Source organism: Desmodus rotundus, chromosome 7 (assembly GCF_022682495.2).
Source record: "Desmodus rotundus isolate HL8 chromosome 7, HLdesRot8A.1, whole genome shotgun sequence".
In the NCBI taxonomy this organism is placed as follows: domain Eukaryota; kingdom Metazoa; phylum Chordata; class Mammalia; order Chiroptera; family Phyllostomidae; genus Desmodus; species Desmodus rotundus.
In genome coordinates, this window is record NC_071393.1 from 136,568,486 (window position 1) to 136,636,017 (window position 67,532).

A 67,532-nucleotide genomic window follows, 5' to 3' on the forward strand; every position below is an offset into this window, starting at 1 on the left:
CTGGCACCCCAGCCAAGCTGTCACGTCTTGCCGTCTGCTCACGGCGCCTCCAGCGCTGACCCCCAGACCACCCTTCTCCAGTCTTCTCCTCGCTTTGCCGTTTACCTTCTAGGGCCCGTTCAAGGCCCCTCTCCCCTGGGTAGTGCTCCCGGCCAACCCCTTAACTCCCCAAACCTTCCCCGCGGGCCTCGGTTATTTAGGGCGACCCTTGACTGTCTGCTCCGCTCTCCCCAGGCAGGGGGCGCCCGCCAGCACCGGAGGCCGGGGGCCGCGCACCGCAGGAGCGCGGGATCCGGGTCTGAGTTTGTATCTGGAAAGAGTGCCCCAGCCTCAGATTCCTACTGAGATTTGGCCGCGCCAGGAGACTAGCACGAATCCTCCAGCCGCGGAGAGTTACTGGAGCGACCGGAAGGAGTGCGGGCTGGGGGCAGAGAAGGCTGCAAGTGGCGGTGGAAGCGGGGTTTTGGAGTGGTGGCGCAGAGAGGGGCAGAGGTCCCCCTGCGAAGCTCTGGGGTCCTGGCAGGGTGGGCCTTGGGGTTCCATAAGCTGAGGCTGGGGCGTAGGATGGGGGCTAACGAGGAGCGCCCTGGAGCATGGGCAGAACGTGGAGCTCAAGGTCACTGTGCTCTGTACACGTGTTCAAGGACTGGGACCCCAAAGCGCAGAGTCCCCTGCGCTTACTGGGACCGATTACAGGGGAGGGGCTGTGATATGACCCCTGTCGGTAGAGGTTTCTCGGAGTCCAGCTCAGCGGCTCGGCCCCCTCCCTGTGCTTCCGGGCCAGAGCACCAGGTAGAGCACTCGAGGCAGGGGAGTGCCGACCCACAGGGAGTGGGGCCCTCGTCCCCTTCCGCCACATCTCCTCCCGGACGCGTGTCGGGGTGTCTGGCTCGCCGCCGGAGCGGAGGGGGCGCTGTCGGCGCCGACGGGCGGGGCCGGAGCGCGGGCGCGCGCGGCGCGAAGCGAGCGCAGGTGCCGCGGGCGCCGGCAGCGGAGGATTGGGGGCCTGGCGGGCGGCCGAGCGCCGTGCGGGGTGCGGCGGCGGCGGGCACGCGGCCAGTGAGCGCGCGGGCGGGGAGGCGGCGGTGGCGGCGGAGGAGCTCGGAGCCGCTCCCTGAGCTCTGCTCCTCCATGGCTCTGCCCGGGTCGCCGGAGCCGCCCCACGGCGCGCCTCGCAAGGCTCCCAGCCTGCTGGAGATGGGGGCGCTCTGCCTGGATTCGGAGATCATCCTGGGCTTCACCAGCCACCTCCTGCGGCGGCGAGCGAAGGTGAGGGCCGGGCGGCAGGACCCCGCTAGTGGCAGAGGCGCTGTCCGCGACTTTGCGGCGCGTCTCCTGCAGCTCAGGGTGCCGCGCGCCAGGAAGGAAGAGCGGGTTCTGAGCAGAGTTCCGTAGCCCAGGCCGGAGACTCGCTGGCTCACTTTCCCCCACGCGTGCTACCCTATCCTTCTCCCCTAGAGGCTGCGTCCTGAGCTGGAGGCACTCAGCCTGGGCGGAGAGCGCAGCGCAGGGACCCCGGGTCCCATCGCGCGCGTTGCTGGGGTGGGCAAGGCAAGAAGTAGAGGTCTCGTGGCTGAGCCTGAGCCCCTGAGGTGACTCCAGTTCCCGTGCCTACCTCCAGAACCTGCAGGGCTGTGTCGCGGCCCCCTTTGGGGACCCGGGTGTGAGGTGTGAGCGTGTGCTCTCCGAAGTGCCGCAGTGGTGCTGACGACCTAAGTTGCGGGTGTGGCTGGCCCAGGTCATAAGACCGTGGCTCCACCGCGTCGGCGTTTCTGGGAACGCATGTGGGTAGTGAGTGTATGTGTGGCAGAGTGCCGCGATCCCGGGCCCGGTGTGTGTGTCTGTGTGTGTTTCTGTGCGTGGCCCGAAGCAGTTGAGGGGCTGGGGCAAGTGCTGTCTGCAGGCAATGGGGGGAGGCGGCGTCGGTGGTGTCCCGGGGTACCTAGACCCAGAGTGTGGCTGACACGCCCGTGATCCTTCCGGAGGCTGCGATGAGACAGGAGATGGGAAGTGCTTCCGGCCCTCGCGCGGGGTGGAAAGGGGCTGGAGGCTGGGGGAACGCAGAGTGAGACTGGGGAGCCCCTGCCCACTTTGTATCCCTAACCCCACCACACTGCAGGTCAGAAACGACTCGGAAAGGCCAGGTGCAGATGATCCACCCCTCTTTTGGGGGGGAGTGCGTGCATGGGTGGGGAGGACTTTCCAAATAGAAAGGAGTTGAGCAAAGAAGGTAGCTTTGAGGGGCTCGGGAGGGGCGGGGAGAGATTCAAATCTGTGTGAGGGCCGCGTGTGTGCGCGGGGAGCCGCAGGTCGCGCTCTCCCCCTGGACCACAGCCCGCCAGCGGGCCGGGCTCTGGCTCGGCTCCTTCTGGTCCTCGGGGCGCGTCTCCTCGCCTGGGACGCGTGGCGCCAGGTCTCCCTCTAGGCTCCAGGTGCAAGGTGGCCAGTAGGGGTCGCTCGCGTCACGGGAAGGCGGGCGGCCGCGCCCGAGCAGCTAGAACCCGGTTTCTGGCGGACCGGGAATGGGGATCGAGAATCGCCCGCTGCCTTGTTTAACGGTGACACTTAGGGCTGAGCTGGAGCGGGAGCAACTGGTCGCCGGCGAGGGGGGGCGACCTCCCAGCCGGAGACAAACAGGCAATTAATTCCGGAGCTAAGTTCCCATCTGCCAGGCCGGCTGACAACAGGTCCCGCGCACACCCCCGGGGCCAGCCGCGCCGCCTCCTCCCGCTTCCCGGGCCCAGAGCGCGCACACACACCTTCGCGCACACGGGCGGTTGCACTGACACGCGTGCCGCCCGCAGACACGCCTAGACACAGATCCACGGCCAGGGGCACTGCACGGTCCGGGGCCATACCGCGGAGTCACTCAACCACGCGCGACAGTTATGCCCAAAGGGTGGCCAGAGACACGCGGAGTGCACTGGATTTGTAGGGAAAAGCGACTGAGAGTTCGGGGGCTGGGGTTCGGCCCTTTCCTCGTCCCCACCCCCCTACGTTGTGGGGCGTTGGGCGAGACCTTCCCCGCCGGGGTCTCAGTTTCTCGCCTGTGAAGTGGAAAGTGGGTTGGTGCCTCCCAAGAGACGCGCAGACCCCAGTGTCCCGGCACAAGAGCAGGAAGGCGCATGCGCGAGCGCGTACCTTGTTTTAAAGCGGCCCCCCGCGCCCCTCCCTCGGTCTGTGACTCGCCTAACAAGTTGGGGTCCTTGGAGTGGGAGGGGCCGCGCCGCTGGGCTGGATCCCTTCCCCCAACCACCGTGGAACCGAGGGCTGGGGCGGGACGGTTCCCCGGCGCCCCGCCCCCACCGGCCCGGGCCCCGCCCCGCCTCCCTAACTCGCTGGCCGCCGCCTGCGCGCGCTCTCTGTCACTCGCCTGCCCGCGTCGCCAACTTCGGAGCGGACAGTGGGGCCATGGGGGCGCGCTCGGGCCGTATCACGTAGCCGCGGCGCCCTCGGACCGCCCGCGCGGCCCCAAGCTCCCGCCGGGCCCTTCCTGCGTCTCGGCCATGGGCAGCCACGGCGCCCCCATGTGCGCGGCGCATCCCGCGGTATGCGCGGCCCGGCCCGGAGAGGGAGCCGGGCGGCGGGCGCCGCGGGACGGGGCCCCAAACGCCGAGACGGTCGCAGGGTGCTCGGCGCCCCCTAGGGGCCGTGCCTGGGGGGAACGTGGGGGCAGGCGGGCCTCCAGCCGGGAGGGACTTTAGCGGAACCTCCCTGGATTGAAGGAGAGAGCGGGCGGCAGGTCCTCGCCCAGCGCTCCTAACTTTGTGGAGGGCGCCAACTCCGGGGGCCCGTGACCAGCTGAGGTCTGGAGCCCCCGGTGCTGGGCCTCTGGATGGTGCCACAGCGGCCTAGGCTCACTGTCCTCTTCTGCACCCGCTTCCCGCAGGTGGCCGAGGGCGGCCTGGCCCGGGAGCCGCTGCAGCTTCTGGAGGTACCGCCCCACAAGAGGCTGCCGGTCGGGCCTGAGCAGGACCCTTGTGGCAGCCGCCCTGCTCCCGAGGGCGCTGGGGCAGGCGCAGAGCAGGGCCACTCGGCTGGCGGAGGCGGCTGGTGCCGCCACTGCCACACGAAGCTCGCCGAGCTCAAGCGACAAGCATGGAAGCTGGTCAGCGGGTCTGGGACACCGCTCCGGGTAAGTGACCTTTCCCTGGGCTGGCCCCTCCGGGCAGGGACCATTTTGGGACTTGGAAGACTTTGGGTTCCAGAGGAAGGCTAGGCTTCACTGAGTGGCTTTGGCCAGTCCCTTTGTCTCTCCAGGCCTCAGTTTCCCCGTCCGTAACAACGTGTAGGAGTTGGGGCCGGTGGTGGGGGGGCTGGAGGGTGGTTGGGTGGGTGTTTCTGTGCCAGCTGCAGAAGTCCTGCAGCTGGACCCACAGTCTGTGTTTGGAAGGGGAGGGAGAGAGGGAGGTCCTCGACAGGGACCCCACCCAGGGCAGGACAGTGCCTGTCCTGCTGGCGGCAGAGGTTACTCGGTGTGTTGTTGTCCTTGGGCCACCTGGGCCTCCAGCCAGGTGTGTGGAAATTGTACAGCTGTGTCAGGAGGGCTTGGAGACCAGAGGGTGGGCCTGCAGCTGTGAGGGAGGGCGTGGCCTGTCCACCCCTTCCTAGCTTCGTGGAAAAGAGTTGGGCACAGCCGGTCCTGATCTGCCACCGTAGGCAGTGGCCACCCATCTGGGAGTTGGGTGGCCAGGCCCCTGGGTTCCCTGGGCTCCCCTCCCAGCTGCCAAGGTGCTCGCCATGGCGGGGTGCCCTGCAGCCCGTGGGCTGGCCTAGGCCTGGGAAGGAGCTGGGGCCATTGTTGAAGGAACAATGTGCCTGGAAGTCGGTGAGGCCGGGGAGGCGGGGTCTCCAGAGGAAGCCCTTCCCGCCTGACCTGCAGCCTCTCTGAAATCGTTCCTGGAAGTCTGAATAATCCCCACTGAATCTAAATATAGCTCTCCAAGGAGGCGGCCTAAGGGTGGGGGGACCCTGGGCTCCTGGGGTCCCACCGCTCCCTGCCCAGAGCAGGCGGGGTGGCAGGAGTCTGGTTTCTGCCCTGGGTACTCTGGGGGACAGAGGGAGGGGACACAGGCCTGTCCTGGGGTGTGGCTGGACCCTCCCCCCTGCCCTTTCTCCGACTCCCCCCTCCCCCCTCCCCCCCACCCACCGGCAGAGTCTGGCTGAGAAGACACCCAGGCCCTCGGGCCCTCAGGAGAGTGTGACAGGGGACCGGCTCTCATGGGCCTGTCAGCTGCAGAGCTGTCTTGCTGCCCCGTCAGGCGAGACTGAGGTCAGAGAGAGGAGGGACTTTGTGACTGAGCTGGGCTTTGCCTGGTGGCACCGGGCAGGTGGCCAGCTGGTTGCAGGTGGGCAGGGTATCCTGTTGGAGAGAGCTGCAGGTCACACCAGTCGCTGGTGAATTCCAGGGTCCCTCTAGGGGGGTCTGGCAGTCTCTTCCTGCAGACAGCTAATCAGGGAAGCCCTGGATCACCCCCCTCCCACCTCCCCTGGCCTTTCCCGAGTTTGCTGTTTGACTCTGGGTACCCCCTTTGCTTAGTAGGGGCTCACCCGCTCCCCCTGCCTCTCCTGGTACCCAGTGGCCGAGCAGCCCAGCAGGCCAGGGTCCCCGGCGTTGACCCTGCTTTGCAGCCCTTCCCCGCTGTTTCCACTTTCGTCAGGGCGTGGCCGCTCGGGGGCTGGGCTGGGGTGCTGTCCAGTCTACAGGGCACTGTGCGGAGGGAGGGGAGGCCCGCATCCACGGTTTGTCTAGAGGCGGTGGAAGCAGATCCGTGGGGATGCAGGGGGTTGGACCTGCCATCCAGGGACCTTGGCGGGCGTCCTGGCCCGGTGCCACCCAGGCTGCCCCCAGCGTCCTAGCCGACCTGCAGCCTGCCCCTGAGCTGCCTTCAGGGAAGCTGGGGAGGTGGTGTCGGACCTCACGCAGCTGCTTCTGCTTTTGGTTTGGGAGGGAGGGCTCTGTGGGTGGCAGGGGTGGGGGCTGCTGCTCTGGGAGGCTCCCTAGGGGCCTTTTCCTGCTCTCACAAGATGAGTTTCGGGAGGATGGCACCTCACAGTTTACAGAGAGGGGTGCCTGCGTTTTCTCCCTTAGACCTGGGGGCTTGCTGGGCGGTGAGGCTGGGGTGGGGGTGGAGCTGGGGCCCTTCTGCCAGCGGACAGGTCCCCATCGTGGGGCCCTGGGTGCTGAGAGCAGGGCCTTAGGGTCACGGCTGTAACAGTACTTCCGGGGGTGGGGGTGGGGTGGGGTGGGTGTGGCTGCTGGCGGGGGAGGGGCGGCCATCTGGTGGCCTGGGTGCGAGGCTGGGCCACCCTGCGTCCTCTCCTCCCTGCCTCGGTCTCCCCTCTGGGCAATGCGGGTGACCGTGGTCCCTGTCCAGGGCCCAGTTCACATCAGGGTCATGTCCTACCCCCTTTCTGAGCCCTGCTGCCCTGGGGTGGTGGGGAGGGGCATGTGCTCTGCCCCCCAGATTGGGGTGTAGGACACTCTTCTTCCTGAGCTGAGCCGGACAGTGGGTGTGGGGGGGACACCCAGGCTGAGTGCCCCCTCTGGGCCCCCCAGTCTGCCACCTTCTGCTCTTGCCAGGGTCTGGTGACCCCTTTAGGACCCCTGTAAGTTCTGGAGCCAGCCCTCTGGACCAGCCTCTCGTGGTCTCCATGGGCCGCTCTCGTGGGCCCTGCAGCTTCCTTGGACCATCGGCCGCCTGGGGCGGTCCGGCCTGTGCCTGCCCTCGGCTCTCCGTGCCTCTGGCAAGTCTCTGTTGGTCCAGGGACCAGAGCCAGGCCTTCCTCTTCAGCCGTGCCAGAGCGCCCAGCTTAGCCCCGTCCCTCTGTCCTCCCGCAGAACCTGCAGACCCTCTCATTGTGCCCCGTCCTGGCCCCCGTCGCCTGCCTGGCCCTAGCCTTCCACCCTCAGGGCAGCCAGAGGGGACTTGCCGAACTATGGACCTGCAGGAAGGGTCTCTGGCTGGTCCCTGGCCCCCATCCAGTCCGGCCCCGTCAGACCAAGGGCCCCATTCTCTCACCTTTTCCTACGGTGGTTTGTCACAAGCGCCCCTTTTGCAGACGCCCAGGCCCCTGTCCCTCCCATGCACATCTGGCAGGACCTCGGCCCGGGCCAGCCAGTGCCCAGTGTGCTGGCGCCTGTGCAGCTGTCCGCGGCAGGGGACGCAGGCCCCGCTGACCTGCTGCACTGTGAGTTCTCGGCACCAGGCTCTGTCGGCGCCCACCTGGTTCCCGGCTCCCCGCCCTCTGATCCCACCCCCCACCCCCTACCCCCTTCGGGTGGCCCTTCCTGGCCCTTTCACTGCGCTTGGCCATTGGGGGAGTCGGCGTGCAGTGTCTTGCCCCCAGTGACGTTTGTGAACAACTCAGTGACCAGGCTTTTCCTCCCTGGTCCGCTGTGTCCCCCAGGACCACTGCGCTGATCCCAACGGAGGGGACAGCCCTGAGGAGGATGGCCATTCCTGCCTCCTGGCAGCAGTGGGGGTGGGGGTCCTGCTGGGGATCTGGTCCAGCTGCCACCCAGATGTGTCGACTTCCCCAGAGCTCCGTTTGTGTGATGGTCCTGGCTCTGTCTCGAGGCCCAGGGTGGCGGGGCTCAGCCCAGCTGGTAGTGGCCATTTGTGTCCTGGCGTCAGAGTCCCCGGGGCCACCAGCTCCGGGAACCACCCTGAGGAAGGGCCAGCGTGGCTGCCTTGGGGCTCCTCAGCCCTTCCCCCAGCTGGGCCAGGTGCTGGCAGCTGCAGAGGCAGCCAGGGAGGTGTGAAAGGGGCGGGCACACCCTGGGGCTGGCTGCAGGGGCAGGCTCCCAGCTGGCAGGGGACCCAATGAGTCAGCTGGGAAGGGACCTGTGGTCTACTGGCCTCCGAGGCTCCCAACCACTCTGGGCACTGAACCCAGCTGGGGAGAGAGGAGGCCCATCAGGCCTGGCCTCCCACCCAGCCTCGGGGACCTCGGCTGGTCCGTCCCTTGCCTCCCGAGGTGGACGGCAGACTAGTCAGCAGTGCCCTTTGTCCCCAGTGTCTAGTGATGGAATGACGGCCTCTCAGTCTCATCTCATCTCCGCGCAGGTTCTGGTTTCAGACATGAGAGCCGGCGGGGGGGGGGGGGGGGGGGGGGGGGAGGATGGGACCAGGCAGGACGTGCCTCTGGCCCCTGTCCGAGCAGAGGCGGGGCGTGGCGCAGCGGCCACTGGCTGCAGCAGCAGCTGTGGTTCTGGCTCCAGGAGCGCTGAGCAGGGGCCTGCGTTGGGACTGACTGGCCTCGCTGTCCCTCAGCTGAGAGGTGGGGGCCAGGGAGTGGAGGGGGCAGCAGGGCGCCCCTGAACCTCAGGCTCTTTGGAGCCTGGTGGGCGGTGGGGGGTGATGGTGTGGAAGGGTTGAGGGAATTGGCCTGGGCCCCTCTCAAGCCCACCTCCAGTCCCCCGCCAGTGTCCTGAAAGGACCTCACGTTTGAGGGTCTTTTCTGAAGTAGCAAAGTCTAGTCTCCACCATCCTTGGCCGGCTGGTGGGCGAGCTCATGGCTCCCGGCTCCCGCCAAGCACACGGGTCTTCCTCGCGTGTCTCGTGGGAACCGATCACTGCGTCTCTGGTCATGGGGCTCTGCCTTCCATTCACGCCGTGTGTTCCTGGGAGCCACCGTGCCGGCTCTGGGCGGGAAGGTGCGGGCAGCGGTCAGTGAACAGGGTAAGAAGTGGCTGCATGGCCCCTCGTCTGTCCACAATCTCCTCTCCGTGCGGCGGAAGGTGGTGGCAGTCGGGGCTGAGCCACCCCTTGTCAGGTTCCTGGTGCAGCCAGGCTGGGTGGCTGGGCTCTTGTGGGCCCCTGAGCGCCGAGAGAGGATCCTCCCTTCCTTGCAGGTGACCACGAGGCTGGTGAGAGGGCCTCCTGGGCCAGGGGGGTGCTGCCTGGCCGCCACCCCTGAGGCCCGGCCCCTCCTTCTCAGGGCCTCGGGCTCCCCGTCTGTGAACCGGGACCTCAGGCTGACCGAGTCGCTGCCCCTGTTCCCCCGGGGCAGGGACACTCTCACTGCTGACCTCACGCGCTGTGGCTGGGCCCCATGGGGCCAGGTGGCCTGAGGGCCGTCCACGGGCTCCTGGTGCTCTGTGGGGGCACCCGGCCCGGGCCCCTGGCAGCGTCCCAGGCTTCAGCAGTGGGGCAGGTGGGTGGGCTCAGCTGGGCGCCCAGGCTGGAGGGTTGTGGTGCATGCCATGCCCGGTGAGCCCACTCTCAGGGTGCCGGCCTTGCACTGCTACTGGCCTGCACCTCTGACCCCAGCCTCCAGGTGGAGCTCACCCTGCCTGGAGTCCTGCTGGGGATGGGTGGGCCTCAGGGCCGGCCCTTCCCTAAATGTCCTGCCCTGGGCCACCCTGTCCCAGTCCTCCCCCTCCCCCTCTGCTTCCTGGATCCCCCACCAGCCCCCTAAACTTGGCCTATCCCAAACCTGAGGGACTGCTGGGCAGCCATCCTGGCTTGCCTGGCTCGACAGCTGGCTTTTGCTCCACCTTGGGCACCCCTGGTCTGTCCCTAGAGCCCCCTCTGCTCAGCGCCCCCCATGCCTGTGCCTTCCCCACTTGGAGCCCGGCTCTGCTGCCTGTGCTGAGTGGCCTGAGCCGAGCGCCGCAGCCTCTCTCAGGCTCAGTCTGTAGGGGGCAGTCTCACGGCAGCCAGCACGTACGGTGGCCCCTGTGGGGTGGGTGTCTGTGGAGGCGGTGGCCCTGGCACTCTGAGGGGCTTGTCCAGCCAGCACAGGGGCCGCGGGAGCCTGGGGGTGCCTGGCAGCGGTGAGTCTGGGTGTCAGGTCTCCGGGTGGTACCAGGGGCCCGTCCTGCCCAGTGTCTGTCTTCTCTGTGGGATGAACGCTGCCCCCACCACCCTGGTGGGGGACCTGCTGTAGCCCACGATCCTATGAGGAGACTGAGGTCCCCCCGGGGGGCTGCAGCCCACACCCGCGGAGCTGGACTGAAGTGTGTCTGGGTGAGTCCCAGCCCCCCGAAGTGTGCCCAGCCCCTTTCTGAGTGGCGGGTGCCCTGTTGGAGTGGCCTCCCTGCCACCCCCTCCCAGCCAGGGCCATCCTGCTGGTCTGGCCTTTGGTCCCCCCAGGGGCCCTCCAGTGGCACTGGGCCCAGGACAGGGAGGCCATTGAGGAGAGGAGGTCTCAGTGAGCTGGTGTCTGCCCTGAGCTGCCCAGCTGACTGGCGCCTGGCACGGGCCCTGGGGAGTGGCACTGGCTGGTGCCGGGTGGGCTGTGCCCCCGCTCCCCACACCCTCCACCAACGAGAAGGGAGTCTGGGTCAGTGCGCCCACCCGAGGCATCAGGCCCGAGGGGCTGGGATGGTCTCCAGAGCTCTGGCCGGCAAACGAGGGGCTCTGGCTGCAGGTCTCCGGGTCTCCAGGTCTTCCCGTGGGACCAAAGGACCCTGGCAGGGGTGGGGCCTTGGGCTGGGAGTCCAGGCCCTGGGCAGCCGAGTGGCCCGCCACAGCCTGCTGGTTTCCAGGCTGGAAAACTGAGCCCTGACCCCTGGCCTCCCCGACCCACCGCCCCCGTCCCGCCAGGCTGCACGCGACATTGGGACGGCAGAGCCCGAGAGGCGGCGCCTGGGGGCCCTTCCTGGACCTGTTGTCGACTCCGGAAGCAGCGGTCACTTGGGGTCACCGCCTGCACGCTCTGTGTCAGGGGAGGAGGCCGTGGTCGGCAAGGACAGCGTGGCGGCTGGGGAGGGCAGCCCTGGGCTCAGGCGTCCCTCCAGTTCGGGCACCCGGTCTGGTGTGCCTACCCCATGGCACTGCCCGTGGGTGCCGGAGCCCCCTTTCTAAAGATGGAGTGATGGGGGCCCAGGGAGGGTCATTCACAGCTCTGAGTCTTGGGGCTTCTCCGAGTTAGGGAGCAGACCCCTCCTGGCCCTCTTGGGATGGCCTCACCTGGGGGGTTCTTGTCAGCTCCTATCTGGCCGCAGGGCTGGGCCAGGCAAGCCTGGGAGGGGTGAGGGTCTCCTGGTGGAGCTGATGGGGCGGCTTGGCCCTGGTAAATTGGGGCTCCCAGTGCAGGGAAAACGGAAGGATTACTTAAGGCAACTTTGAGACCCCAGACACACCATGAAGAATAGGATGTCACTTTCAAGGGGGGGGCTCCCTGAAACCTGGGTGGCGCGTGGGCGGTGCGCAGTGCTAAATTGAATCAAATTAAGAAAAACATTTCCAAGTGCAAGTAAAATATCTGTTCGATTACCCCCGTAAAGAAGAAATTAAAAGTAACATTTTGCAGCGGCGTAATTACTATCTTTTGAAGGTGCTGGGCTCTGGGGGAGGGGTGGGAATGGGCCAGGTGGGGGCTGGGCTTTCAGGACCTAATGTAGCTGAGACCAGGGCTATGATCCCAGGGGGCTGGGACCTGTGGACCGATCCCCCCTTCCATGGCTGGGAGAGACCCCCATGCAGTGAGGAACCCAAGCGGCCTGGGGGCCTGCTCCTGCCTGTGCTGCCAGCCTGCTGGGGGCTCAGGGTGGGGGCCCTCAGCCTCACTGGGGTCTCAGGCAGGCCCTTTCTCTCTGGCCTCTGCTGTGTCGGGTGTGTGTGGGGGTCTTCTGGCGTGGGGCAGAGGCCCTGGTGTGTCTGGGTGGGGTCTCCTGCGGCTTTTGAAGCAGGACCCGGTATCCCGGGTGGCTGTCAGGGAGAAGGGCTGGGAGCTGTGAGCATGGAAGGCTGAGCGGTGGCTCCCGGAGCAGGTGACCAAGCAGCCCTGGGCTTGTCTTTCTGTGCCGTGGTGGTGGGGGGTGTTGGGGGGGCGTTGATGATCAAGTACCCCAGGCCTGGTGGCTGGGCCTCCCTGGCAGCTGCTGTCTGCATTCCTGAGGACACAGCTGGGCAGGGGGTGGCTTGAGCAGGCATGGGGGGGGGGTTGCTGCACTGGCTTCCGGTCCCTCCCTGCACCCTCCCCTGCCGCTGTGCTGGGTGCTGGGGTCTGGTGCGCGCGCCCAGGCCAGCCCCCCTTCCCGCCTCCTCCAGCCTGTGCAGGGGGGCAGGGAGGCAAGGGCACCCCAGAGGTCTGAGGTCCCCAGAGACTGGCAGAGGCCCTAGAACAATGGGCTGTGGGGGGCTGGGGCCTGGCGGGGGGGGCAGGGTCCCCGCCCTCCAAGTTGGGTTAATGGCTCCGACAGGCACTTCCTTCCCCTCGCAGGCCACCGTGCTCGGCCTCCTGCTGAGTGGAAAGACTGGAGTAATCAGAGCTGGGCCTGGAAAACGGGCAGGGGAGGGACAAGCCCTGGATGGGCGAGCATCTGGATTCCATCTGTGGCCAGCCTGCCAACCCCACTGGGGGTTCTCGGAGAGCTGCCAGGGGCCTGCCCCCCACAGGGCCTCTGAGGGAGGGGGTGTTTGCTGACCGGGACCAGGAAGCCGGCCTCGGCAGAGGCGTGGAGGGCTCCAGGCCTCCTCTCCCAGCCCCCATCCAGTGACCTGGTCTGCCTGGCCCGGCGGGGGCGGTGGGGGACAGGCCCGTGGCTCATGCTGCCTGGAGCATGGGGTGGTGCTGGGAATGTGGGCTCAAGAGGGACTGCGGCTCGAGCTGGGCTGATGGTGTCCACCCTGCTGCAGCGGTTACGCAGGTACCTGTGGACTCAGGTTGGCCGCCACCGAGCAGGCCGGGGGCACCGCGGTGGGTGTACAAGATCTGCCTCCTCATCTGAGAAGTGGGTGTGTTTGGGGGGCCCTAGGCCCTTGGTGGTCAGCAGGGCAGCTGGGCCCCAGCAGGCCGACTCTTGGGTGGTGTCCGGTGGTAAGCAGGCGTCCAGGAAGGGAGGGGGGGAGGGAGGGAGGGCCTGGTTCTGCTCATCTGCAGCAGGTTCAGGCTGGGGGCAGGGGGCGGGGGCGGGCTGGCCAGGCGGCCAGCTGGCTGACAGGAGACGAAGGCCTGCGTGTGTGGTCTGCTCTGTTGGGGGGCCCTGCGTGAGTCCTGGGTGGTCACGGCCATAGCTGGCTGGGCTGGTGCTCCACCACAGGGACTCTTACTGCTGCAGGGCTGCCCTGGCAGGTGGCGAGGCAGAGTCGGCGGCGGGAGAGGGACAGGGGACGGGCCCTCCAGTGAGGTTCCTTCTGAGCCCTGGGCGCCCCTCCTTCCGGAGCCATCCTTCTTCCAGGAAGCCCTCTCTGCCCTCTGGGCCAGGCGGAGGCCTCCTTGAGGCTCCCCTGGCTCCTGTTCTCACCCTCTCTAGACATCAGGCTCACGGGTGGGGAGACCTGTGTGTCCCCCAGAGCAGGGCGGGCGCTGGGCCGTGGGGTCAGCCACCCGTCAGTGTGGCCCCTGTGCCCTGTTCGTGTCCATGTTGATAGGTGTGGTGGGCCTGAGCTGTGCCTCCTGCCTCCCTGCTGGCTGGCACCGGCGGCCCCAGGCCTGCCTGGTCACACGGCAGAGTTGCCGCTTGGGCACTGACAGCAGCTTCGCAGAGGCAGGGACAGGGTCTCCCCCCGCTGCCCAGCCCTCCTCAGCTTGGGGCCAAACAGGGTGGCTCTCGCGGCTTTCCTCTGGGGCCCTGGGGTGCTGAGTGAACCCAGCCCTGTGGGAGGCGGGGTGTCTGGCCCTGCTCGGCAGCCCCCCCACGCCACTCCTCCCACCCCCCAACCCCCGCCGCGCCCTCGCTGCTTGTGGCCTGGCTGTCCCTCAGCATGCAGGTGTCTTGTCCCCCCGGGAGTGAGCCTGGCGATGGGGGCAGGGAGGCGGGCAGAGTCAAGGCCACTGCGGTCCCCACCGTTCAGCTCCGATAATTGCTGTCCTGCGGGGCACCTGTGGATGGAACCGCTGGGACTTATTAATCCGTTCTGGGTTGTGCAGCGTGAGGGGTGGGGAGGAGTGCATGGTGGGTCCCAGTGTCCTGGCGTCCGGGCTCTGACCGCCTCTGTCCCTTGCTCCCCCAGGACCCTTGCCTCTCCTCGCTGCTTCTCGACAAGCTCCCGGCGCCTGGCTCCTTGTCCACATGCCGCCCGGAGGGCGAGCGCCGATGTGACGTCTGTGCCGCCCACCTGCACCAGCTCACCCGGGAGGCCCTGCGGCTGCTGCAGGCGCCCACCGGCCGGGAGGACCCCGATGCCCACCCTGGAGGCCCCGGCTCCACGGACAGTGCGCGGGATGTGCCGGTGGTGTTGGGCCCGGCTGGTAGGCAGCCGGGCCGAGCGGCCCCAGACAGGAGGAAGGTGCTGGCCTGGCCGTCTGGGCCCAGTGTCCAGGTGTCGGTGGCACCTGCCGGCCTGGGTGGGGCACTGAGCACGGTCACCATCCAGGCCCAGCAGTGCCTGGAGGGCATGTGGAGCGTCTCCAGGGTCGGCGGCCTCCTGCCCGCCTCATGCCTGGTGAGTGCCCTGGGTGGGCGGGAGTTGGCCTCTTGGACACCCAGGCAAGGTGTGGGCAGCGTGTCCGAGTGGGTTCCCTCCTGGGGGTGCATGTCCACATTTCACTGGCTGTGTTGGGGCTGTGGGCATTGGAGCGAGCCCCCAGATGGTCCTCAGGCCCACGTCCAGTTCTATGCAAGGTTACCGGTGGGCTGTGCCCTCTCCTGTCCCCCCGGGGCACTACATCCACCCAGGGCTCACCCAGTGCCAGCAGGGGTGATCGGGTGGGGCGGCCTCTCCCATTTCCTGGACCACCTGTGTCACCGTGGTCCCATGAGCTCCTGGGATGAGGTCAGATCTTCGTCCTCGGGAGTTGGAGGCAAGGGGGGCACTTCCTGGTGCGGAGGATCCCAGTGGCCCCTCCCCCTCCGAGCTCTCCTGCCTGCAGTGTCAGGCTGCCCCAGGGGGACCCAGGCTGCCTGGAGGACAGGGGACGAGGAGCCTGGAGTGCAGGGAGGCCGGTGCCGCCCCCCCCCCACCCCGGGCATGCTCTCAGCGGCCCCTCTTTTCAGTTGACTGCAGAGTGCTCCCCAGCCAAGACTCGCCTGCTCTGGCCCAGCGTATAGTCACCACAGTGTGGCCTCTGTGGGGCCAGCCCTGGGCACCAGTGGGTGCTGTGGGTGCTGTGGGCACCACGGGCCAGGGCCCTATGCCGGCCTCAGCCCCACAGTCCGGGGAGAAGCCAGCTCTGGAGGGGGAGCTTTGCAGGTGGGGGCCTCTCCCAAGTGTCTGCTGTGTCCCCCAGTCTGCCCTCTAGGAGGAGGGGTGCCAGGGTGGGTGTTTAGAGGAAGGTTTCCTGGGACACTGGGATGGGAACTAAGGTGGGGAAGCAGCTCAGGAGAGCTGGACGGTTCCTGGAGGAGGTGGCATTGCTCTGGGCCCGCAGGGAGGTGTCAGGGACGGTGGGCCTGGCATGAGGCGGGGACGGTGGAGGCCACTGGAGAGAGGCAGAGGCTCCCAACCTGGGGCGGGAGCCAAGGGCATGTCTTGCAGGGGCCTTGAATGCCGGGTGGGAAGGGGCAGGCCTTCACCTGGGGGTGTTGGGCGAGGGAGGGGCGTGGGGGGCAGCGGGGCGCTGGCCATTTGCTGGGCGGCCCTGCTGGTGGCCCGCACGCCGCAGCACGTTGGGGCTGAAGGCTCCCTCTGCGTTTTGTGGGCCAGTCGGTTGTGTGCGGGTGGCTGGGATGGATTTATAATACGACGACAGCCCTGGGGATCGATAGGAAGATTATTAGAACCGTGAGTAGAACTCCAGGACTCAGATGTGGTGATTTCCCCCGAACCAGCGCACCGACCCTTAGCGGCGGCCCTGGAATGTAAAAACGGCGCGTGTCAGGTCGCAGAATTAACACTTCTGGAGGGACATGCAGTGAATCTCCGATAGCCCATTAGCGGCCCTGGGCACGTGGTTTCCAGGCAAATGTGGGTCTGGGCCTGGGGGGGGGGGGGGCGGCCCACCCGGTCCAGGTCAGGGAGAGGAGGGGCAGGATGGGCAGGGTCGCTGCGGGGGTGGCCTGTGGAGGTGGGACCCGGATCTGAGTACCTCGCGCGGGCTGCCACTGTGGCTGGGAGCCGGCGCTGCGGCCTGCTGGCGTCTTGCTGTGGGCCGGCCGCGGGGGAGGCAGCTCTCAGCCAGCTCTGGCCCTGATCAAGCCACAGCCCTGTTCCGCAGACAGACAGCGGCCCTTTCCAGGTCGTTCCACCTCACGAGTGCCTGGTGAGCCCTCCTGGCTGTGGGGCTGCCCAGTGGGGCAGCCCGGCTCTTGCCTTCCAGACTGGGTCTGGTGCCCGTGGGAGCCGGGCTTTGGCCTGTGGCCCACATGGCTGCCCTGAGGGTGCTGGGCAGTGGCCACGGGACCCCCCCAGGTCCCCTGCTTCGCCTGTTTCCCTGGGACACGGCCATGGGCCTCGGCATGTCTCCCCGATGCCGACAGAGGGCGGGTCCAACGCTCATTTGGCAGCCAGATGTCCTGGGACAGGGGCCCGGGCCTCCTGACCCCACAGTAGGCTGGAGGCCGTCCAGGCTGGGGCAGCCGGCATGGGGCCAGTGACACTGGGGATGGGGGTGGTGCTGCCGCTGAGGCCAGGCCGGCGGGGCCTGTGACAACCTTCCTGAGTCCTGTGAGCCCTGCCTGGGGCCCAGGGCTCACAGTCCAGGGAGGACCAGATCAGAGGGTATCCACTGGCCATGGGTGCTGGGCCCTTGGATGCCCACCTGGAAGGGGAGGGTGGAGGGCTTCCTGGAGGGGGTGCTGCCTGCCACCTTGACATGCAGAGTGGGAGGTGAGGTCATTTTGGTGGAGGCCCAAGGCTTTCCTCTGTCCTCAGAGGTTGGGTGGCCCAGGCTCGGGGGTGTTGCTCCTGCTGCCTCCCCCAATGCCAGGCTGCTTGCGTCCCCGCCCCCCCCGTGAGCACCAGCAGTGTGCCTGGTGGGTGCCCACCAGTCCTCAGGGGTACGGCCGGGATGGTAGGGGATGGGTGGCGCTGTGCTTGGGTTCTGGCCCGTGTCTAACGTGACCCATGGCTGCTGTCCCCTTCTGGGCCTCAGTTTACCCGCCGTGGAGTGGAGGTGGAACAGGATGCCCCCCTCTCCTGGGTGAGGCTGCAGCAAAGCCGCTTCTGTGACGAGGGTGGGACCTTCCTGGCTGAGGGCCTCCGGGTGACCGGGTGGAACTCGGAGGGGCAGCTGGCTCTGCCTCCCTGGGGCCCTGGGGCCTGGCACAGGCCCGCCGAGCAGTGCCACCTGGGCCCCACGGAGGGCTGAGGCTGCGTCTGCAAGATGCCGCCGGTCCGCCCCCTGCCCCTTCCCCTCTGCTTCCCCCACCCCTGTCCTGGCACGAAATCGCCGCCAGGGTGGTGCCTCTGCCCTGAGGCTCTGATTCGCGCTGCCCGCCCCGCCCCAGAGTCTGGCCCTCGGGGACTTCGGGCCTGGAGGCTCCCTGGGCTGGTGTGCTGTTGTCCCCTCCGCCCCTGCTGTGGGTGCCCGTGAGACCAGGGACGTGGGCCCAGCAGGCGCCTCTGCCAGGCAGGCCCTCTGGAATGCGCCTCACGCTCTCCTCTTGCTTTTCTTTCGTTGCTGCCCCGGCACCTCCATCACATTTTCAGTTTGGCCACCTGCCTGCCACTCGCTCCCTGTCTCTTGTCCCCATGTCGTGGTCATCCCTCCCCCCCGCCGTCCCCCCTGCCCCTTGGCTTCTTCTGGCGCGGGTCTGCTTCTGGCAGGAGTCCGCAGCGGCCGTCCTGGTGGCTGGAGCCACCGCTCGGTGGCGTGTGGGATGATGGAGCCGAGGCGCGTGCGGGACACCCAGCACAGGTCAGTGTGGGGCTCAGCCGCAGGCACCAGGGGTGGCCGGTGCTGTTGCGGCTGCAGGCAGAGGTGCCCGCCTGAGCTGGTGGGCAGCTGGGCCCAGCGGGGCGTGGGGCTGTGGGTGGGGCGCAGCCCTCCCCGCCTGCAGCAGGCCTGGCTGGATGCTGATCCACTGGCCGGGCGGCAGGGCTGTCCCGGGGCTGGTCGGAGCCGGCGTGGGCACCAGGGCCCTGGCTGGGCGTCAGGCTGCGGACGGCAGGTCTCAGCTGCGCCCAGTGCTGCCCTGCAGTGCAGACCCCGGTGGTGTAAGGTCCCTCTTGCACCGCTCTGCTGAGCAGAGGAGCTGAGAGCTTCCCCGGGAGCACATGTTGGGTGGTGAAAAGGGAACTCGCTTCTGGATCTCATTGCCCAGGTCTAGACTGGACTGATCCTCCTTCCAGAATGTTCCCCGTGAGCCGCGCCTCCCTCTACTCCCACAGCCCCATTTCCCTCGGTGTGGGGCTCACCTGCCAGCCGTGGGCTGGCTCTGTCTCAGGCCCGTGCCCCCGGAGGGCAGGTTTATGGGATACTTGTGTGTACCAGGCATGGGGACCCTGCCCCACCCTGCCCTAGGCACCAGAGAAAGCAGGGGGAATGTCAGACTGGGGGCTGATGTGTCAAGCACGTGCTGGGTGAAACAGGGGAACTGAGAGGGGCCAGAGAGCCCGCAGGAGGGGGGGCCCGGGCAGGACTACTGGGGCCAGTGTGGGGGGGGGGGGGTCGGCCTGGAGGAGAGGGCGGGGCTCTGAGGGCGCACTGGATTTCCCGCCCTGTGGGCAGAGGCCAGGCCGGCATCAGGGCCCAGCGTGCTGGTACAACTCCCTGTGAGGGTCTGGGCTGCTACCTACCTTCTCGAAGCCCGGGGGGCCCAGCGGGGGTGCTTGGCTTCCATCCAGCCTAAGGTTAGGGGGTTGTCCATGAATATTCCTTGGCAGACATGTCTTTTCTGTGTCTCTCTACAGAAAAGTAGAGAAGGGTTTGGAAGCAGATGCTGACCACAGGCTTGGGGGGGGACCCTGCACTGTGGTGAGGGGTGGTGCCGTCCTGAGGTGCAGGGCCTCCTTCCAGAACATTCCTCCTGGGGCCTGTGTGTCTCATTCTGCTGAAGTGCCCCCGGGCCATGTCATTTGGCCAGCTTGGGAGAGGCTGGACCCTCCTGGGCGGGGCTGCCCCTGGGCTCCTCACCACTGGCTTCCTGCCAGGTCCTCACTGAGGTCATCCCGGACGGTGGTTGTCGCCAGCCCGTGGTGCCCGGGGAGGCTGGGAGGCTGGGCGCCAGGCCCTCGGGGTGGGCGCTGGGCTGGGGGGGGCCCCGCCGAGGCCTGGGGTCCAGGGCACAGGTACGTGGCGTGCGGCAGCGGGGCTGCCGCTCGCTGGCGCCGTCCGGAGGGCGTAATCTCATTTGGGCTCCGTGACGAGGCTGTCCTCCGCTCTGGGATGTACTTCAGCTACTTAGTGGGACAGGCCAGGGTCGTGTTTCAGACACGGAACATCATATGTTATCATACGCAGGGCAATTAGCGCTCGTGACAAGTATTTATTGTGGTTTCTTCCCTAATTATGCCTCTGGTCCTCCCAGAGGGGCAGCCCAGGGATGAGGGGCACGGGGTCCCTGTCCGTCTGTCCTGACCAGTGCAGCCACTGTGTTTCTGGGACTGGGTGGGGGAGGGGAGGCAGAGTCAGGCCCTGGGCAGGCATTCCTTCCCCCGGAGCAGAGCGCCCCTGCTCCCAGCTGCAGGGTCCTCTTCGCCCAGGGCCCCGGGGGGGTGTCCTGGGCTCTGGGTGGGGGGGCAGGTGCCTGAGCAGTGGCGTCTGTCCCTTACGCGGCTCCCTCCTTCCCTGCAGGCAGAAGCAGCAGTGGCCGCGGTGGCGGTGGCAGACACTGTCCGAGATGGCCCTCCCACCCTGGGCCCTGATGGTGTGTCCAAGATGTGGGGCCGCGGCGGGGCCTGCACGGCAGCCCTGGTCTCCCCAGCCCCAGGCACCCCGGCCGGGGGCTCCACTGGCCCATCGGCCGCAGCCTCCTTCTTCATCAGGTACGAGCCCCCGGGCCTTCGCGCCTGGCTTGGGGGCAGCCTGGGCAAGAACATCTGTGGGGGACTCCGGCCCCTGGCCCTGTGGGCCTCCCTGGAAGAGCTGTGACCTTGCTGTGGCCGAGTTGGTGGGAGGAGGGCTATGGGGGCTGTGCTGGGCTCCAGGGCACCCGGTTGAGGGCAGGATCCAGCAGAAGCCTCGCACCCTAAGAGCGGGATGCAGCCAAGAGACTGAGTTCGAGCCAGGTCTTTGCCCCTTCCAAGCTGTGCAGCCTTGGGCAAGTCTCATAACTTCTCCGGGCCTCAGTTCCCTCGCCTGCCCGGTAGTGCTTTCTTGAGAATTGCTGTGACGGGCCGCCGCCTGCAGCCCTGAGAACAGTCTGGACAGCGTAAGGAGGCTCGGCTGGGGTGTCCCGGGCCAGCACAACTTCGGCCTCAGAGGGAGGTGGACACAGGCCCCTGGACGGCTCCCCTGCAGACGGGTGGGGGAGGGGTTGGGTGGGGCAGGGTGGATCCTGAGGGCAGGCTGTGCCTGCCCTACCGCCGCCCTCCCCAGCGAGCTGGGCTGGCACAGTCCTGAGCCCGCCAGGAGCGGAGTGGGTCCCAGCCCCATGCCCGAGCTCTGGTGTGGGGGTGACGGGAGCCCAGGGTCTGCTTTCTGGCTGTGGCCCTGAAGGCACCAGGTCCTGGGGATGTCAGCTGGGGAGGTCTTTCGGGGGGGGGGCACTGTGTGAGCTGGGACGTGGAGGTGGGGACCGGAGTCCAGCCTGTGGACTGCAGGGTGGCATGGCGCTAATGAGCCGTGATGGCGGCCCAGCCACTGGTTGCTGTCCCAAGAGCAGCCCCTTGGCGCCGATAGGCTTGTCCATGAATCGTGCCTGGAGGTGGGACTGGCACCCTGCAGGGGCCTGGGGGCCTGTGGCCTGACTGGGGGTGCTGGGCGGGGGGTGTGTGATGGGGGCGTTGTCGGGCACAGGGTTGGTGAGTGGGTTGCAGGCAGGGCCCGCTGCCCCCGTTAGGGGCTGCAATTACGGCTGGGACCCTCCGGTTGCGGAGCCGGTGGAGGGCCTGCCGGGCGGCCTAGGAGCCCTGTGCCGGGGGTGGGGGGCAGCACAGATCCAGCAGCTGAGAACACTCCTCCCAGCTAGTCTCTGCCTGGGCTGCAGGCAGCGGCTGAGTTCCGTCAGGCCGCGGCTGCTGGACTGTCCCCACCTACAGACCCTCTGCAAAGGCAGCCAGCTGGGGCCCCAGGTTCGGGGGCCACCCGGCAGCCCTGTGGCCCCACAGGGCAAGCACGCCTTTTGTCTGGAGCCCGACAAGGTTCCACTGGCCTTGGGAAGTTACCATAGAAACAGGCACATGGGCCAGGACTGGAGGCAGGTTCTACGAGAGTCTGCTGGGAGGGCGATGCTGGCTGCTGTTCCTTCCAGCCTGTTGGACACCCCGAATCGCAGCAGCTTCTTGAAGGGCTGCGGGCCCTGTGCGGGCGCGGGGCGTCCTGGCCAGGAATGCTGTGCGTCCCCAGCTCCCGCCTGACGTGGGCCCGGGACGCTGCTCTTTGGGGCTGTGGCCCTCGGTCAAAAGGTGAAATGGGGCGCTCCGCAGCTGACCCTTCCCCTGTTTCATGGGGGCTGCGGCTCAGAGGGGGAATGGGCTTGTCCAGAGTCCCCAGGAGACCTGGAGTGCCCTGAGGTACTCCCCAGCTGTGCTCGTGACATGCTGGTGGGGGAGGGGTCTGGGGAGGTGGCCTGATGGCTGTGGGCCCAGTCAGTGAAGCGAGTGCTGGGCTTCACGAGGTGGGCTTTGAGGGGTGAGTAGGAGTCTGCCAGGGAAGGCAGAATGGTGTGCAGTTAGGAGTTTGGTTTCCCCGCAGGTCTTCCATGCGGGGAGGCAGAGGAGGGGAGTATTCCCTGGGTGCCTCGGTACTGGCGGCCTCATGGGCACCTGTGGGGCCCAGAGCCCAGGAGGGAGGCGGCGCCCGGTGCACACGCCTCGGCTGAGTCTGGCTGGGAGCTCGGCACACACAGCTGAGAGCGCGGTGGGCTGGCCCCGAGCAGAGTCCTGGAGAGGATGGGCCTGGTGGGCCAGGCAGCTGAAATTACATTTTCTTCAGAGGTTCTGGTGACCTTGACCTCCCTTTTCCTGAATCTTCCCGCTCCTGCCAGAGTTGTCCCCGTCCTTCCTGCCCGTGTGGCCACACCTCCTCCCAGATGCCTCCCTTAGCATTCTCCCACTTGCCCCTCCGGGCCTTTCTGGGGTCACCGCCCTGCATCTAGATGCCCCAGCAGGTATGGGGGCGGGGGTGGGGGTCCTTGGGGCACCATGGCACTTGCTGCTCTTGCAGGCTCCTCTCTGCCCCAGCCCAGCCCCAGTGGACCCCTCCCTGGTGTCTGCCTGGAATTCCATCCCCCGGACGGCAAGCCTGGCACCTAGCTGAGGTCCAGAGCGGGAGTGTGCTGCCCAGAGGCATGTGGGCAGCTCCAGCTGGGCACCCAGGGTAGGAGGGCTCTTTGGAGAGGCATCCCTCCACTGCGAGGTGGGGCTGAGTCTGCCTCCCTGCCTCTGGGTGATGTGGGAAATGCCAGCCATGGCGAGGCTGGGCTCAGGGATTCTGGGACCCAGTCCTGGCTTCAGAGGTCTGTGGACCTCTTAGTGACTCCTTACCCCCAAGTCCTCTTAAGGCAGACCCTGGGGCTGTCAGGGCCTGCGTGTGGCAGCCCCCGGGTGGACGCAGGAGGGTGCGTTGGGCATGCCAGGCCCACTGGCCTCATCACCATGCACTTAAGGAGCCCTGGCCCGGCCCCAGGGGAGCCCGCGCGTCTGAACAAGCCCGAGTCTCCTCAGGGCCGTCAGGGCCGGCGCCTGGACGTCCCTGTCTGGTTCTGGAACAGCAGTGTTTCTTTGTGGGAAGGGCAAAACATGTCTCTTTCCGTTTCCATGAATCAGTGGCCAGGGCTGGCGAGCCCGGGAAAGGCCGCTGGGATCGCTGTGAGGCGCCGGCGGGCATCCTGGGAGCCCACTTGTGTGGTCATGTGGTCACCGCTCACGGCTGTGTCCCATCTTTCCAGGACCCAGGCCTGGCTGGGCAAATGCCTGTCCTCCAGAGTCCCTGCCTGGGGGGCCAGGGGTGGAGGCAGGTTCCAGCTGTAGCAGGAGTCACGGGGTCTGGGGAAGCCCCGCGTGGGGGGTCAGGGCATGCTTCCTGGAGGAGGTGTTCTCTGAGAGTGAGGGGGGCTCTGTATGCAGGTGAGCTCCTGCTTTCCCAAGTGTTCTCTGCAGAGGTGGACACTCAGGCCGGCCCGTAGTCCACCTGCGGGTCTCTCCCCGCAGCACTCTGCACCCCTGCAGGTCCTGCCGGGGACCCCTCTCCCCAGCATGCAGTGGGCATTCACGGCCCCCGAATGGCATCGTGCGGCCTTTCAGTTTCTGAGAGGCCTGGCATCATTGCCACCCTCACCTCCACCCCACTGCTCAGAAACCAAGTCTGTGCCCCCAAAAGGCTGGGGCCCTCCAGGGCAGCGCAGGCCCGCCTACCACAGAACCCCTGGAAGCCCCCCTAGGCTGTGCCAGAAACTAAAAGACCACACGGTACCAAGTGGCTGGCGGGTCCCAGTTCACAGGGGCCTGGGCTTCCTCATAGGGCCCATCCTGGGCCGCGTGAACCCTGGGACGTGCTGTTGAGTCACGCCCGCCAGGCAAGCCTGTGGGAGCTGGGACCCGGGCCGGCTGGGCGGGCTTCTCGGGCCTGGATGACGTCGGGACCGGGTGGGGAGCAGAGGGTGCCCTGAGTGAGCTCAGACCTCAGGGCGGAGATGCCTGGCCGGTGACATTCCAGACCCTGGGGCCAACCTGACCTCAGAGGACTGGGCTGGAGTCTGCCCAGGCGGGGCCTAGGCGTGTCCAGCGCCCTCTGTGGCCTCCCCTGTGCTCCACGGGGCGTGGCCCGCCCTCCGGTCTTGGCCTCTGCAGAGTGGAGGCTCCAAACAATGTCACTTGCCACCTCTCACCCCGTGCCACCCCCATCGGCCCGGGCTCGTGTGCCCTGAGGCTCGGGGCTGTGGATTCAGGAAGCTTTGCCTCCCACAGCCTTGGGGTCCCCGGCTGACCCTGTGCAACTTGGGGGGCAGGGAGCCAGCTTTGGGGCTAGGGGCACACCTCCGCCTTGGCTGCTGCTGACTTCTCCTGTAGACCTGGGGCTGAGCCGACACCCTCCAGCTCTGGCTGGTGCGCCCCAAACCCCAGGACCAGGTCCTGCTTCTGGCTCAGAGGCCGGGCTCCTTGACCTTTGCAGGCCAAGGTCAGGCCCAGGCCTCTCTCCCTCCCCCAGTTGCCCCACCCCATCCAGGCAGGTGCCTCCTACCCCGCCCTGCAAGCTCTCCCTCTCTGGTGTCCCCCAGCAGAGCCCCACAGAGTGGGTGGGGCTGCCTGCTGGATGTGGCTGTCTTCCAAGTCGGCCGCAGCCCCTTCCCCCGGGGTCTGGTTGGAGACTCGGTGAAGCCCACGGTGTCAGGGGGCCCAGGCAGGCTCTGAGACAACCGCCTGGCCTCCTAGGTCCTGCCCTGCCCTGCTGGCTAACCCCCCACCCCCCCATCACACATCACACTGGTTGGGTTCAGCCCTGCCCTGCCCGTCCCAGAGCTGGCCCTGTGCCAGGGTGTGACCCCCAGCAGAGTGGGCAGCAGAGGGTGATGAGTGGGGACCAGGGGCTCTTCCGTGAGGGGGGCTCCGGTAAGCATCGGGTTGGCATCTGCTTGTGGCTGAGGGTGCCCCGTGTTGTCTGGGCTCTTCCTGGGTGCTGGCTTGTGGGGTTCACTCTGGGGACCGCACCCCAACCCGCCCTTCCCGACCCCCAGCAGCGCCGCCGTTCTATTAAGGATCTGCTATGTGTCGTAGATTACTTTTATTTTCCGTGATGACACCTCACCAGGAGGAGAACCGTCCCTGGGGTCCCTTAAAAGGCATGTCCTATTAAAGATGAGAGGACTTAAACAAAACACCGGCTGTAGATCTCACCGTGTGGGAGGTGGCCCTGGCGGAGGGCAGCGTGGGCCAAGGACTAGGGCTTTGGGAGGGGGCGGCGGGCCCTGCGGGGTGCAGGGGGGTGGGGGAGCCTGGCCAGCACGTTCTCTTCCCCTCCCTCAGGCTGAGCTCCCTCCCTCCAGCCCTTCTGTGGTGGGGTTGGGGGGCCTGCACCCGTGTGGAGGTGCCTTGAATGCACTGGCCTGTCTGGGCCATACACCGGGGCCTCTGGTGGTCACGTCAGCCTTTGTCACAGGCGGGGAAGTGGCACAGAGCAACCAAGTCAGCGTGCCTGGGTCACACAGCCTGTGAGTGGCGGTGTGTCCTGCTCCCCACAGGGGCTGCGGGGTTGGGGACCCAGGTCAGAGGGAGGCACTCAGTGCCTGTCTGTCCCTACCCCCCCAGCCAGCCCTGTGCTGGGTGGAGCCGCTGGGGCCCCCACATCACTGGGGGAGCAATGACGCTGGGACTGTGTGGCTGGGGACAGGGGCAGGGACAGCTCTGAGCCCACGCCCCCCCCGCCCCCCGCCCCTGTCCTCCCCTTCCCAGGGCCGTCCAGAAGCTCAGCCTGGCCTCCAAGCGCAAGAAGCCCCACCCACCGCCAGCCCCTGCCAGCCGGGGCACCTCCACCTACCCTACGGACTTCAGCGGGGCCCTGCAGCTGTGGCCGCCCCCTGTGCCCCCCTGCCTGCTCAGGGCCGGCTCCAAGGCCAAGGAGAACCCCAGCGGTGTTGGAAAGGTAGGCCCAGCCCTGATTCGGGGACAGCCCCTCCAGGGTGGGGGAACGAGGCCAGGGGTGTTTGAGCAGGTACGGGGAGGGGGTGCACAAGGCGGAAGACCCCTGCTTCCTTCCCCCAGGTTAGACGAGGTGGTCAGCAGGGGCGCAGGTGGGGAGACAGAGCCCAGCCAACCTTGGTGGCTCGAGGCAGCTGCAGGGAGCCCGGGAGACTGGGGTGGGGGTCCCAGGGCTGTGTGCTGGTCTGTGTGGGGTGGGACAGCCAGGGCTTCCTGGCACTGGGGGTTGGGGTCTGACCCCAGGACCCTGCTCTGCCTCACCTCTGTTTGCACGCCACCCTCAGGTGGGGCGGGGGACAGGGGCGGGACCCTTGGCTCTCCAGGGAGCAGGCAGACCCCAGCCGCAGGCCCCCACGGGAAGAGGGGGAATGCATGTTGATTCAGATGGGGAAACTGAGGCCCACAGGGGCGGGGGTCCTCGCCCAGTCCAGGACATCCTGGCTGGGTCCCAGCCACCCTGGCTCTGACCTCTGGCCCCTGCAGCCTGTTGCTGAGGCTGCGTTTCATCCTCGCCCCGAATGGGGCGCTGGTAACTGCGCAGGAACCCTGGTCAGGGCCCTGGGTGTGTGCTGGCCGTGTGCTTGGGTGAGTGGCCGGTTGGCCCGCTGGGCTCTTTGTGCCCACGGAGGCCTCCCATTGGTGTGTGGGGACCTCAGCTCTGCCCGGGCCAGAGGGAGGAAGCTGCCAACTGGACAGAGCGACCGGCTCTGGGGAGCGGCTTTCAACAGCTCTGTTCCTGGCTTTGACCTTGGCCTGGTCACTTGGCCTGTCTGTGTCATCTGGGCTTCACCTGCAGGCAGGTGGGGAGTGGGGCTGGGCTGGGGGGCTGGAGGGCTAAGCGCTGCAGCGCACACTGGGGTTCTTGCTGGGTCACTGGGGTGCCAGCAGGCCCGCACTCCCTCCCCCTGGGGCCAGGCCCCCACCCAGGGCGGGGTGCTGCCTGCTCCGGGGGTGACTCTCCCTCTGCCCCGGGCCACCAGTCAGTCCTGTCCCTGCCCACCCAGGGCCCCTCCCTGCCTGTTACTTGCGCCAACGTCACAGTCAGAAATGCCTCCTGAAAGGCATTTAATATTGTCACCGAAAAGAAGTTAGATTACGCTCGGTGCCTGACACTGATGTGTTGCTTAGGGTAATTCATCATCTGGCTGTCTTGTAAAGATCCCTGGGCCGTGGGCGCAGGCGCCCCTCCCCCTGACGCCTGGGCCACCTCTTAGGAGTGGAAGCCCTTTTTTCAAGCAAAATATGTCTTTTCCTGACCAGCAGCTATTCAGCGGGGCTTTGTGACATCGGAACAGTAACAGGGAGGGGGACTGGGCCGGGATTGTCTTGTGCGAAGACTCTCGTCTCTCTGCGGTTCTCGCAGACAATGGCCTGTGCATTCAGCGGGCTGGCCCGAGACGTCCCCAAAGCAGGCCCTCTCTGCCCCCGCCCACCACGGCGGCTGCCGCCCCTGCCAGCACCTCCCCACTCTCGAGTCTGCAGGGCCCATTCGGCTCGCGAAGTGGCCGAGAGTTCACTCGGCCCAAATGAGCGGGCAGCTCGAAAGCCATGAGCATGGCCACGGCATTTGGAAACGAAGTCGTTTTGCTCGGGTGTTGGGGAAGAAAAGAATCGATTCCGGGTGGATGGAGCCAGCTGGGTCGGGGGCACAGTCGGGAAGTGCTCTGTGCGCCCCGAGGACGACAGGCCCCCCACGGTGCGCTGCCTGCCACGATTCTGCGGGTGGGCGGGCGCTGTGTCTGCCACTCACAACTCAGTCTGAGAAACAGTGGCTCCGAGTCGGGTCCCTTGGCTCACACTGGCGTGGAGCAATCAGGCCGGGCGCAGGGCACAGTCCAGCGCCACTGCCGTCCCCAGGAGGGGCCCTGCCTTGGGGTAGCTGCCCTGTCGGAGCTCTCCCGCTGCTCACAGGACATGCTGTCTTGGGGCTGTTTTGGTGCAGCTTTGGGGGTGTCTTGGTTCCCGGCCCCCACCCTCAGCCTCCTGTCCTCCAGGCCGGGAGCAGAGGGGCTGGAGCAGCCCCCAGGAAGCTGAACTGCAGGCAGTGTGTGTGTAGGGGGACATGTTTCTGTGTCTGTTCCTGGGTTTTGCGGAAGTGAGAGCAGCGGCTGCCTGATCACCTGCCGGCTGGGCTCAGACCCTCCTCCTCCTGCCGGGCTGTCTCTCCCCCCCCCCCCCCCCCCTCCCCCGGCCCTGTCCTGGCCGCCCAGTCTCTCCCTGGCCTGTCCTGCCTGAGCCTTGGGATTCTCTCGGGCAGGACTACCATTTTCTCGTTCTCCTCAGCTGTCGTCCTGGCTCCCGCAGCCCCCGGGACCCTGCCAGCACTTGGGGTTGGGGAGTTTCTCTCCTGGGGCATCAGGCCCTGGCCTGGTCCCCTCTGGGCCTCTGTTTCCAGGGCTCCTGCTGCCTCCCCCGCCCCCCCAGTTGGTTGCTGTGGCAGCTGTGCTGTGGCTCTCAGTGACCCTCTGCCGTTGGTCCCCGTCCCAGCCCCAGTCCTGGGACACCCCTCCTCCAGCCCAGTCACACTTGATTCACTGCAGGCCAGGGTGGGCGGGGAGGGGGGTCTTCCTTTGGGGGATCTGGCTGCTCCCTCTGTGGGCCTCTCGCCTCTCCTCGCCCTGCTGTCAGATTTGGAGTGTGGGGCTTCAGGGGACCGCTGTCCGGCTGAGCACATTTCCTGTGGGCAGTGGACCTGGGGGGGGGGGTGGCTGTGTGGCCATGCCACCCCAGAAGCTGGCAGAGCTGTGATTGCTCTGGAGTGTTCTGTGCCCCTGGGTCTGCTCCCTGGGGGATGGCCCAGTTCTGCATCAGAGCCAGTGAGGGGGTGTGGTCGAGCCCCACGGAGAGGGCAGTTGGGGACACAGGGGCGCAGTCCCCGCACCCTGGTCTCTCTGTCCGCTGGGTGTCCAGAGCCTGCCCTCCCCCGCTCCCTGCCCCGTCCCCTGCTGGCCTGGCCTGGCTGGTGGCAACTCACCCTGCACCGGACGTCTTTCCTCCAGGCTCCCCGTCTGCTCCCCGCAGACCTCACAGGGGCCCGCTCTGGCCTGGAGCAGGGGCGCGGGTGGTTCCTTCGGGTGGACCCCACCCCCTTGCCTAGGCATGGCCTGGTGTCCCGGCTGCTGCTCAGGCCCTGCTGCCCAGTCGTTGGAGGCTGGCCGCTCAGGTGCCTGCTCCCGCCCACCTCTAGGTGAAGGTCATGCTGCGTGTCTGGCCCGCCCAGGGGGCCCCGCGCTCGGCCGAATCGTCTTCGTCCTTCCTGAAGGTGGACCCACGGAAGAAGCAGGTGACCCTTTATGACCCGGCCGCCGGGCCCCCGGGCAGCGCAGGTTCCCGGCTGGCCGCCACCACCTCAGTCCCTAAGATGTTTGCCTTCGACGCTGTCTTCCCCCCGGACTCGGAGCAGGTGAGGGGGCGGGTGCCCTGGGGTCACAGGCGGGGGGTGGGGAGGTGGGGGCTGGGGGTGGGTGAGCCCGGGGCGGGGGGCCTGGGAGTCTCCCTCCCTCACCGCCCCCCGCCCCACCCTCGGGTGTCTGCTTGGGCCAGGCCTGGCTCACAGGTCTCGTTTGGGGCGGGAGGAGCTCTCCGCCCCGGGTGTGTGTCAGGTCCGGGAAAACCCTCTGTGTCCCATGGGTGCGGGACCGTGCGTGTGCCGGGGTCCTGCGGCGTATGCGAGGGCAGTGTCACTGGTGTGTGCGTTGCGCGTGCCTGTCAACGTGTGTGTGGCTGGTTTGTGCGTGTGTCGTGTACATTCATGTCCTATCCATGTGTGTTCCGTGTACACGTGGAGATCTCTGTGTCCTTGGTCCTGGCCACCTTGTGAGCTGACCTGGTCACCCCTCCTTGACCCTGGTGCCGGCCTGGCTCTGTCCCTCACCCAGGCCGAGGTCTGCTCGGGGACGGTGGCCGATGTGCTCCAGTCAGTGATCAGTGGGGCTGATGGCTGCATTTTTTCCTTTGGCCACACAAGCCTCGGTGAGTAGCCCCCGTTATCCGCTCTGCAGTCCCTGGGCCCTGTGTCTGGGTGGGGAGGGGGACGTGGGCATGTCCCTTCTGGTCAGTGGGTGGGAAGCTGAAGCCCTGCAGGCCTGGGAGCTGGGGGCCTTGGAGCAGGTCAGACCAGGCCGCTGGGGCCACCCCGGTTGGCCCCGAGAGCCCCGGGCAGGGCCAGAGAGGCGGCTGCTGGGTCAGGGGCTCTGTGGGCCAGTCATGGTGAGCGTGGAGCCCTGACCGTCCCTGCGGCCCCCAGGCAAGTCTCACACCATGATCGGGAAGGACGGCTCGCCCCAGAGCCTGGGCGTTGTCCCCTGCGCCATCTCCTGGCTCTTCCGGCTCATCGGGCAGCGCAGGGAGAAGACAAGCACCCGCTTCTCCGTCCGAGTCTCGGCCGTGGAGGTGTGCAGTCGGGGCCAGAGCCTGCGTGACCTGCTGGCCGAGGTGGCTGCTGCCAGCCTCCAGGACGCCCGGTCTCCAGGCCTGTACCTGCGGGAGGACCCTGTCTGTGGGGCGCAGGTATGCCCACACCCCCGCTGTCACGTGGGGGGGGGGGGCAGGGGCTGCCTGTTGGGAGCTTTGTGGGTGGCTGGGGGGGGTGGCAGGGGCTGTGTCTTGGCCCTGAGTACCAAGGCACTGCTGTCCCCTCCGCCGGCCCAGCTCCAGAACCAGAGTGAGCTGCGGGCACCCACGGCCGAGAAGGCGGCCTACTACCTGGACGCAGCCCTGGCGGCCCGCAGCACCAGCTGGGCCGGCTGCCCCGAGGACGCCCGGAGCAGCTCCCACATGCTCTTTACGCTGCATGTCTATCAGTACCGTGTGGAGAAGCGCGGCAAGGGGGGAAGTAGGTGTCCCTGTGCCAAGGGCTGGGGGTGGGGTGGGGGCTGGGCCGCCTCCTGGCGCGGAGCCTCACCCGCTGGCCCTGCACTTTCAGTGTCTGGAGGCCGCAGCCGCCTGCACCTCCTCGACCTGGGCAGCTGCGAGGGGGCGCCCGGCGGCTCTCCTGGCCTATCCCTGTCGGCCTTGGGCAGTGTCATCTTGGCCCTGGTCAGCGGAGCCAAGCACGTGCCCTACAGGTGAGTGGTGGGCTCCTCAGTGGGCCGGTGGTCTTGGGGGAACCGGCGGGTGCAGGTCGGGCAGGTCCCGAGTGTCACCCTGCACCCCCTGCCAGGGCCTCACTACCCAAGGCCAGGTGGGGCGGTGAGAAGGGTCCCGTGTCTGGGGAGTGGCCTGCTCCCTCTCTGCAGCCCAGCCTCCCGCCCTGAACCCCCACCCCCACCCCCAGGGACCACAGGCTCACCCTGCTGCTGCGGGAGGCCCTGGCTGCTGCCACCTGCCACACCATCATGATCGCCCACGTCTCCGACGCACCTGCCCGCCACGCCGAGACGCTCAGCACCGCACAGCTGGCCGCCCGCATCCACCGCCTGCGCAGGAAGAAGGTCAAGGTGGGTTCCCTCCTCCACCTGCCCCTACCCCTAGGGGCTGGTGTCCTCCCGGGGCCTCTGCCTTGTGCATGGGGCGAACTGGGCCTCCTTGGGGCCCTGCGCCCACCTGGCCCCGCCTAGAGCAGGCGGGCAGCGTGTCCGAGGCCTCCCGCTGTCCCAGCAGGACTGGAGTGGCTCCTGGGGGCCTTGGGGTGGCCTGGCCTCCGCCTGCCTGGCCCAAGGAGAGGGTTGGGTGGGTGGTCAGGGCGGCCTGGTGGGGTCCCTGGGGCCTGGCTGTTTCCCTGGAAGCTGCTGAGAGGGTCCTGTTGCGCTTTGTGCCTAAAACCTCTCGTTTCGTCCCAGCGCTTGGTGGGACGAGGCTGAGGGGACCGCGGACACGTCCTTTGCTGGAGTGTCGGGTGCAGCTGAGGGTGCGGGGGGAGGGGGGATGAGGCGGTGGGTGGGACCAGGGCTCATCCCCCGGCCTGCTGCACCCCCAGTGTGCCTCCAGCTCCTCCGGCGGGGACAGCTCCTGCGAGGAAGGCCGAGCCCGTCCTGCCATGGCCCTGCCTCCCTTCCACCCCTGCTCTTCAGCCCGCCTGGCCCCTAGTTCGCCCTGCGACCCCGACTACTCGTCCAGCAGTGAACAGTCCTGCGACACGGTCATCTACGTGGGGCCTGGCGGGGCGGCGCTGTCAGACCGAGAGCTCACGGACAACGAGGGCCCGCCGGACTCTGTGCCCATCATCCCAGCGCTGAGCCGCCGCCAGCCCTCCGGGGGCCCGAGGGATGCCGACCATTTCCGCTGCAGCACCTTCGCAGAACTGCAGGAGCGGCTGGAGTGTATTGACGGAAGCGAGGGCCCTTTGGGAGCCCCGGCCAGCCCGGCACGAGGTGGCAGGAAGCCATCGCTGCCCGAGGCTTCGGCCCCTAGGATGGCCGCAGGCGCCCCGCTGGCTGTCAGCACACCTCACGGCAGCCCCGTCCCAGACGCCCACCGCAGTGCCCCAGAGCCGGATGGCGGCACCGGACCTGAGCTGCTTGGGCCCGACAAGGCCCCAGGAAGTGGAGACAGGAGGCCACTGCCCAGCCCAGCCCCTCCGCCCCCAGGGCGGCTGGACGAGAGCCAAGCCCCAGCTGAGCCTGAGGGCAGGGATACCGATGGTGCAGTCCGGACGCCCCCGGTGGGTATGAGCGGGCAGGAGGGCCGCCCCTGTCCGTCCTCAAGGGGCCGTCTGGATCGGGGCCTGCTGACCACCACGGTGACGCTGCAGCAGCCCGTGGAGCTGAATGGTGAGGATGAACTGGTGTTCACGGTGGTGGAAGAGCTGGCCCTGGGGGGACGCCCCACCAGCCTGGCCAGCTTTGGCAGCGACTGCTCGCTGCAGGCCCTGGCCTCGGGTTCGAGGCCAGTGAGCATCATCAGCAGCATCAATGATGAATTTGACGCCTATACCACGCAGGCCCCCGGCTCCTCTGTGGGCTCCTGGCTTAGCGAGGTCAGCATCTGCACTGCTGACAGCCTCGTCCCTGCAACGCAGCCACGCTCTCGGGTCAGCCCGGACCCTTTCCGCCCCGACTCCCCAGCAGGGCCCAACCCTCTGGGCACCCCTATCCCGGGCAGCTCCCCGGAGCGCGAACCATCGGACAGCCCTGGCCCTGCGGCTGCGGCAGCCACCGCCCAAGTGGGCAGGGAACCCCAGGCCATGTCCCCAAGCGGGGCAGCCCCGATGCAGACCATCCACTCCAGCCTCCCCCGGAAACCCAGGACTACCTCAGCGGCTGGTCGCGAGGGCAGCCCTCTCCTGGCCCTGAGTCCCCCTGACCCCAGGGGCCTCTTCGAGGACCCCTGGCTTTTCCGGGCAGATGGCCGTGGCCCCCTCCAGGTGGCCTCTGCCAGCAGGACCCCCAGCCCGGCCCCGATGCTGGCTTGTCCCCGGAGAGTGGTGGATGGCTGTGAGGTGGCAGCCAGGGCTGCCCACAGACTGGAGGCGGTGACTCCGATCCCACTGCTTAGGAGGGGGGCCACCACGCTGGGGGTGACCACATCGGCCACACCTTGCGGGGATGTCCCAGCTGAGTCGGGGGCCTGCTTGGGTAGCCCGAAGGCCGCCCCCAGCAGCAAGAGGGGTGTGGCTCACAGGGGGGGTCTGTTCCTGAGGCCAGGTGGGTCAGCGCCCCCGGCCCCTCCCGTGCGCAAGTCCAGCTTGGAGCACAAGACCGGCCTGGTGCCCACGCCTTCCCCAGCTGGGGGTCTAGCCTGGCCCGGGGCTGCTGCCCTCTTCCCTGGGGAGGAGGAGGCCAGGCCCAGCGGCCGGGCCGACCACCCTATCTCCAGGGCCACGTCCAGCCTGAAGGCCCGAGCCGGCAAGGCAGAGGCCGCCCACCGGCCTGCCGCCCACGGGTCTCTGGAGCAGTGTGAGGGGCTGGCCCACAGCAGCGGCCGGGCCAGGGAAGCTGCTGGGAGGCCTGCCCGGTCCGTGCCCAGGTTGGGTGTGCCGCCCTCCAGCCCCTCACCTGGGCCTGCTCCTGCCTGTAGGGGTAGCCCTGCCAGGGGCATGGGGGCCCCCAAGCTCCCAGCTGGTGGGGGCAAGGGCCGCAGCCTGGCCGTCAGCGGGTCAAGGGCTCTGGGTGCTTCTGCAAAGCCGATGGCCCCTGTGGCAGGCCGGACCCCAGGCGGTCCTACGGCGGGTCCCAGGGCTGCGCTGCGAGCCACCCCTGGCATTGGGACCAAGGTCAGCCGGGGCACCATCATGGGCACCAAGCAGGCACTCCGGGCCGCCCACAGCCGCGTGAACGAGCTGGCGGCTGGCGGCACCCCAGGCAGAGGTGGCCCCTCCTGGGGCTCAGCCGACTCCGACAGCGGCAATGACAGCGGTGTGAATGTGGGCGAGGAGCGGCCGCCGGCAGGCCCCCCGCTGCCCTCCCCCTACAGCAAGGTGACAGCTCCGCGGCGGCCCCAGCGCTACAGCAGCGGCCACGGCAGCGACAACAGCAGCGTGCTGAGCGGGGAGCTGCCCCCAGCCATGGGCCGCACGGCCCTGTTCTACCACAGCGGGGGCAGCAGCGGCTACGAGAGCATGATGCGCGACAGCGAGGCCACCGGCAGCGCCTCCTCCGCCCCCGACTCCATGAGCGACAGCGGGGCCGCGTCCCCGGGCTCCCGCGCCCGCAGTCTCAAGTCCCCCAAGAAGAGGGCCACAGGTGGGTGGGGCCGCCCTGCCTGGGTGTGCCCTCTACAGCTCGAAAGGCCAGGAGGTGCTTGGCAGCTGGGCATCACCTTGGTGGATCCTGGACATGTACACCCTGTACCCTTCGTAAATGCTCTGGGTGTGCCCCGCTCTGCCCCTCGTCCCCAGAGGCTGGTCCTTGTCCCCTCAGGGTGGGGCGGCCAGGCCTGGCTGCACACATTACCCCGATGGGCCTGAGAGAGGACCTGGGTTGGGGGCCAGGGCCCAGCTGCCTGGAAGCCCCCTGCCTTTATCCCCTGGACCCCCTGTCTCTGGGGACCTGTGTGGGGTGGGCTTGTCCCTCATGCTGTGTGTGGTTGGGGGGACCTGGCCATTGGCTGATGTGTGGGAGGGGCTGGCATGCTCTTGGGGCAGAACCCGGGTGGGACAGCAGGAGGGGAGATGGGGGCTTGGCTGAGGAGTCTGTCCCAGGGCTGCAGGAGCTGAGCAGGGCAGTGAATTAGGATGCAGGGTGGCCGCCAGGGGCTGGGAGTGAGGGTCTGTGGGCTCCATGAGGCGGTTGTGGTTTGGGGCCCGTGCCCTCTCCTCCATCGGGACCCTGTCACCCCGCGCCCGGCTCTGCGCAGGTCTGCAGCGGAGACGGCTGATCCCAGCCCCCCTGCCTGACACTGCCGCCCTGGGCCGCAAGCCCAGCCTTCCCGGGCAGTGGGTGGACCTGCCCCCGCCCCTGGGAGCCTCGCTGAAGGAGCCCTTCGAGATCAAGGTGTATGAGATCGATGATGTGGAGCGTCTGCAGCGACACCGTCCGCCCCCTCGGGAGGAGCTGGAGGTCAGGAACGGGGGCGGCGGGGAGCGGGGAGGCCCTGGCATGGCAGGGGGCACCCTGGGGATGTGGCCAGGCAGACCTCTGAGCTCACCTTCCCCTGTTGTCCACAGCCTTCCCAGGACGTGGAGAAGGTAGGAACTGGCCCCGCACTTGTGGTGGTGACCCCAATGCTCTCGGGCAGAGAGAGTGGGTGGCTGGAGAGGTCCCGAGGCCACCCCTGTTCCCTGGAGTCCCACTTGGGGGAGTTCCCACCACCGTGCCCCCCCATCCTGGGCCCAGGTTCCAGACAGGCAGTGGCAGGGTGCCTGTGGGCCCAGGTCCTGCTCCTGCCCGCCTTCGAGTCTCCCCTGTGCACCTGCCCAGGCCTGGAGGGTGGAGGGGGCTCCCCGGCAAGGCCAGGGGTGCTGGGAGCCGCTGGGGGTCCTCCATGCCTGGGCCCACCTGCCATCCCCGGTCCCCAGGGCCTGGTGTGTGCCAGTGTGAAGGTGCGGCTGGCCGAGCGCCAGCAACAGAAGCTTCGGGACGTGCGGGCCAAGCGGGAGCTCCTCTCCGCAGAGCTGGCAGCGACGCAGGGCCGGCTGATGCTGGAGCCGGGACGCTGGCTGGCGCAGTGTGAGTCCCCCACCCACAGGCCCAGGCTTGCAGGCACCCGACCCCACCTGTTCTGCCCACCGTGTGCCCCGAGCTCCAGGCTGCCGGGCCTGACCAGCGGTCACTGTCCCTCCCCAGTCGAGGTGGACCCTGCGCTGGAGCCCGAGTCTGTGGAGTACCTGGCGGCCCTGGAGCGCGCGACGGCCGCCCTCGAGCAGCACGTGAACCTGTGCAAGGCCCACGTCATGATGGTCACCTGCTTCGACATCAGCGTCAGCACCCCGGCCGCTACCCCGGGGCCTCAGGAGGTGGATGTCTGAGGCTGGGGACCGGGACTCGGGGACAGGACGCGCAGGGCATGAGGCCGGCACGTGGGATGGATGGCGGATGTGGCAGGGGTTGGAGGGATGCAGACACTGAGGCCGCGGCGCAGGGCCGGGCCCTCGGAGTTGACGGGACACGAGGGAGCGGAGCAGACGGAGGGTGAGTGCACAGGATCCGAGGCGACTGTCCCCACCCAGAAAGCGACTCAAGTGCCTTTGACTGGACGAGGACTTCTCTTTCTTTCACATTTGGTGCTGAGAACTCAAGCTGCCAGCAGCCAGAGGGCCTGGGCCCCTGGCCTGGGGGCGGCCGCAGCCATCGGGGGGCTGGCTGCGTTCCGTGGGGTCTGGTCATCTTTACAGCGGGTCCAAGCAGCTGCGGCCGGGCCCCTGGCCCCTTTCTGCATCCAGGATGGTTTTCCTGGGTGCTGTCCCCCTGGCAGAGCCGCCTTAATGGTCTCTGAAACCGTGCTCTGTGGCGCTGCCCCCTGCAGACCATGCCAGCAGGTCCCCGGCGCTGCTTGGTCCCGAGGACACGGGAGGACAGTGCCCGGGGCTGAGCCCACGCCACACAGCGCCTTCTTACACGGCAGGAACTCTTACCAAAACCACATGCAAAAAACAAGAACCGACACACACAGAAGAGGGGGTGAGGGTTTTTGCAGGTCCCGTTGGGTTTGTATTTTTATACTATTTTGCCTACGAGTGTGGAATTTGCAGCGGGAGTTTGAAGACAAACCGTCTATGTTTTTACAGTTTTCTACAGAGGGTGTCCTGTCCCTCAGGCTGGGCTCTTTCTGGGGGACACCCTGGGCAGGGCGGGGACCCGGGCCGAGCCTGCCGATGTGTGGCGTTCCCATCGCGGCTGGCTGTTTTCTGACCGCTGTGCGTTTTTCGGGGGCGTCCGCATCTCTGTACTAACGTGCAGGCGACATCTCGCCACGGCTCTTACTTGTGAATAAATGGTGCACCCATTGTCATGTGGCTCCTGAGTCGCCAGGCGCTCTGCCCTCCTCCGAGGGTCCTGGGGGAGGGGGTGGGTCCGTGTGCCCTCGGGGACCCTGGGGGACCCTCGGGCTCCCCCTTTGCCTCCGACTGCCTTTGCGGGAGGTAGGCGTGGCCCTCTCAGATGCATCAGGCTTCGGACCCTGGAGCCAGCAGGAGCCCACCCAGTACAGCTGGCTGCTGCCGGGGACTGGGGCCCTGTTCTGTATCCACTGCAGAGTCTCCGGGCCCTTGGGGGCCCGCTGGGGTCATTGTCCCTGGTGTCCCTCACCTGGTGTGGGTTGCCTCCTGGTCTCTGATGGCTGCTGTGGGCAACTTGTGCTCGGCGTGACCCAGCGGCACTGATCAGCTTCTCCCCAAGTCCGCCTCTCTGCCTCCTGCCCCGCCTTCTCTGAAGGCCCCACCCGGGCGCCCTCCCCGCCCTGCCTCCTCTGGCCTCAGGCTGCTCTGACTGTGGGCCTGGCCCTGGGCACCCCGGTGCTGCCCACACCCCATCTGGGTCCTGGCCCCTGGGCTCCAGGCACCTCCGGGCCCTCCAGCCCCTGTGCCTGGGACTCACCTTCCAGGTGGTGAGTGTGGGAACACTCCTTGGTGGCCCTGCTGCCTAGACCACTTTGTGTCGTCTAGCCCATCCTGCACCTCAATGGGGCGCTCAGAGGTGGGGCGAGGTCTGAGTCGGCACTACACCCCCATGTGGGGCGAAGGGCTGGGTGCCAGCGGTGGCTCCCGGTGCAGAAGGAAGGAAGGAAGGAAGGAAGGAAGGAGCCAAGGCCTGAGTCTTGCCCGGGGGCTCCCAGCTGCAGGCCGAAGCAGGTCTGAGACCCATTGCACTCAGTTTTCACACCGCCTCCCTGGACGCTCCTTGTCGGCCTCAGACGGGTCTGGTGGCACCGTGGCCCCTGTGGCCGCCTCCTCAGTCTGCTGCCGATGGCACTTGGGCCCCTGGCCTGTGGGACTGGGTGGCATGTCAGCTCATCTCCCGCAGGGCCCTCACGTCCCCAGCTGTCCCTCCCTTGCTGTTCTGAGGCCCGACGCCACCCCCGCCTGCTTCTTTGTCGCCGGGTTTGGGAGTCGGGTGGGTGAGATGGGACTTGGGGTAGGATGGGGAGATGGATCCTATCCGGGGCCAGGGGAACAGGGCCCGGCATCTGAGGGGAGGGTCTGGGAAGCTCACTTGGTCCAGCCAGCTGTGACCCAGGGTTTGATCTTCCCCGGCCCAGGGACCCCACTCCGTCCTCAGGCACTGGGGGTGCTGCGGTCTGGCTAGGGCCGTGCAGGAGGCTGTGGAGGCTGACCATGAGCCTGGCTGCATCCACTGTGAGGGCTGTAACCTCGCTCCCAGCGTGCCCGCACCGCCTCACTGGGCTGCGTGGGGGCTGGCTGGGTGGTCTCTTTCCTTCACAGAGAACACCCCCTGCTCCCTCCTGGGCCCCTCAATCAATCACTGGCAGGGCCCAGAGCCTGCTTCTCCCTGAGGGGCCCTCTCCAGGGCTGTCCTAGCAGGGGCCTCTCTGGGCAGACGCTGGCTGATCCTGGCCCGGCCAGCGGAGCCTGCTCCCCACCATCTGTGGAAGCCTGGGGTGGGGGATGGTGTGCCTGCTTTTCTGGATGGGAGCCCTGCGCTGCCTTTCATCTGGGATATCAAAGCCTTCAGCCTCATTAGAGCTGGGGCCCCGCAGGGAGCGCCAGGATGACCCAGGACCCGGATGCCAATGCCATGGATGCCGGGAGGGACCCAGGCCATCCTGTGTGGGGCCGCTGGCAGCAGGTCTGCGGTCCTGCTGCTGGCGAACATGAGGGGAAATGGACCCAGAGCAGGCTCTGTGGGGCCCCTTCTCCTTGGAGGAGGGGCCAACTCAGACCTTCCAGGGATCCCGGTGGGGGCCAGGGTCAGCCCAGGCCTGGGAGCAGGGGTAGGAGCCACGGCCTGGGAGCTGGTGGGAGGAGGCCGGGGTGCGTGCCCGGGCGGTGTGCGGACAGGGTACAAGCTAGCCCAGGCAGTGTCTCTCACAGCTGGCCTGCTCCCCAGGAGAGGTGCCCACCTGGCTCACTCTGTGGGCCCACCCCTGCCCTGGGCCCCGGGAGGCCATGTTGGGAGGTGGGGCCAGAGGGGGTCAGGCTGGGCTGGGTGAGCAGAGACAGGGCACACAGAGCCCAGCAGGTGGCTGGGAACATGCCCTGCAGGCCTGGAGTTGCCCCGCCAGTCGGCTCCCAGGTGCCCACCCCTCCTGGGTCCGGTGTCCCCGCTGCTCCTTCCTAGGCCGTCTCGGGGTAAAGGGGCCTGGTCACCCCTGCCCGGGATGTCAGGGCCTGGGGAGCAGCCTGGAGCTTTCTGAGTAGGGGTTTGGGCCGACCCCCTCCCAAGGTCACTGCCACGCAGGCAGTGGAGGGACCTGCAGCCATGACCGTGGAGAGGGTGACATCCGTGTGGTGTGGGGACCGTGGTGGGGGCGGTGGCAGCCGTGGTATCGGGGACGGGGCACAGAGATGGGTGGGCCTGGCAGGCAGCCTGATCCACACCTCCTCCCTCCTGGGTGCTGGCCCTGCAAAGCCGTGCTTGGGGCCTGGTCCTCTGCTGACCTGTGTCCCCTGGGAAGTGGGGTGAGGCCACATCAGCACCTCTGTGGGGCTCCCACTGGGCCTGAGCCCTGCAGGTGCGGGGGGGAGTGGGGGCCTAGGGAGCCCAAGGTGAAGGGTCCTAAATGAACAGAGGGGCCAGCACCAGTGCCCACCCGCCCTGCTCCCCCTCAGGACACCTGGCACTTTCCTGAGATCTGGGGCAGGGGACCGAGGAGGGCAGTGGCCTCGTTTCCTCCTCTGTCCCAGCCCCAGTCTCCCCCGCCCCCCCGTGCTCCTGGGACTGCTGTCCTGCTGTCTCAGGGCCCCCAGCCCCACGGCCCCAGGGCAGTCTGGGGCCCTTTGTGGGACCTCCCTGCAGCCTTGTGTGGGGAGTACTGGGTCAGGGGTGGAGACCTGGCTCCTGGACAGCAGCCCCTGACCCCACCCTGCCCCAGCGGGCGGCCTGGGTGCCCTGGGGGCAGGGCTGGGCCCTGGAGCCTGCCCCCAGCAAACAGGAAGCTGGAGGGTGATTTCTCCTCCAGACATTGTGTTGCCTGGAGGGACCCAGGCCCCACTTCCACACAGGAAAGCCTCAGGCGGGGTGGGGCAGGCAGGGCTCCCTGGCCGGCCAGGAAGCGCTTCCTGTGGCTGGCTGACACGGGGCGGGGGTAGGGGGGTGGGGTGGGGTGGGGCAGCCCTGGAATCCTTGCACCCCCCACTCCATGTCGTCGTGGCTGGGGACACTGAGGCCCAGGCGGGGGACAATCTCCCCACCAGACGGGACAGGGCCATGGTGTGTCCCCCCTGCAGAGTCCCTTGGGGTCTGGCACGGGGGGCAGGTGGGAGCACAGAGTGGTGTGAGGTCTCTGGGAGGGGCCTTCTGGGAGGGGTGGGAGCAGAGGTGGGAACCCATGGGGAGGGGGCTGCCAGAGGGTCCCCTCACTAGTGCCCTCCTGAGCAGGCTAAACCCACACAGGCCCCCCTGGGCCTTCTCAACACAGGCCGGCTCTTAGCGCCAACCTGGAACCTCTCAGGAACGTCTTCCTCTCCCCCCCCCCCCCCCCCCCCCCCCGCCCTCCCCTGCTCACCTTCTGAAACGCCCCCACCCGGAGAACAGCAGAATTTCGTGGGCAGCCACCCCCAGCGGCACCGGTGGCTGGGCTCGATTGCAGTGCAGTTTGGAGAACGACTGTCTTAGGTTGACAGGAAGGTGTGAACGCCCTGCAGGGAGTCCCTGACCAACCACCTCACGTGAGTGTCCCTGCGGCCTGTCGGTCACAGTCAGAGAGCCAGCATCTCTGGGTGCCAGGCTGTGTTCCAGTGTCCCCTCGGCCCCTCCCCTGACCCAGGGTCTCGCCCAGGCCTGCCCCCGCCTCCCATGGCCACTGTCGAGGTCAGCAAGGACTCCTGGACAGCTGCGGTGTAGCAGGGCTGTAATCCGATAGCACGGGACTGTGTTACCTTGGCTGCTGGCCGGAGCCGTGTTAATGTCCCTGTCCGCACAGAGGTGCCCACCCAGGGCGGCCCAGTCCTTTCTGCGGGCCGTGTCTGTGGCTGCTCCCTGTCCTCCCTGGGCTCCTACTGGACATCGTGCACCCCTAGGCCTGGGCTTTCAGCACTGAGGAGTGCGGCCTCAGGGTAGCTGGCCTGGGCCTGGCCTGGGGCCCCTGAGCCAAGGGGTCTCCGGGGACAGGGAACCCTCCCCACCTCTGAGCAGCACCCCCTGGAGGCTGGAGGACTGAGGTCGAGCGGGGCCCCTCGTGGTCACAGACCTCGTGCTGACTGCAGGGGTGCGTGTGCAGGAGGCGGCCTGCTGGACGCCAGCCGAGGGCTGTGGCACAATAACCGGCAGCACACCCTGGCGGCCTGGCCCAGCCCCAGGGCCGGAGAAGGGCAGTGACGTCCGAGGAAGCCACAGGGCGGCTCCGGGGTGAGGTCACCCCATACCTGCCTTCACACTGTCATCACTTGGGAAGTGGTAGGTCAGCTGGGACATGCCACCTGCCCCTGGGCAGCCAGGCCTCCCTCCTGCTCTCCCTGCCACCCAGCTGTCTTCAGGGATGGCCATCTGCCCCAGCCCCATCAGCTCCCACTTTTCCCCGCCATTCAGGAAGACATGGTCCAGGTTAATAACACGTTTTACCTGCCTGTGAAGCACTCCCCCCTCCTGCCAAGGGAGCCCTGCACAGCTGGGAGCAGGGACCAGGGTTCTGGGGGCAAGGGGACAGGCTGGACTCCTGGGGGTGGGTCCGGAGCAGACCCCCATCCTGTGCCCAATTTCCCCTCCTGAGGAAGGAGGCACGGCCTGGCTGCCTCTGCCTTGGCCCTAGACATGGGAGCCGGGCCTCTCTGGTCCGGAGTAAATCTCTGCTGCTCCCCCACAGCGCAGAGGCCGGGCCGTATTTATCGCTGCCTCTGTGGCAGTGGGAGAGCGGGCCCTCCTGGCAGAGGGTGATGCTCTAAAGCCCGCGCCGGCACTGATTTGTGGGCCTGCCCGTGCCGGCGCCAGGCTTGCTGGCATCTTTATGACGCAGGCTGAACCTCGGCCTCGGCCGCTCCCGGGATGGGGTGGGAGTGATCTACGGCCCAGCCGCCCGCCTGCCCGCCTGCCCGCCTGCCCAGGCCCCACTCCTGTGGAGCCTGACTCAGGACAGGGCTTTTGTTGCTCCAGGAGCTTTGAGATTTAGCTTCAGGGAGGAATTTTCACAGGACACAGTCATCTGTGGGGACTTCCCGAGCCCCCTGTGTCCAGTGCTGGGCTGGGCTGAGCCAAGGGGCACAGGTGAAGGAGCCCCAGGCTTCCTGACTGTAGGAGGTGATGCCTACCAGCTGTGGCAGGCTCTGGGGTGCTGGCCTGTGGGCATCCCGCACTGCGCTGCTTTTTTCTTTTTAAAAGATTTTATTTATTTTTAGAGAGAGGGGAAGGGAGGGAGAAAGAGAGGGAGAGAAACATCAATGTGTGGTTGCCTCTCGTGCGCCCCCTGCTGGGGACCTGGCCCGAAACCCAGGCATGTGCCCTGGCTGGGAATTGAACTGGCGACGCTTTGGTTTGAAGGCTGGTGCTCGATCCACTGAGCCACACCAGCCAGGGCCCACACTGCTTCTGAAAGCAGCTGCTGGGCTCCGGCTCCGGACTGCCTGGGTTCGAATCCCGGTTCTGCCCGCTCACTCCAGCAGGTGTGGCACCGAGGGGACTGGGCGGGCAGGGCCTCGGGCGCGCCGTGTGAGTCGTGTGTGTTTGGCGGGCACCGCCTCTGTTCCTGCGTCAGGGCTGCCTCAAGACCCTGTCCCTCTGGGCGTGTGGGCACCTCAGTCCTGAGGGTCAAGGCTCAGCCAGTCCCCTGCGGGGCCCAGGGCGGGGGTCAGGGGTCAGGGGTCAGGGCAAACTGGTCTGGGGAGACATTAGCCAGACCTGTGGTTTGTTAAGGAGCCACAGGGGTGGGGTGGGGGGCAGACCTCGGCAGGAAGTGCACCTCTCCCAGAGGCCAGGCTTGCGACCTGGGGTGCACGTTCACGCCTGTGCACACGATCTCACACGCGGGGCGGCGTGCACACCTGCACTCACACCCAGGATCAGTGCACACGTGTGCACACTCACTCAGCACACGCACAGACAGGCGCACCGTGCGTGTGCTCACATGGACGCACAAGTGGCCCTTGTGTCCAGAGCAGCTCCGCACCTGCAGCTGGGGCCTGGGGTCAGGGAGCCACGGGGTGGCCTGAGATGGGGGAGGGTAAGGTGCAGGGGGAGGGAAGGGGGAGGGGAGGTGGGGAGAGAGCTCCGCCCTGCCCCCCCCCCCCCCCGCCCCCTCCAGGAAATCCCCTGGGCCCCAATCTGACTGAGGCCCCTGCCCTGCTGCCTGACCCTGGGGGCTGCCTGGGTGTCCCCCAGGGCCTGGAGGGGGCTGGGACAACCTCCTGTGCTGTAAGGAGGGTGAGGGGCCCCCACTTGTGAGCTCGGAGGTGGCAGCTCGCCCAGATGGCAGGCATCCCGCTCTTGGTGCCAATGTGCGGGGCGCGAAGGCGGCGCGGGGGCAGGGCGCTTAGACTTGCAAATGGGCCCACGGCCTGCCTGTGCCAGGCTGCAGGGCCGCCTGGCCTCCCCTCCCCACACTGAGGAGGTGGCGGACCGGGGTGCTCTCTCCTCTGTGGGGAAGGTGACCACCTGCTGCACCTCCTGGAGTCCTGGGCCCACCCCTCTCCCTTCTACTTTTGGGAAGGGAAGCCCCTTAGCGCCATCTCCCCCCAGCCCCCTCACCCCCCCACCCCCCCGTATCCCTGCTCTGTCTCTTTGGTGGCCCTCTTCCCTCCACAGTGCCCAGGACCACCTCATTCCTCCCAGTGATTCATGCCCACTCTAGACACTGGGGCCCCCACACGCCAGATCTGATTCCATTGGCACCTCCATCAGGCCTGTGCACTCCCCAGACCTGCGGGATCAAAGCGAGGGCCCCCTCTTCCCTGCACACCTTCTCTCACTGTGAGATCCTCCCCCGTGATCCTCCTCCCCACACCGACTGGGCCGCACCCCCAGGCTCTCAGGCCTCTGTCCTGGGGAGGGAAGAGTGGAGGGGCATCTCTTGGGGTGCTCAGGCCGGAGGCCCCCTTGCTCACAAAGAACATTGTCTGGTGAGCTCCGCCTGCTCTTTCCAGCTGGTTTTGGGTCAGTGCTGGCTGTCTGCCGAGCTGTGTCCCCACGCGGGCCAGCACAGTCCCGGACCCAAGGAACAGAGAAGCTGGAGTGAGCATGGCTGCAGGGCCAGTGACCTGGGACTCCCCCAGCGCTCGGAGCCGCAGAAGCTCCCAGCACAGGCTGCACACCTGGGGCCCCCAGTGGGCTGGCGGTGAGGCGCCCTCCAGGGGTGGGGCAGCCAGGGCTGAGCTGGCTGGGGCTCCGGCAGCCTGGCCGGGCGCTGGGTCGGCGACTGCCCGCGCAGGGCCCTGCGGATTAGGCGCGGGAGCCCAGCCCCATCTGTCTCCCTGTGATTTGTTGGGACGCCGCGTGTAACTGGTCCTGAATCATGTCCGGGAGTCACACACACGTCTTGAACAGACTGCTTCCTAAATTTTCTTTTGTGACCACCAGCAACTCGGCGGCGGGGGCATTTGTGCCCACCCCCCGCGGCGGCTTGTGGCAGCAGACACGGCAGCAATCACTGACGTACTGCCCGCCTCCTCGCCGCCTCCCGTGCAAATCCATGGTCGGGCCACGCGGCAAATATTGATTTTGACCCAAGTTGATGCTTCCCCCTTAACGTTATTATAATGAGGGATAAAAATCCAATTGCCTCCGCCGAAACTCAATCATTCTTCTGCTCGTTCCTCATCGATCTTTCTGTCCCCAGGTTTTACCATAAATTATTCTATTCAATTAAGTAAACTCGCACATAATGGCATTTCGCAAACTGAATAATTTATTGACTGTGTTTGGCAAAAGGCTGGTTTGGGGTGGGCTGAGGGAGGGGGATTTGTCTGGGCAGAGGTGGAGGGGTAGCTGTTGCCTCTGTCTCTGCTCCCCCCAGGGGCTCCAGGGCAGTGGGGGGCAGAGCATGGAGCATTGAAGGGGAGGAGGCTTTGGGGGAGCTAGACCCAGGTGGGTTTCTGGAGGTGAGGGGGAGGGAGAGGCAGTTTGGGCCCAGGGTCTGGGGCAGGGTTCTGGCAGCAGGCTGAGGAGCCCAGAGCGGTGGCCTGGCCCGTCTGCCTTGCCCCTCAGTACTCGGCGTCCGCATCGGTTTGCTCGGCTGCTGCGACCGTGCCCAGGCCAGCCAGCTCAGACGTGTGCTCCACGTGCCGGAGGCTGGAAGTCGGGGATTGCGGTGCCAGCGGGCTGGGCTGCCCCCGTGCCTTTGTCCGTGGCCTGTGCATGTGACCCCTGGTGTCTGTCTGTCCAAACCACCTCTCCTCATGCCGCCTGCCCAGGGGCTGGGGTCCCAGCTCTGCTGCACCCAGGGCTGTCTCTGCCTGTTTCTCTGCTTGAGATGGGATTAGGGGTCTCCCCTCAAGAGCACAAGGCCAGAGGAGGGTGTGGAAGGGCCCCGAGGTGTGGAAAGTGCTGGAAGGCACGGAGGAAGAGTGTTGTGGGGGGTGGTACCCTCACGTGGTTGGTGGGTGGGGGGTGGAGCAGGTTGGGGGTGCACAGAGGGGCTGGGTGGTGCTTCAGCCCTTCTGGGAGGTGCCTTCCCTGCCCCTCCTTTTGTACCAAGAGAGTCCAGCCCCACAAGACAGGCCATCTGAGGCCAGAGAGGACAGAGACCTGCTGAACCCCGGTCTCAGTCTCGACCAGGCCCCTGCTGCAGCCAGTGGGCGGGGCGGGCAGCAGGGTGGGAGAACACCTGCAGCCCTGCCTTTCTCCTCCGGGCTGGGGGATAATTAGGGTTAATTGCTCCTGGGCCAGCCCTGCCCAGGTGCTCAGCAAGGCTGCTGGTGCTAATCACGGAGATAATGTGCTGGGCTGGCAGGGCCTCGGCCTGGGGGGCTGCCCTCCACCCCCCCCCACACACAGACTGAGCCCCTGCAGTGAAGAGTGTGCTGGGGGGGTCCTGTTGCTGCCCACGGGATAGGCGAATGAGCAGAGAGAGTGCATGCGAGACGCGGCCTGAGCTGGGGGAGATCCCACTGGATTGTGGGTGGGGGTGGCCGCGCTGGTCTGGTCTCGGCATCTTGCCGGGGACTAACCTCAAGTTCCTGGGCGCTGAGAACCCTAATGTGCTGTGGAGCCCATGGCAATTGGGACATTTGGGGGGGGCGGGCAGGGGCCATCCCCATTCCTGCAGGGCGGGTGGGAGGTGGCAGGCAGGGGCCACTGCTCTGCGGAGGGGGGTCCGCTCCAGCCCCCGACCCTGTGGGCCCCGGGCCCAGGCAGCTGAGGGCGGGGGGGGGGGGGGGGGGAGTCGGCAAGCTCCCCGAGCGCACGGGCGGGCGGTGCATTGCACGCCATAAGCCGCTCAGGCTGACAGATGTCAGTGAGACGCTAATTACGCAAACATTGGGCCCTGGGCGCCACGCTTCTCCCAGCCACAAACAAGTGACAGAGTGAAGCTGCCTCTCCGGGGCCTCCGAACCCCCCGCCCAGTGCTGTTCCTGGCCACCCTGGCCACAGGGGGTGTGCAGGTGGGGTGTGCGGGCGCGTGAGTGGCTGTCCTCACCCTGGCTCCCTGTGTGGCCCCAGCCAGAAGGGTCCCACACGGTCTTTTGTGTCGTTCACCTACTGCTGGGAGAGACGTCCCCGTGGCCTCGGGCTCTGGCCAGGGCTGGTGAGGACCTGCCGGCCTCCCCCTCCGCTGCAGAGTTAGAGGGGGTGGAGCCAGTTCCCACCCTTTGTTTCCGGCGCTGCCCACGGACAGGACGAGGGCCCCATGTCTCACTGTGTGAGGGCACAGCCTGGGTCCCGGGCGCCAGGGCCACGGGGGCTTAAGGGGCCCGAGGACACGGACCGTCTGCCGCCTTTTCTGTATTGGTTCGGTTTTGCACGAGGACCTCGAGCTGTTTAGAAACAGACACAAGCAATTTAAAATATCCACGTGTAAGGAATTGCACCTCAATATTGGATTTGTAGAAGAAGGTTTGTCCCTGATGCCCAGGAACATGGCCACATGCGGGGCCAGCAGGGGCGGCCCCCAGACCCCAGTGGGGAGTCACGGCCGCAAGCCCCACTCTGGCCTCTGACCCAAAGCCACAGGTGGGTGACGGATGGACAAGGGGTACTGTGAGGGGTAGGGTGGTGACAGGGCTCGAAGGGACAGCTGCCAGGCGTTGAGATGGCCGGCACACCTGCTGACCCATGGTGCCCTCTGCCCCCAGCCCATCCGACCCTCAGGTCAGCGCAGGGATAAGACCCCGGGGCAGCGTGTCTGTGACAGTGTGTAAGTGGAACGGGGGCCCAGCCACCCACCTCCCGGCGCTGAGCTCCTCGTTCTAAGGGCTTTGCAAGAGCGAACACGTCCCGTGTCCCCGGTGCAGGGGGCTCAGGGACAAGGCTCAGGCTGCTGGGGGGGTGCGTGGAGCCCCCCATCTTCCTCTGGCTATTGGCTGAGAAGGCAAACACTTGGGAAAGTGTTTGGTTGAGGTGTGCAAAGGCTGCCTGGGGTGGGGTGGCCCTGAGGGGGGTCACCTGACCGGACCTGTCCCGGTGATGTTGGGGCGGGGGCAGCTAAGAGACATTCCTGGTTCTGAGCTGGCCTGGGTGGAAGGCCGGGGTCCGCGCACAGAGATCGGGGCTCAGTGAGGGGGCGCTGGGTGTGGACGCCTGTGGAGACAGAGGTCTGAGGCAGTGGGCTTTCTGGGTTGACCATCTGAGAGTCAGGGGTCTGAGCCGGGCAGGCGGCACGGTGTGGGAGAGCCAGGCCTGTGGACAGAGCGAGAAGCCACAGATTCTGGAATTCTCTGTCTCCTTTGCAACTTAGGAGGAAGGGGCTTAGGGGCCAGTGGGCCAGACCGCAGCAATCGGCAGGAGTGAGGCGGGTGGGCAGGTGGGTGTCAGCTGGGGGTACCAGGGTGACGGACAGAGGGCAGATGGGGGCTGGCGTCTACGTCACAGACCCCCCTGGGTTTGTGGCCAGCGTGCCAGCCTCCATGTCCCAGCGGGCAGCTGCCTTGTGCCCAGCAGGTCGCTCCTGGGCCTGGGGTTTGGGGGGCAGTCTCCAGAGAACCCCAGGATGGACTTCCAGGGCAAGAGATTAAGTCGTTCGCAGCCATAAGCTGTTAAGTGAATTTTACTGGGGGATCAATTGCCTAATAGCTTCCGGGCTGGCTGGTGGCCCGGCCTTTCTTCTCTCCACACCCCCGTGGGGGCCCCCAGCTCTGTGTGGCTTTTGTTCCACGGGAGGGAGGGGTCCCGGGGGGTGCAGCCCAGGAGGTGATTCAGGGGGACCTCCTGGCCAGAAAGATCATTAAAGAAAAATGGGTCTTGAGCCATCTTTTGGTTTTTCCATTAAATCCTGTTCGTTTCCATTTCACGAAATGGCTTTCTAATCCTATTTGACGTGCCTGTGGGCCCCAGATAAACCAGGACATTTGCACGGGGGGAGCAGACGGGGGGAGCAGACGGCGCGAGCAGCCGTGCCCCCTGAAGGTAACTCTGGGTTCCGAATGTGCCCCGCTCCCGGGTCACGGTTCTTATATGGAGGCTTAAATATTCAAAGCCAGGCAGGGCTCCCCGCTCCCGCCGACTATCACAGACAGATTGCAGTTAAAGAGATTTAATTTGTCAGGTTGTCACAGCATTAATGGAGGATAAATTATGCGTGTGAAGAGGGACGGGTGGCCTTTGTCTGGCTGCGCAAGGCCGTCGGGGGCAGCAGTGGACACAATTAACAGGTTAACATCTCACGCTCTGCCCATGGCCCTGGCCGCCCGTTAGCTCAGGGGCACTGTCTTTGGGGGTGCACGGGCAACATGGCCCACGGAGCCACCAAGCAAGGCGGGGGGTGCTCAGTCCCCAGCCCCACCAGCCCGTGTGGGGACCCTGCATGGAGGGGGCACGTGCAGGTCACACAGAGGGTCGGCGTGGGGGCTGGCCCAGGGCGTCGACCCAGGGCTCTGTCTCGTGTGCACCCTGGAAAGCGGGGTGCCGATGGGGTGTTCTCAGAACCTGAGGTTGAGCTGGAGGCACTGAGCTGGTGGCAGCAGCTGCTGGCAGGTGTGGTTCAGGGGTCCCCATGCTCCCCGGCTGTGCCCAGGCCTTGAGAAGCCGGGCCCTGTGTTCTCTGTGAGCCAGGTGGACCCTAGCAACCGGTCAGCGCCTGGTTGCACACACCTTGCCCTCCTCGTGGAGTCCTGGGGTGCCTGGTGGCCCCTCCCCATGTGGAGGCAGGTTGTGTTGTCCCACTGTTCCTGCTGGGGCTGGGTGGGGACGTCAGTGTGGGTGGTGACCTCAGGGCTGTGTCTCTGCCCCAGGGACTGGGCCCTGGGCAGGGGTGCCTGGGACGGAGCGCAGGGAGGGTCAGAGAAAGTTCTAGAAACAGAAAGGACAACCAGGGAAGGTGCTTGGCAAAGAGGGTGCACATGAGCCCCAGGGTCTCCCGTTCTTAGTTCCTTTCCCAGCCTCTCGGCAGAGGCGGGGACTCGTTCCCCCTCAGTGGCCCCCGTTCCCCACCGGCCAGATGGTCAGCCGGGGGCTGGAGGGCCCCAGCGTATGGCCAGGTAGAGGGAGTTGCTGCAGCTGCAGGGGGCACAGCTGGCCGGGCGCCCTGGATCCACACCACCCACAGAAGGTCTGGGCGCGGGGCCGGGTCACGGAACACCTGGGGTGGCACTGGGGGCGTGGCTCTCCTCGGTCCCCCGGAGAGCTGCTGGGACGATGGGACTTGACCATGAAGCTGGGTTCAGAGGTCGGCTGGTGGCTGAACGCCACGGTGAGGCAGCGAGAAGGCCGTGCAGACCTGCCACAGTTTCCCATCTCCCTGCCTCCCCTACGAGGTGGGTGTGAGCGTCACCCTGTGTGCAGGATGGGCACCACAGGGTGCTGAGCCGCCCCAGGCCTTCCGCGCTTTGGAGAGCCCTCTGTCTGTCTGTCTGCCTGGTCGTGAGCGGTGGCCCGGCCTGTTCTGTGTGGGGCAGGTGGGAGGCTACGGGCAGTGGCGGTCCCTCCAGGGTGGGGAGTGGAGACTCTGAAGTCCAGTCCTCCCCAGCCAGGTGCCACCCCCTCTGGAGGCTGGGGTGGGGCCGTGGGGGCAGTGAGGCTGGACCTCTGTCCCTGGAAAGCCGACCAGCCCAGGAGCCAGTCTGCCTGCCCCGGCTCAGTGGGGTCCCTGCCGGCCACCCCCTCCTCTGTCCACAGCCCGACAGAGGTGGTGGGATCGTGAACCTCCTGTTCCGACTGACTCGATCTCCATAGAAACCCGACAAGGTCTAATTAGACACAAGCAAGTGCTTCCCGAGTGCATTTTAATTACAGCTCTGCCGAAATGGATGTCAGACTGTGGCTCGATGGCTGTGGGTGCCTCTGCCTCCCAGCAGCCCCCGCGTCCCTGGCGCTGTCTTATGCCAGACTCGGCAGGACCTCGGACGTTCACGGGGAGGGTCCCCCTTCTGCCCACAGGAGCCATGGCCCTGGGGGCTCAGGGAGTGGGGATGGGGCCCTGGGATGTGCAGAGCGGAGTCTTGATTCCAGGAAGCAGGATTTGCAGGGGTGCTGGGCAGGGGCCCCAGAAAATGCCAGGGCCAAGTGGCCAGGCAGTGTGGTGTGGGTCTGGGCCACCCGGTCAGAACCTGGTGACTGGCAAGGCAGCCAGCCTGCACTGAGCCAGAGGCCTGCGCTGTCCCTCGGCTGGTCTCCTTCCGGCCGAGGGGTCTCCAGGGCCTCACTCGAGAAATAATCCCCCTCAGTTCACACTCAGAGTCCCTTCTCTGCAGGCGGGGTGCCCAGCCCCCAGGCCCGGAAGTGGCTCCCCAAGACGCCAAGACGCCCGCTGCCTGTCTGGGGCCCCCGGGAGAAAGCAGGCCCCGCTGAAGGCAGAGTGTGCTGCGGAGGGACGGCTTTGGAACCGCTGTGGGCTTAGAAGCCGCCTTTCTAGGGCACAAATCCCAGGCTCAGCTTCCCCGATGCACCTGGCCCCTGTGTGAGGGACTCACCAACACCAGCCGTGGGGGTCCGTGGGCATTGCCCGTGTGCCCAGGGGGCCATGACCCTGCCGCCCGTGTCTCCGGTCTGGGGGGCTGTGCTGGCTGCCCATTGGGGTCCTGTGGCCACAGCTGCTGGAGGGAATGATGTTCAGTCAGCCCTGACTCACAGGGCGGAGCAGGGCCTGGGGTGAGCACTCGGCCAGAGTTTGGGGGGACAGGAGAGCCAGGGGTGGGGGAGGCAGAGGGTGGCCCCGGAGCTGGGCCTCAGAGTCTTTCCCCACTCTTGCCAATGACCAGTTCTGTGGTTGTGGGTCGGTTATTTTGCTTATCTGCCTCAGTTTCTCCATTTGCGAAGGGGGACACAGCCCTTTGTACCTAAACTCTCAGGGTTCGGCTGGGCACCCCCAAAAGGGCACCCCAGACCCAGGGAACTGGTGAATTGGGGAGCCATGCGTGGGTCACCAGCAGGTAAAGGGTGGCCCCATTGGGGAACCAGTCAACAAATGGGTGGGCGCGGCCTTGGGGAGGGCCCCAGGCATGTGGCTGAATGCAGGGGCCCATGAGGGCTTGGGGGGGCTGCACTGGGTGTGTTTTCAAGGCAGTAAGTTTGTGGGGGCCTGTCCCACAGCGCCAGGAACTGACACACTGCCCCGTGGGTGGTATTCTGGAGAACACGCCTCGTGCCAGTTTCCTGGGACCACCATAGTGAGTGACCACGGGCTGGGCCCTGGGGACCACAGAAACGGTGCCCCCAGCGTTCTGGAGGCAGGAGTCTGAGCCCCCGAGGAAGGGTCCTCCCTGCCTGCTCCTGCTCGGGGGAGGCTGCCTTCTGGGGCTGTAGCCGAGAACCTGTCTCCCTGTGGCTGGCTCCATGGGGCCCCACCCCGAGCACACAGCTCCCTCTGCTGCCGCTGCCAGTGGATGGGACACACCGGGCTGCTCTCTGGGCCCCGGAACCCAGGCCGACCTCCCACCTCAGGACCCTCCATGTAGTCACGTCTGCAAAGGCCCTTTTACCACCGGTACGCCCGCCAGTTCCGGGGGCGGGGGGCGGCCGCCCGCTTTGGGGCCACCGTGCCTCTTGTCGACAGGGCATCTTCCCGTCCGACCTCTCTGCAGGAGCAGGAGTGGTGGTCCACGCTCCCTGTGTAAACACTCCCTCCCCAGGCGCTGTCCTAGGCTCGGACTTCCCAGCATGTTCTCCAGCATGTTTGGCTCTAGGTCATGCTCCCCCCACCTGCTGGTGCCGCTTTCGCCTGCGGGCTGAACCGGGCCAGCGGACTGGCCAAGATGCACCTGCGGGCGGCTCTGTGCCGGGGTTCGGGCTGCTGCCTGCATGGTGCTGAGTTAATTATTCCCACGGCAGGCGTGGCCCTGTGCGGTGGTTTCTGGCAGAGGGCGCCAGGGGAAGGGCAGAGGGTTAACGGAAACGCTGCCTCCTAGCCTTCCATGCCTCCTCCTGCTGGGCTGCCTCATGACACCTTGGAATGAACTGGAAAAGAGGGACTGTTACGGCCCGCCCCCAGTGCCGGGACCACAGGAAAGGGGGCAGAGTGGGCTGCAACAGGCCCGTCATCGTCACGGGCCTCATGGGGGCTGAGTTAGCTGTGGCATGGTGGGTGGAGGGACCACTGCTCTCCTGGCCCCTGGGGTCCCAGCTCCGCCTTGAAGCCCCTCCACTAGGCTAACCAGGGAGGGAGGTGGGAAGGGGTGAGGACCAGCTTGGACCTGCTGGTCAGTGAGGACTTGGGAGAAGTGTTGGGGGGGCCCACGGCCACAGGCTGGGAGGGGGTGAGAGGGGGCATGCTGCCCACCTCCTTTCCGCTGCTCCCACATGGGCCTCACCGCATCTGGCCACTGAGTGGGGCAAGAGCCAAGGGTGGGACGCCTTCCCCAGGGGGTGCATGCAGCTCCCACCAGGGTAGCACGCTCCCTGGGGGGTCTCCAGCTGTATGCCCACTCAGCCCCCACCGCCCTTCTCTCCCAGCTGAGGGGCTGGGGGGGCAGGTACTGGGGGGCAGGTCCCTCTTCCCCGGAGGAGGCAGAGAGGCTGTTGTTCTTCAGCCCTTCCAGTGGCAGGACCCCCGGAGTCAGGGGTGGGGCAGGAGGATCCTTGTCTTTCTTGCTTCCAGGCCGTGGGGGTGGGGGTGGGGGTGGAGAGACGCTGCCAGCCAGCCTGCCCCTAGCCTGTCAGCCCCCATGCCCCACATCTGGAGTCCCGCTGGGCACCACATTGTGGTGACAAGTGACTGAATACACAGGGAGGCTGGGGACACAGGGGAGCCCCAGAGCCCTCTGCTTCTCGGGGAAGGGGTCAGCCCCTCTCCCTCCTGCCTGGATCCCTGCCACCCTGAGGGCCTGTTCCACCCCTAGGTGGCACCTACCCCACTGTGGGTCATGCTGTGGAAGCCCCACATGTCCCACCTCAGTGGCCGGATGGAGTCCCCCCTGCCCTGGGCCCCCTTTCAGCTGGGGAGCATGCCTTCCCAGGCCCGTGGGAAGGACCTGGTCTGTCCTGACCCCTGGGAGAGCCCCAGCCTCGGTTCCCATACCTCGTACCCTGTCACCGTGGGGAGTGTCCGCTGGGGAAACGGGACGGCCGCTGCTCCCTGAGGCCGGCCATGGCCGTCTTGATGTGGACGGCACTGGGCCGGGACATTCTGGCCAGGACAGCTGTGTGTGGATGCCGCAGGCTGGGGGAAGCCGACTGTAGGAAGCCACCTTGAAAGGCCTCCTACGGAGACTCTCTGGGGTGAAGGATGGCAGGGGCACCAAGTCCTGGGGGGTAGCCCTGTGGGGGCCTGTGCTCCAGCAGGTGCCGGTCTGTAAACCGGCCGCCCCAGGCAGGAGCGGAGATGGGGGTGTCAGGCCGGACACAGGCTGGTCTGGGGGTGACACAGCACAAGCACAGCAGGTGCCCGGGGCCACCTTTGTGGATGCCCTGGACCGTCAGAATGTTCTGGAAAGGGCTTCCCTGCCTCCCTAACAGTTCCCATCTTCCCGTCTTGCCTTCTCAAGGGCTGGGGGCCCTTTCCACACACAGGGAAGACTTCCATCCTTGACAGTCTGGGCGTGACTGTCCCTTCCTTTGGTAACTCTGCTCTTTGCGATCACAGCACACCGGCTGTGGGGAGAGCACAGCGGCTGGGCAGAGCGGGCTCATGCTGTGAGCATGCAAACCAGCCACTTTTCGTATCGTTGCTCGTTAAGTATGGACATCTCGAACCTACTTGTGCCGCCCCCCCCCCCCCCGCCCGCCGCTCCCCTCCACCGTCCATGTCCCCACTGAACCTTGGACGTTTACTGGGCAAACCAGTTTAAGGTTTAAAAAAAAAAAAAAGTCAGCCCTGGCTGGTGTGGCTCAGTGGATCTGAGAACCACAGGTCGTCGGTTCAATTCCTAGTCAGGGCACAGGCCTGGGTTGTGGGCCAGGCCCCCAGTAGGAGGCGTATGAGAGGCAACCACACATTGATGTTTCTCTCCCTCTCTTTCTCCCTCCCTTGCCCTCTCTAAAAATAAAGTAAATAAAATAAATAAAATCTTTATTTTAAAAAAGTGAAATGCTTCCATTTTTTAAAAAATAATGAGACCAATGCAAGCAGCAAAGCCAGGATTCAGAGCCAGACGAGTGGGGTCTCTGTCCCTGGGGGTGGCCAGGCAACAGAGAGCTGGACGCCGGCCCGGCCCCTCCCTGCCGGGCCTGGGCCGTCTGCAGCAGGGCAGCCCGCAGGGGCCTCCCGGCACGGCCAGGCCTGCCCGGGAAGGTCAACGCACAGTTCGCATAGTGCTGTCCCCACTCGCTTTCATCAATATTTAGTGACAGGCTGCAGGACGCTCGGTGGCAAATCCGTCTGCCGCCCCTTCTCATGTGACAGCAGCAGAGGTCTTGGCAGGTGTCGGAGCTCCCAGGTCACCTCCTCGCTGCCGCGGCGGCGGCCAGCGATTGGCCAGGTCGGCGTCTGGCCTGGAGTCCGGGAGCAGGGAGTGTGGTGATGAATTTTAACAAAGCAGCAGCTGGTGGCAAGCCTCGGGGGCCTGCGATGTCTGGGTGGCTGCGGCCAGGGGCTGGGCAGGGCTGGGAGCCGGGCACAGGCTGGTGAGGGGTCCCCTGGGGTGGGTAGCACTTGTGAGAGGAGGGTGGCCGATGGCACGTGGGCTCTTGGCAGGAAGGAGCACTTTCTTTGGCTGGGCAACCCCCTACCATGCCCCGGCACACACCAGGGCCACACACAAAGTCCCTTTGCAGGTGTCCCCAGACGGGGACCACCCTGTTGGCCCCCCTCTCACAAACGAGGCCCCTCCCTGTTGCATCCGTGTGTGGTGGGCCAGAGCTGGAGACCCAGGGCTGTCGTGGGTGAGGCTCCAGCTCAGGCATGAACATCAGCGTCAGCATCGCACCTCGTCCTGGGTAAACAGGGTGATGCTTGCCTCCCGGCTCTGGTAGGTGTCTGTCCTGGGGCAGGTGGGGGAGCCCCTCCCTTGAGCCCTCAACCTGGTCCACCGCTCTGGCGCCCCCTGTTCTCAGACCCCCAGGAGGAAGTCGGGTGAAGCTGAGGCCAACAGTTCACTGCACCAATGGGTCTCCATGGACTGGGGGCGTGGCTGTGCCCCAGGGCCCAGCCCTTGGGACTTGAGGTCACTTCACAGCGCAGTTGTAGTTATGCCGCACTTGAACCCCGAAGGCCTTGGGGACACCGCCACGCACACATCTGCACGGGCCAAGGGCCCCTTCTTGGGCCTGGGCTGCTGGCGGACCCCGAGCACCTCCTGCCAGCACCTCCCGGCTCCAGGGGAGGGATGGAAGCCCCGGGAGGACAAGGCCTGGCTCCGGGTCCGAGTGATGGACAGCAGAGCGCCGCTTGCAGACGCCCCCCGGTCGCTGAGTGACCCAGCCCTGCCTGGCCAGGCTCACGTTTGACCTGGAGACACTAGGATCCCCGCCAGGCAGGAGGTGGGAGCAGGTCCAGGCAGGCCTTTGGGGCCCAGGTATCCTGCCCACCCCTTTCCCATGGGGCCAGCTGGGGGCACTTCAGGGAGGGGTGATGCATGGGGAGGGGGTCTGAGAAGCTGGAGGACTCTGCAGATGGCTGAAGGGATTCCTGGTGAAATCACCCTTCCCCAGGCCCCCTCCCCCATCCCAGCCTGGGAAGGGGAACACTTGAGGCCTGGGTCAGCCTGACCTTGCTGCGTGGCCTTGAGCGAGGCTCCTGACCTTCCTTGACCGAGTGGGGCTGAGGGGGAGTCACCTGACCGTTGGTGATGGACAACAGTGTGCAGCTTCCCTGTGCTCCTGGCTGGGTTCCCCTGGGACCAGGGCCCCGTGGGCACTCTGGCTGCCAGGCAGGTGGCTTCAGGCCCCCCTGACGCCCACACTGTCCCTCTCTCTGGAGCGTCAGTCTCCTCACCTAGGAACTGGGCTAATGCCCGTGAATCAGGGCCATGGTGGGGTCACATGGGATCCCACCAAGCTGCACATCCCACCGGTGTGTTGCCCACGGCCACTCTTGTCTTGGGTAACTTGGGCGGTCATCTGCCTGCGACCCCCGAACCTCCTCCTGGGCGCGCCCCCAGTGGGCCGGCCCCACGACTACACAGTGACTTACTGCGCCCCAGGCTGCCTCTCCTGGACGCAGATGGCCATTGTCCTGTTAACGTGTGTCCTTCTCCACGGCTAATGTGTCTCAGGGAAGTTCGGGAAGCTTCTTTGTGTTTGGTGTAGTGGCAGGAGCCCTGGTGAGCAGGACGCTTTTGTGCTAGTGGTGACGGGCGCCAGGCAGGGTCCTTGGCTCCTTCCCGGACCAGGGGAGGCAGCCTTGGCGCAGGCCCCTCGGGGTGCCCGGGCAGGGGTACCCTGTGGCTGGGGGCGGGGTCTGACTGGAGGCCCCATAGGGCTGAGGCAGACATAGCTGTGCCTCGGGAGCTCAGCTGGTCCTTGCAAACGACTTGTTTCTGTTAGAACAGGCCTTGGAACGACCCACCACCACCCACAGTCTCCACATCCATGAGCGCTGGGTTCCTGCAGGGTGAGGCCAGGACCCCAGGGACCCAGAGGGGGACCATGCATCTCCTGTGTACTGGGCGCCAGGCTGAGAGACAGACAGACTGCTGAGACCCTGGGGATCGTGGCCGGGTCCTGTGAGGCCTGAAGATCCTCTGATTTGGGGGGGGGGGGGGCGGGTAGGGGTCTTTTTAAGAAAAAAAAAAGACACATTAGTTACAGACCCTCAAGAGAGCCTGTGTGAGGCCCCTGAATTTTAGCTTTATGCCTTTGGCCACCGGGGAGAGACGGACGCTGCAGCAGCCATGCGGGTGGGGCCTGAGGGCTGTTTCCAGAGAGGAGGACTGGGCTGCGCAGAACACTGGCCTCCTCGCTGAGTCCAGGCCATGTGGGGGCTCAGAGTAGGGCTGGCTCAGCCTCCGTACAGGAGATGGAAACCTTCATAGAGAAGGGGACATCTGGAGCGGGTGTTGTAGCATCAGTAGGAGTTCACCAGGCAGGGCTGGAGGATGAAGGAGCTTGAGGGGGTGGCGTGGGCACCTGGACCTCCTGAGGAAGGACAAACTGTTCAGCAAGCTTGGGGCACGGCCCTGAGCCACGGTTGTGGCGGGAAGGGTGGAAAGCCTGGGAAGGCAGCCACATGCTCGGCCAAGCGGCCTTGAGCTGGTGTCTAGAGACAACGGAGAGCCACTGGAGGGCTTTTGCAGGGTGACAGGATCAGGCTCGGCGAGCCCGAGAGGCAGAGGGCTGGGCCCGCGGTGGCGTGCTGGCTGGAGGGGCGCCGGCAGGCCTGGGCTCTGGTCCAGCCATCATCCTGGGTCTCAGTCTCTGAGACCCTCCCTCACCCTCTACCCCCATTGCTGGCCACAGAGGCTCCCGAAGCCCCCAAGGCCCTGACTCCATCCCCTGGCCATGGGCAGGGGCCAGGCCTGGGGGTCTGGCCAGCTGGTGGAGCTACCCTTGGCCGTTACTGTGTGCTGGCACTGTGCCAGGCCTCCAGCATGTGTGAGACCCTGCCCACCATGAGGGCGGCGCTGTTTGCTCCGTTACGGAGGAATAAACAGAGGCCGCTGGGCTACAGTCCCTGGGGAAGTTCCTGCACCGAACAGGCAGGGCTGGGACTTGAACCAGTTCTGTCTGCTCCCGAGCCTGGGCTCTGCCCCCAACCTGCTCTCATAGGGCCTCCGATGGCTGGAGATTCTTGTTCCAAGACTTTGATGGTGAGACCCTCGGAGAGCCAGCGAGCAGGCTGGGCCCACAATGATGCTGAGACAAGGCAGGGGCGGCAGCCCCGGGGGAGGACCATAGAGCCTTTGTCTACGGGTACAGCTACAGGGGCTCCCCCGTGGGCCCACAGCCACAGGCGGACCACTGTGAGGGGCTGTGGGGACTGGACAGGTAGCAGGGTGCCGGGGAGACACGGCAGATGCCCCTCCAGGTGCCGTCCTGAGGCCTCCAGGGTGCTGCCTTGCACAGACCCCTGACGGCGGCCACTGTGAGGCGGGGCCCGGCCACCCTCGCCCTGACCCTAGGAAGGAGCCACCCCTAGCCTGGGCCTCCCACTCTCCTCCCTGTCCGGCTGGCCAGAGGGGACCCAGGTGTAGTCCATCGGGCGCTGAGGGCTCCTGCTGAGCCCACAACCACAGTTAGAATGGACCGTGCAGGGGACGTCCTCTGTCACTCTGAGGGGGACGATGGGACTCACAGGGAGGTGGGGGCTGTCCTCCTGGGGTGGACCTCATGCCTGCCAAAGGGGGATTCTGCCCTGTCCCTTGTGGGGCGTGTCCCCATGGAGCCCTGCAGGCTGGGGTCCCTGCTTTCTCTCCCATGCTGGCCTGCTAGTCAGCCCCGCGCCTCTGTGGGGATCTGACCAGGTTTCACAGGGCAGGTGGGGGAATCCCCGGCTGCAGGTTCTTCGGGGCTGTTACTGGCTCACCGGGTGGTGAGGGAGTTGTGGTCCCAGCTGCATGGTACGTATGGTCTGGGTCGGACTTCCAGCTCACTGCGGGGCCCGCCAGTCCCAGAGCGTGTGGTGAGGTGTTCTGTGCAGGCCTGGGGCGGGGGGGTGCCCATTGGCCCCGAGCCCCGGCAGCCTGCAGGGGGCACCTCTAGGTGGGGGAGGACGCTCACCGAGCGTGGACCTGCCAGCCCGGTTCCTGGGGCTGTGACAGTGTGTCCATAATGAGACATCTGCCATGTGACAGGGCCGGATGCAGCGTCTCCGCGTGGACTCGGTTGAAGGCGGCCATGCCGGCCGTCCTGGGGGCAGTGGCTGCGTGAGGCCCGCCACAGGCCCTTTGTGTGAGTCTCCCCTCGTGCTCACAGCAGCCCCGTGAGGCGGGTGTCCCGATGGGGCACAGGGGGCAGGGGACTCGGCCCAGGGGACTCGGCCTGGGGCTCCCCGCTGCCCCCTTCTCACTGCCCCTTCCAGTGAAAGGTCCCGTCTTTGTGTCTCGGGTGGCCCCTTCCTCTCCGCTCCTTTGTGTGTCTGCGACGAGGGAGATGACTTCTCGGGGCCTAATGGGGCCTTTGTTCCCGGCCCGGAGACCTGATCGTGGTGATTCCACGTTTGCACGTCTCTGTTTACCCCCAAGTCGAGCCGCCAGTGGCAGAGGCGGACGATCAGCGCCAGGCTTGACAAATTGGACACGGGCCGCAAGGGGAGAGAAACGCTGTTTCTATTACTGCAGACAAAGCCGGCGGGCGGCCCCTCGCTGCAACGCGGGCCGGGCCTCAGCCCAGTCAGGGCCTTTCAAGAGGCCCCCACCTACGGGGGCGGAGGGGCCCCCAGGAGCTCGCTGGCTGTGGGAGGGAGTGGACAGGTGTCCACGGGGAGGGAGGTGAAGGGGTGATCAATGGGGTCGATCGATCTGCTCCGGAGCAATAAGGAGACGAGGCTGGGAGAGGATGTGGGGAAGCCGGGAACAGAGGCTTAGCAGGTCTTTTGTGTCGGGAGGCGGGGGTGGGAGTGAGCGCCTGGCTCCATCAGGGGCCTGGTGAGTATCGATCGGTATTAGAAATGATAATGAGCCTATGGGGCAGGGCTGGGAGGGAGGCCTTACCCACCTCAGGGCTTGCGGGCTGTCCCAGGAGGGTGCAGGGTGAGGCCCGGCCTGAGCCATCCGGGGACCTGGAGGTCTGGCAGGTGCAAGGAACAGGAGCCACAAGTGCCTCCCAGCCATCCACTGGTCAGCTCGACGGCTCGGACTATGACTCTGAGGCTGCCAGCGCGACACTGCTGCTGACAGACACTGTCACTGACAGGCGCTGGCCTCTGCCGGGCATGTCCCTCCCCTGTAGAACGGGCCCCATGACAGATGGGCCGGAAGAGCTCTCAGGATGAGAGAGGGGATGAGGTGACGAATGTTCGGTGCTCCAGGTCCACGCTGGAGTGCGTCCTAGGGCCTGGCCCGTCCCTGAGCTTGGCTGCAGCTCGAGGCCTGTCTGCTGATGGACATGTGATGCCAAGGAGTCTGAGAAACGGCTTTCCCCTCTCTGCATGGTTGTGATAACCAAATGAGCAGCCCATGGCAGGCGCCTAGTGTGCAGTTGGCGCCTAATAAGAGATGGCCATCATTATTGCCATCATCAGAATCGCCATCGTCATCAGCATCACTGTCACCACCACCATCACCACCATCACCATCACCATCACCATCCTCACTATCACCACCATCATCAGCATTACCAGCGTCATCACTTGGCAGGTAACCCCTTGGGAGGAGGAGAGTGGGGAAATGAAGGCGGCACTGAAGACCTCGGGCGGGAGGAGGAAGGTGTGGGGAGGGAACTGTGTGGGTAGCAGGAAGGAGCGGGAGAGATGGGGCAGCGGGAGGGGCGGGGCAGTTGAGGAGTGGACGCTGAGTTTCCCTCCGGTTTCTGCCTCGGGTTCCCTCTGCACCATCGGTCGGGTTCTCTGTGGTTTGGGGACGGTGTGCCGAGTGGCAGGTGTGCCTTCACCCTCTCTGTGGTTCGCTGAACCTCTCGGACCTGGAACTGACAGTCTCTTCAACACCTTTGACAAGGGTTTGGCCCTTCTGTCTTCACGTGCTGTTTCTACCCCTTTTCCTTCTCTTTATCTTCCCTGTTTGAGTCACTCCCACTCGGGCCACCTCAGGCTGCTGCAAAGGGTAGGTTTGGTGATTCCTCAGGCAGGCCGAGGCCCCCAGATCAGACGCCACTGAAGGGACAGTGTGTGGCTCACATAACCAGAGGACGGGAGCACATCCCACTGTGCAGGGCCACGCGAGGACGCAGGGTGCCGGTCAGGACACAGAGGGGAGGGGGAACCGTGGGCGAGAGCGTCTGGTGCGGTCTCCTTGGGATCCACCGACTCGCTTGTTTGGACGGTTTCGGCAGGCTCTGGGGCGCAGGGGCGGTCCCCGGCGCCTGGGACCTGGCTCTGGGGTGGCTGGGGGAGGGGGACTACGGCCGGAGTATGAGGGCCTGACCGGGGGTGGGGGGTAGGCGGTCTCACCATCAGGTGGTTTGTGTGTGGAAGGAGTGGCGTGGGTTGTTCATTATGCTCGGGATCGGCCGGCACTGTGAGGGGCTGTCTCTCCAGGGTCCGCAAGACCTCGGACACCGAAGCCGCAGGGCAGAAGGACAGGCCAGACACAGACACATTCGTGTGTGCAGTCAGACGCCACTGGGGGTGGGAGGCTGATTCCTGACGCAGGGGCTGGTGGAAGCCCCGGGCCGGGGCCGTTCCGGGTCAGCTGGGGCTTGGGTGTCTCCCCATCTCCGTCTTTAGCTGCTTGCTTGAGCTGGGTGGGTGGGCACGCGGGGCGGCTTCCCCTGGCCAAGCTTGCAGCTGAGCCCAAGGGCCCCAGCACCTGCTCTCTGCCCCTCACCCCCATTGCTGCCCCCACCCTGGCAGCTCAAGGCTTGAATGGAGGGGTCGAAGGAGGGGCCCTGTCGGAGCCCCTGCGCCCTGTCCCCTGCTGCCAGCTCCCACCCTCCTCAGGGCTGTTGGTGTAGGTCTGTGGTTTTCTCCTGGGGACACACTCTGGTCACTCCTTGGTGTTGAAGGGGCCATTGTGGGACCTGCCCTGTGCGGAAAGGTCCATGCAGGCCATTGAGACCCCAGGAGGCCCCAGCAGGGCCAGCGGCTGTAAGGGACAGGCTGGTGCCCCCCAAATAGCCTTAGACAAGGAGCCAGCCTGGCAGGGGCCTGTGACTCAGAGGTCCTTCTGCAAGTGGTGGTGACCCCACCCCCAGCCCCCAGGGAAGTGTGTCAGAGGAGGGCAGGCAGGGGCTCAGGCCCCGGGGGCTCGGGCAGGTTCAGCAATCAGCTCCTGTCAGGCAAAGAAAATGCTTTTTAATGTTCAGATTAATTATTGATCAGCTCAGCACATGCCCAATTGCTGCTCCTTACCGGCTGACACGGGATTCCGGCCGAGGGCCCTGGCAGAGCAGTGGCCCTGCTGGGGTGACAGTGACACCCCATTAGTCACCCTCTCTCTGTGCGCGCGGGAGGCAAGCTCAGACTCCCAGTGAAGGCGCCGATGTGGCAGTTGTCCCTATGGGGATGGCGGTTCCCTGGAGGTCCCCGGCACTACCCACCACTGTACCTGATGCCAGCCGGCTCGTCGGCGGAGGCCAGAGCCCAGCCAGGCCCGAGACGTGGGGGGTGGCCTGGGCCCTGGTGGCTGCAGCTGGCCAGCCCTCTCAGCCAGAAACGATGGGACCTGGAATGATGACCGTGGCTGGCAGCTTGTGCCTAAGCAAAGCAGAATAAACCAAACCGCAAAACGAAGTGCGGTTTTTTTCACGCTTATTTTACTGAAAGACGCAACACCGGACATGTGCTCTCATCACAGACGCCCGAGGTAGGGAGCGACGAGAAAGTCCGCACCCACAAGTCCCGGAGCACGCGGGCGTCCCTTCAACCAGAGCCTGTGTGACTTCTGGGCCCCCCCCCCCCACCCAGCCTCTTGCCTCCCCTGGGGTTGGGTCTGGTAGCTCATCCCTCACAGACAGATTCACAATTTCACGCTTTAAAGCAGGTGGTTTGTTTCCAGCTTTTCCCGGGGGCCCCCACCTGCGAGCCTGCCCCCCTGCTGGAAGCGGGCGTCGGCTGGTCTCTGTCCTCCGGGCACAGCAGAGCCCGCCTTGGGCCTGCTGCGGCAGGGTGGGCGCAGACCCCAGGCTCTGGGCCTTAGCAGACCTCTGTCCCCTCCCCTGGCCAAGGGACTCCCCGCCGCCTTCCTCTGGCTGCTGGGTCTGCAGCTTGGCTACTGTGGCTGCTCAGGGGACATTAGGAGACCAGGAGGCAGGCTTGCCACAAGCAGAGCAGATCCGAACATGACAGGCGTGAGTGGCCACAGGGACGGCCTTGTGACCCTGCATTCCAGGGAGCAGGCCAGCTGCCGGGCCCATTGGAATCCCAGTTTATGGGAGCTTGTGCCTCAGGGGCATCAAAGCGGCCCGCTCGGCAGCCTGGGGCAGGGAGAGCGTGCCGCCGTGCACAGCTGCCGGCCCCCGTGTTTTCCCTGGAGCCACAAGGAGCCCTCGCCCGACCCCGGATTCCGGCCCAGGCCGGAGGCTTGCCGGGGCTGCCGGGTGGCTGTGCCCGTCCGGGATGCCGACGGCAGAAGCAGCGGCAGGTGCCTCACTGTTCGTCTGGGGGTGTGGCCCCCTCCCAGGGGGACCCCTGGCCTGCCCAGGGCAGGAACCCCAACCAGTGCTGAGCCTGGGTCCTCACGCAGATGACCACAGGCCACGCTGGCTCAGGGGCCACTGAGGCCACACAGGGAGCCCACAGCGTGGTGAATGTTGGGGCCCCTGGACATCAGTCCTCTTCGTAGAGGGGCCCAAACGGAGATGGCCTTCGCAGGCCTGCCCCTGCCTGGGACACAGGGGCCAGGGGGGTGAGAGGGAGGGTGTTGGACTGGCCCTCCCTCAAAGTCACCAGGACGCAGAGCTGAGGGCCGAGAGCAGGTGGTCTTCGAGGTGCTGGCAGGAGTGACCATCCTGGGATGGGAGGGGACAGTGGCCCTGGTCTGGCCGAGGGTGGGTGTGCTGACAGGTCCCTCCCTTTGCGGGGGTGGGGGGGTGGGGCAGCGGCACAGCCTGGGAGCTTCTGTGGGCTTATGTGGGCCCCCCTTCCTCCCCAAGACCTCCTGGCCAGGCAGGGGCTGGGGTAGGGACTGGGTCCCCCTGGGCCGGCTCCGCCTGGGCTCCCAGCTCCAGGGCCAGGACCCATCCAGCTGCCACACAGCCCTCCCCGTGCTCCTAACGAGGGTTGGAAGGGAGAATCGGCCTCCGCAGCCTGATTTGCACGTGATTTGTTCTTTTGTGGAAGTGCCGTGCCTTAAAAGCCCCGGTAAATGCCTGTGAGGGAAGATGACAGCCTAGATGGGAAAATCAATAACCCTGACTCCTTTCTCAGTTTGCATTAGTGGGATGCCCCCTGCCGTGCTGGCAATTTGGATGTCATTGAAATCTGTGCTCAGAAGGTGGCGGACCTGGCTCCGCGGCGGGCAGCTGTGGGCCGGTCCCACAGAGCGTGCATGCAGAGAGGGGGGCGGAGGGCCGGGTGGGGGTGGGGGTCACTGGGGCTGCCCAGGGCTGAGGGGGAGATGGTGTCCTGCTGGCTGCCATCGTCCTGGGAGATGCCTGCTCTGTGGAGAGACAGGGACCAGCGGGGCTTGTTTGTGGCAGGGACACAGGGGACAGGCAGCAAAGCTTTGATGCCTGGAGCCCTGGGACAGGCCAGCTCCCCACTCAGGGCAGCCTCCGTCCCCTCCCTAGGGGGCGGGGTCTGCCCCTGGAGGAGAACCCGTGCCCTGGTGGCCCCCTGGGGGCCGAGGGTGGTTAGTTAGGGCCTCCAGGAGCCCATGTGGCTCTCAGCGAGAGGGTGGGGTGGGGCGGGGCGGGGCGGCTGGAACCGCAGGCCCAGAGTCTGTCCCTGTCCTGACTTCTCAGAGTAGCTGCGGCAGGGCCGGCCCTCCCAGGTCTCACTCCCGGACATGGGGGCAGCCACCTCCTCTGGGTCCTCGCGGGACTGTCCCCCTGTGTCTGTCCCAGTGTCCTCTTCTGAGGCGGCCAGGCCGCCCGGGTCAGAATCCGCCCCAAAGACCCCGTTTTAACGTGGCCTTGCCTATGACCACAGGCCGAACCCATAGACACAGCTGCAATCTGGGGCCTGGACAGGGCTGTGGGGGGGAGGGGCCCGGCCTGGCCTCCTGGCTCACTGCCCACCCCAGCCAGGCCATCGAGGGGACGCTGAGGGGACGCGGTTAATGATCCGCACTGCCCCCTGTTTGGCTGAGTGACCATCGGACTGGACTGTGATCGGGGTTTTGTGAACGCGAGCGAAACGTACAGAAAGGTGTGGCTGCGAGGGGATGACGTGCGGCTTTCCTTGTGCCCGTGGGACCCGCCCCTCGTCAGCACCTCTCTCTCCTCTCCCGAGCCCCAGGGGCCAGGTCCGAGGTGGGTGTTGTGGGGGAGGGGGTTCTGTCTTGTGGGGCTGCTTGTTGGGGCAGGGAGGAGACGGAAGGAGCTGCCCCCCTTTCCATGGCCCTGGCGGAGCACCTGCCAGGCCCCAGGTATGCTATGGGACCCTTCCTGCATTTTTCAGTAGGGAAACCGAGGCTCAGAGGTGGGAAGGGAGCTCGGCCCTGGGAGCCAGCAGGCCAGTGGTGGGGCCAGATTGGGGCCTGGCCTGCCCCACACTCTGCCTCCTTTCCTTGCTCTCGCTACACGGCTCCCAGGTAAAGGCTGGGGGCTGACAGAAGGGCCTGTGGATTTGGGGAGCACGTGGCTCTGGGCCAGGTGGGCAAGGCGTGGGGTGCCAGAGCCTGAGGGGGCGGCCTGAGGGCTGAGGCCTGGCAGCAGGCAGCTGGAGTGGGGGAAGGTGAGGGTGGGAGTGGGAAGCGTGGCCCTGGGGTGGACACATGTAACCCCACCCTGGGCAGCTGCAGTGGCCGAGTGTGTGGCCCTGCAGTGTCCTTGTTGGTCTGGAGCGGGGAGGCCTGGACTGACCTTGAGGGAGGGTGTGGGGGCAGGCTGGGGGTGCCCAGGGCCGGGGTGCAGCTGCAGGGGAGCCGGGGGTCTGGGTGAGGGGTGGGGCAGCAAGTGGGGGGTGGGGAGGGGCCAAGCAGAAGCCACCACTGATGACTGAGGGGACCCTGCTCTAGGGGAAAGGTTAGAATTGGGGGTCCTGAGGGGCTTCCCAGCCTCCACCTGGTAAGGCAGCTTATCCACCCTCCATCCACCTATCCATCCATCCTCCATCCATCCTCCATCCATCCTCCATCCATCCTCCATCCACACATCCATCCATTATCTCTCCCTCCCTCCCCTCTCCCTCTCCACTGTTCAACAGGGCTCTCTAAAGATGCCCCCCCACCTGCCGCTGTCTCTGATGGGGGGCTGTGGGTGAGGGGCACTCCAGAATAGCTGTGCCAGGGCCATGCTGGGCTCTGGGCTGCAGCTGCTTATCCCCAGAGCGCCGGGTGGTGGGTGGGGCTCTCTCAAGCCCACTCGAGGCCATGCAGAAGTGTGCAGGGGCCCCCCAGGCCCCTCTGCACCCTTTGTTCTCAGGAATACCAGCTGCTTCCCGGCCCCCCACCCCCCTCTGCTCTCTCCTCCTCCATGCAGGCCCCGCCCCCCAGACGCCTTGGAGTGGGGCCCTGTGATTACAGCCCACAGTGGCCGACTGGACCTTCCCTTGATTTGCAGGCAGCCCTTTGTCTGGCCCTTTGTCCGGCCTGCTGACCGCACTGGCTGGTGGCGCTGAGCCTTGGGGAGCTGAGAAGATGGCCAGCGTGCCGTGTGGCCTCCACTCTGGGCTCTAATTAGGTGGCTGTGGATGAGAGCAGCTCTGTGGCCACTCAGCTGGTGGGCTGGTGGGTGGGCGGGCAGCGGGGGTGGCCCCTCAGCACCCACCCCATGCACCTGCCCAGCCCCCGAGCGTGAGGGGGGTGGGGTGGGGGTGCCGGGGACCTCGGGTTCCAGTGGCTCTCCCAGGCCTCAGCTTTCTGCTCCCACAGGGACTCAGACACCTGGGTGGATGGAGCCTGCCTCTCCCATGTAGGGCTGTCTTCTTCTGGCCTCTCCCACAGCCTTTGCTTGAGGCCGGGTCCCCTCCCCCCACTCAGGCCTGGTGACTGACCAGGACAGCCCAGTCTCTGCTCTGTCCATGCCTGCCTGCTCGGCATCACGGCTCTCCCTGGGCCCAGCCTTGTTCTGATAGGGGCCCCCTGGACAGAGGGTCTGCACCCTCTGCCACTGTGAACTGGCAGGCCTGTGGGCCAGATGGGGCCAGGAGCAGGTGGGGCAGGCAGCCACCTTCGTGGGGCGATGACAGTGACCTTCAGGACACCTGTGCACCTGGCACGTCCGATACTTCAAGAAAGCCGAAATGTGGGCTTAGACCTGAAACCCGCTTATTCATGCTGAGGGGGTGCACTGTCTCCAGGCACAGCGCAGGGCGAAGGGCGTATGAGGAGATGCACAGGGTTAACCGTGGGCCGTCCGA

At 66.4% G+C, this 67,532-nt stretch overlaps 1 protein-coding gene across 2 annotated transcripts; it reads left to right on the forward strand.

Moving 5' to 3' along the window:
* Window positions 1–3,377: 3,377 nt before the first annotated feature.
* On the forward strand, window positions 3,378–36,886 carry KIF26A (kinesin family member 26A). Of its 2 annotated transcripts, XM_053928819.1 has the most exons (16): window positions 3,378–3,548; window positions 3,890–4,135; window positions 13,908–14,339; window positions 19,570–19,760; window positions 25,326–25,515; window positions 28,759–28,974; window positions 29,450–29,543; window positions 29,818–30,080; window positions 30,222–30,405; window positions 30,496–30,637; window positions 30,847–31,009; window positions 31,489–34,192; window positions 34,806–35,008; window positions 35,116–35,136; window positions 35,467–35,617; window positions 35,735–36,886. In XM_053928819.1, exons 1-16 carry the CDS (start codon window positions 3,507–3,509, stop codon window positions 35,914–35,916), a joined length of 5,424 nt encoding a protein of 1,807 aa, XP_053784794.1. In that variant the 5' UTR covers window positions 3,378–3,506; the 3' UTR covers window positions 35,917–36,886. The 2 variants fall into 2 exon arrangements, with proteins under 2 accessions (XP_053784794.1, XP_053784795.1); XM_053928820.1 differs by lacking the exons at window positions 3,378–3,548; window positions 3,890–4,135 and adding an exon at window positions 12,396–12,601.
* Window positions 36,887–67,532: the final 30,646 nt, after the last annotated feature.

What these genes read in the sequence shown, in the direction of transcription:
- KIF26A (XM_053928819.1), top strand. Translation starts at nt 3,507, where the DNA reads ATGGGCAGCCACGGCGCCCCCATGTGCGCGGCGCATCCCGCG. An exon ending in ACCCCAGCGGTGTTGGAAAG is followed by an intron (nt 25,516 to 28,758) that starts GTAGGCCCAGCC and finishes GCCCACCTCTAG; the next exon opens with GTGAAGGTCATGCTGCGTGT. An exon ending in GGGACGCTGGCTGGCGCAGT is followed by an intron (nt 35,618 to 35,734) that starts GTGAGTCCCCCA and finishes GTCCCTCCCCAG; the next exon opens with TCGAGGTGGACCCTGCGCTG.